At 46.6% G+C, this 71,301-nt stretch overlaps 1 protein-coding gene and 1 long non-coding RNA gene across 12 annotated transcripts; one reads left to right on the forward strand and one right to left on the reverse strand.

The window, feature by feature from the left end:
- Positions 1–5,173: 5,173 nt before the first annotated feature.
- Positions 5,174–27,956, reverse strand: TFAP2A (transcription factor AP-2 alpha). 11 transcript variants are annotated; one of them, XM_067751968.1, is made up of 9 exons: positions 21,018–22,367; positions 18,705–18,758; positions 18,324–18,561; positions 15,191–15,242; positions 12,862–13,093; positions 10,883–11,001; positions 8,815–8,956; positions 7,206–7,259; positions 6,790–6,928 (listed from the first exon to the last, which is right to left on the reverse strand). In XM_067751968.1, exons 1-8 carry the CDS (start codon positions 21,689–21,691, stop codon positions 7,226–7,228), a joined length of 1,545 nt encoding a protein of 514 aa, XP_067608069.1. In that variant the 5' UTR covers positions 21,692–22,367; the 3' UTR covers positions 6,790–6,928; positions 7,206–7,225. The 11 variants fall into 11 exon arrangements, 9 of the variants coding, with proteins under 9 accessions (XP_067608076.1, XP_067608067.1, XP_067608068.1 ...); XM_067751975.1 differs by lacking the exons at positions 7,206–7,259; positions 21,018–22,367 and adding an exon at positions 27,812–27,956 and having other exon boundaries at positions 5,174–6,928; positions 18,701–18,758; XM_067751966.1 differs by lacking the exon at positions 7,206–7,259 and having other exon boundaries at positions 5,174–6,928.
- On the forward strand, positions 22,722–24,681 carry LOC137231549 (uncharacterized). Its single transcript, XR_010946656.1, has 3 exons — positions 22,722–23,472; positions 23,643–23,722; positions 24,048–24,681. It is a non-coding gene; the product is annotated as an uncharacterized lncRNA (long non-coding RNA).
- Positions 27,957–71,301: the final 43,345 nt, after the last annotated feature.

The following is a 71,301-nucleotide window of genomic DNA, read 5'->3' on the forward strand; positions in this document are numbered from 1 at the left end:
AAATTTAGTTTGACCAAACACCTCAGATATAAATATAAGTAAATGTATATACATACGTGTGTACATTTCCCCAAGATAGGCTGGATGTTAGAAGGGTGATGAGCGCAGAACAACTCAAGAGAGAGACTGGAGAGGTGTGGGTCCGGAAGAAATCAAGGGCCCTGGGCCTTGCAACTTGCCAAAGTCGAGAGTTGTGATGGACACCCAACAGCGGGCCATGAGTGGACAGACGGTGGACCACGAGACTCCAACTTCAGTTTGAGGGGTTGTGCTTAAGATTGTTATTGAAACTTAGCAGGTATAATCTTTGTTTCCACAGAAAAATCACGTGCAAAAAAAGCATAGCATGGAATTGGGCCACTCTGAGAAAAATCCCTGCCCTGCTGGTGAAAATATTCCCACTTCTAAATGGATGTTAGCGTGGAGAATCAAGCTAATTCTACCAAAGCTTTTCCCCAAAGACATTAAACTTATTCTTGGGTTAGAAAGAGACAGACAGACAGAGACAGAGAGAAAAGGAAGAAAGGGGGGTGGAAAGAGAGGAAGGGAGGGAGGAAGGAAGGAAGGAAGGAAGGAAGGAGGGAGGAAGGGAGGATGGAGAGAAATGTATGTATCCATAAGTATCTACTGTGGAAAGGTCATCTTCCCCTGAGCTTCCTTCTTCTCTAACTAGATTTCTCTAGCAGTATGCTGCGTTGCTCTTTTGTTAAAAAATAAATCTCTCTGTGAAAGCAAAGTTGGTTCAACACTGCCCTTTTAGGCATCAAAGATGAAAAAAATACAGTTTTACACATGATTAACACTTAGAGGGCTCCCAGGTTCAGCCCCAGATCTCTTTTATTCCCTCCTTTCCTTTTCTCAGTCATGATCCTAAGGAGAAGAACATTTTTTAAACACAAGACCTTCCCTTCCCTAAACACAAGACACGTGAATTACACAGTTTTCCATTCCAACATCCTTTTCTCTCCCCACTCTGTCGGCCACCCTGCTGTCTTCCATGGGAAACGGCAATTACTTCTTCGGGGAAGGACTTAACGTTCATGATTTGATTGAGAATGTTTCTCATCTATGTCCGTAGGGGCAAAGATGAGTTTGGGCTACTGCTTTTGTAGACAGAAATCATAGTTTTCTTCAATCATACAATTGTTCTCTGTTAATAAATACTCCACCTTGGACTAATTCATTCCTGCCCTCGGAAAAACAGTTGAGTAAACTCTGATTGTTAACGGAGTCTTTAGTTCTTAACTCATGGTTAACTTGGCAAATAATGTTTTTAAAGACAAGCTTCTAGGAGAAACCCATCACAGGGTCAAATTTTTCAGTTTCTCTCCCACGGTGTGTCACAAGGAGGACAGTATCATCGTAGCAATAACAATGGAAAGCTGACATGGCATACCTGTGCAGCAAGCTAGTTTAATATGAAAAAGAATTGTTCGTTGAAATTCACAAGGAAAAATACCCCTAAGCATCCTAAGAGGTGTGAGAACTGCTGTTACCTGGTGTGTTCTGTGGTTTCATTCTTCTGACATGGACTGTTGGGTGATTGCTGGGAGTTGACTTGGGTTTGTCTGTGGCCTGTATGGGTTATTTCTTCTTCTCCCCTCGCATTTTAGATGCCTTTTTACCACATAGCGCTAAGCCATAGGGAAACATAGATGTTCAAATGCCCAACTTGGATAATCAAACAAATTAAAGAATGAGTCCTTGCCTCAGGACCACTGCCATCTCTGCACCTGTAACTCAGAGAATGAAAGTGCTGGTTATTTACGTTGTACTTTCCGCCTCTTGGATCTCTTGTTTTTATAGCCCTTTTACCCAAGTAATGAGGATTCTTCCCCTCACTTCACCTCCCCATCCCCCCACCCCCCCACCCCCCGCACGACCCCAGAACTGAGTGGCTTAGGAGGAGATCTGTAACTGGGATGAAGCAGCTGTTGGCTTCATGCCGTCCTCTAACTTGATTATTCTTTGGACACGTTAGGCAAGCATTAGTGATTGATAATGACGCTAATTAACCCCTTTCCTTTCCAAACAGTAAACTACTGCCAGCAGGATGCTACAAACAATAAATATAAAACACTGCATACATCAATATCTGTTTAAAGCACAACTTCATTTGGGCACGTTTAACCGCACTGCTTTCAGTTAACAATTTGCTGTTTATTCAAGCACTTCTCCAAAAGCCAGAGGGGGGAAGCAGAGGAAGAGAGAGGGTTAAGAAAAGGGGCCTGCGGCTTTAAGACCACAAAATGCTGTCATACCTGTCAGCTGCAGCAAAGTTAAGCTCTAATGGAAACCATGCGTAATTTTTTTTTAAATTTCAGGTCAATACTTTTTTAAAAACTTAATTAATCCAGTTCTGTTCTTAACCTATTTAAACTTAACACAAGGCTGATGACCACATACGAGATTTTTTTTCTTTGTGGGGAGAAAGCAGCTCTCCTGCCTGACCTGGAATTATTATGAATTTACTTTTGATTGAGAAAGGAATGGGGAGACATTGTTTTGTAAAAAGTGGTGAAATTTAGATTTTAAGCAGCATTTGAGGAAACCAGGGCAAATTTGATCTGATTGTGCAATCCAACATAACCTGAGTTGTAAAGAAATGTACATTAAATTTGAAATTTTGATAAATGAATATTCCTAGCAAGTGAATACAATGTATTCAATTAACTAAAACCCTGTGCACTTCTGAACTGAAGTGGAATCGACTGTAATTGATTTATTTGAAACCAGAGGTTAAGGACTGAATTAGCTAAGTACAACTGGGTATTTCAAGCCACTGACTTCTCAAATGTCAAATCCCTTCTATTTTAAATATTATTTCAGCTGCGGGGCATTGCAGTCCTGATGGTAGTTCCGTCAAGAACTCAAATTATATTAATATTCGATTTGGGGGAGGAATGGATTGGATTGTGATTTTTAAAGGGTGTTGGAGAATAGAAGGGGTAATGATGACTGCCAAACTGGAAGGAACATTGTGTTCCCGTAAAAATTGGGCGTGGTAATTAGCACAGCCTAGCAAGCACCCTCATAATTCAACTGTGTATCCTAACTTGAGTCAATCCAAAGAGAATCACTATTGTCAGTATATAAGTACCTGACCTGTCAAGTAATCACCATGTGTTTTAGAAAATACACGTTGGTCACAACAGAGAAAGCCAAAATCCATATAGCCATAAAAGTCATTTTTAATAACACCCCCTCCAATCGCCCCACCCCTTAAAAATATGCGTAGTTTCTTTAAATGTTTTGTTTAAAAAAAAAAAGAAAAAGAAAATGACAATATCATGATCCTCCGCATGTCCTACTACAGAATAAAAACAACTAATTCTGTGCATTTGGAAACCATTGTTTATTGTGACCTTGTAATGTTCTGACACACTATTTCCCTTCTATCCTTCTCAGGATGCAAGGATTATACTGGGTTCGGGTTTTCCAACACAACAAGCATCTGTAAATCCAGATATGAATGAATCGTATTTAATACGATTGTTTTCGTTTTAAAATGAGTATTTATGTGTCATTGGAGAAAGAGAAGCAAATGTATGGCTGTTTATGAATGCTATTGTGCCTGAGGTTAGGATCCTCACACAATCTGAGATGCAGCCAAGAAAAACAGCCTTGATAGACAATGCTTCACTTCACCTGCTACGGTGCTGTGTGCATTTCATTTCTGTCAAGAGTATGTACAGTTAGGGTTCATTCGCCTCATTATTTTGTTACATCTACGTTACAGTTAACCAGTCTCTCTAGGAAATAATAAATAACCGCTTTAAAAAACAATTGCCGCATCGCGTTCTGAGAGTACACTTTCCATCTGCAATTTTTTTTTTTAAAGCCACCATTGTTATGAATTCTCTGGCTTCGGAAAATAGAATTTAGAGTCCACCAACTCTCGTTCGTCTGTCGAGATTGATTTTACACCGGCTTCCATAAGGAGATTAGAAAGCAAAAGTCTGCAAAACGGACACTGTCTAATGCTTTGCTTCTTTAGTCCTTCAGAACGTCAAACCGGAAGAACAAATGTTGAATCTCCTCCGGTATGTATGCCTAGATACTTTCCCTATGACCTTTCCTGTGAACCTTCCAGTTAACAACCTCCACTTTCTTCTTTTAAACCATTAAAAATCCTCCTCACTCCCAAAGCAAAGACTTTCCAAATCAGTTTACAAAAGCTCTGAATTCGCCATTTTTATGTACAGGAAGTCCTTCCTTCTGTGAGGGCTAAGCGCTAGGACGGGCCTGCGGGGGGCGGGATCCGCAGCCCTCCCCCTGCCTCCCCGCCCCACCTCAGAGACGCTTTTGTATTTCTAAAAGGTCCTAGGAGGAGCCCTGTGGTGAGGGAAAGGGGTGGGTGCGCATTTAGGGGGAGGCAGAAAAGATTCTGGGAACCAACAGAGTTTCCCAGTCCCCTCTGCTACCTCAAGAGCTACTACGAACAGCACAGTAATGAATTCATCTCTAAATGAAATATTAAAATACGTGGGAGACGATGTGTCCTCTCTATCCCTGCGCCATGTACATTTCTGCCACTCTTCCCAGAAAACTAGAGCTAGTTTTCACTCATTTGCATGGCTTAGCCACTGAGAAGCCAGAGCAAGTTAAGTGAATTTTGCAGTGGGTATTTCCTTTGTGTTAATGAACTAACAGTTTAAATTTCAGTTATCCTCCGAGACAGATTCCAAAGTAGCTATGGAGGGCGAGCGAGCGGTTCTTCTGTCTGCTCTCCATCTTCCTTGTCATCCTTAATGTTTGGCTCTGAAGGTTTTATATTTTGGTTTTCAAAACACAAATGAAAACCTAAAGGATCAACATAAATAAAACTTTATTTTTAATAATAAAATTAATGTTTCTAGTAAGGAAAAGATAGTATGTCATTCCTTTAGCAGTACAAACAATCTTTTATCCAAAAGAATACATTGGGTTTTATTGTGTCATTTGTCTGAATACAGACTCAGTGGAATATCTAAATGATACCCTGCTCTGAACTCCAAGTTGAAAGTAAGTTTTTATTATACTTGAGGGAAACAATGGGTTCAGCTGCTTATTGCAAGGAGCAATTGCCAAGGGAGAGTTAAACTCAATTACTGTAACCATACTGAATAAAAAATACTGCCAAGAACAAAAATACGCCTGGGTAAAGACAGCCACTGAATAAAAAAAATCGACATAAAGCGTATCAAATATTTATTTATCTGGGCAACAAAGGACTATGATACATTGACAGGCATGGAAACTACTGCCAGCACAACTCAGTACAATACAGCTAGAACTGCTTCCAAAATGGCCAGTGAAAATACAGAATACCAGGTGGTCCCAAATGTTTGAAGTTCTTTGAACAAAAAGGGGGGGGGAATCCCTAACCCTCGGTTTAAAGACAATACTCATTTATTGCTCAAATGATGCTTTTAAGGGAGGACAGTGGAATAAAATAAACTTTTCTTTTTTCTCCCCACAATACATAGAACGGTTATCAAACCACTCAAGTTAAAAATCTTCCCAGGGTCCAATATCACTTTTTTCTTTCAGTTCAATGAAAAGCTAAATGTAATACTAATTATTTATAAAATTTTATTTTACTTTTTTTATTTGTTCAGCTGTTTCATTGTCGTCTTTAACATGCTACAACAGGGCTAAATTCATGAATACCAGAGGAAAAAAAAAAAATCCCCCAAACCTTGGATTCCTAAATAAGTACCATGAACCACATGAAGAACTAATAGGGAAGATTCAAAACCCACTAAACAAGAGGTAAACGAGATCACCAGATAAATTAAAAAAAAAAAGGCTTAAAACAGACTCACCATATTTACAATTCCCATTAAATTACACATAAATAAATATATACAGAGACGTGAACACTGATTCCCTTATAGAACTGTGAATCGTGTTGTCAGAGAGAGTTCAAGTTGGTCGCTTTACCTTGAAGAGGGAAAACTTCTAGAACTGAAGACAAGACATGGAACTTCGAGTATCTGTGTTCAAGTTTATTCACAATACTGATAAAAATGTCATTAGCCTTTTTTGCCATTTTTTTCTTTCTTTTTTTTTTTAGTATGGCTACGATCTGAAGTATGTAAGAGAAGGTGGTGATTCCGTCCCATGAAGCTCATATAATTTTTTTTTAATTTTTACGTTCTTTTTTCTAAAAAAAAAAGTTTTAAATTTTTTTCGTTGTCGTTGTTGATTTGTTAGTTTAAAAAAAAAAAAAGGGTTCACAAACTCGGACAGAACTTTTCTTTGCTGGCTTCACGGCCTGTTCTGTTCTCTTAGGCTCCACACGAGGGCAAAGGGGAGTTGGTGCTGATGGAGGAAGTCGGGGCCGGGGCCGGGGCCTGAGACTGCGGGGTCGCCCCGCTCACAGTGGAGCGCTGTCCCCGGCACCCCGAGACTCCGGACCGAAGGCGGTGGCGGCAGCGGCGGCAGCAGCAGCAGCAGTAGCAGCAGTGGGGGGTTGCTGATCCCGGAGCTGTCACCTGCCGGTGGTGATCGGTGGTGGGGGAGGGGCGGTGATGGAGATGGAGATGGCGATGATGGAGATGATGGAGATGATGGCGATGGAGATGGAGTGGGTGGGCGCGCCGGGGCCGGGGCCGGGGAGGCGGCGCGGGCAGGGGGTGGGGCAGGAAGAGCGCCTCACTTTCTGTGTTTCTCCTCTTTGTCACTGCTTTTGGCGCTGCTGTCCGTGTGGCTGTTCGGGTTGTTGCTGAGGTACATTTTGTCCATGGCCTTGAGGGCCTCGGTGAGATAGTTCTGCAGGGCCGTGACCGCGGCGCACACCGCCGGGCTTCCGAAGCCGTGGGAGATGAGGTTGAAGTGGGTCAAGCAGCTCTGGATGCCCGGCTCCAGGATGGGGTTGGGCCTCGAGTTCCCCAGGGGAGATCGGTCCTGAGCCAGCAGGTCGGTGAACTCCTTGCATATCTGTCTGCAGCACAAGTGGAGCGGAGAGAGAGAGAGAGATGAGGCTGGGCAGCCAGCAGCATCCGCAGCAAAGAGAAAACCTTGCTCCCTGCCGTTACCTCTGCCTGGATCACGCCGACACCTGACCTGACCCAGAGCCCCAGAGACAGACTGGGGGGGAGGGGCACATGTTGGGAGACCCAGCCACCTGTCAGAGTCCGCCTAAACATCTCCTGCTCTTTAAACACTTCCACACATGCCTCTCTCTTGTCTTTCTGTGTGTGTGTGTGTCTCTCTCTCACCTCTCAGCTGCACCAAACTTCTAACCCCCTCCTCTCTCGCTCACACCAAGCATCCTAGACGCAAGAAAACATTTCACACGTTAGGAGAGAGACAAAGGTGAGTCAGAGGGGCAAGGAGTCAGAAACGCAAGCATCTCTTCAACAGCCAATAGCATGCACCCAGCAGCTGTCCTGCTCAAAATACTACGGAGCCCCCTCTTCCCTAATCTTCTAGAGACCTCGGCAGCGGTTTGGGGGGATGAACTCTCCACTCATTCACCTTCAGATCAGGGTGGATGTGCACAAGAAAGGCAAAACTTTTCTTGGGATTCTTTTGCCTTTAAAAATAAAAGTCACCAGAAAAAAAAAAATGTTCCTTGGGGATAAGTCAGAGTGGTTTGGGGAAGAAGAAACAGACATTTCAATCGCCCATTCCACCTCTTTTCCCATACACCAAAAAAAAACTGTCTAGGGAAATTGTGAATATGGGTGTGTTTAGGAAGCTAAGAGAAGAGGGAAAAGTTGAAATACGGGCGATGCAGCCTGCACAGGGGAAGCTCAGTCTCTGAATCTGGGAAGCAAGGACTAGGTGGGCCTTCCTGAGGCAGCAGCAGCCTTTGGGTGGGGGGCTGTGAAGGGAGGATGGAGAACAGGAAGCAGTGGCAGGCTACCTCCTCTAAGGCCAGCTGGTGTCCCCAGGCCAGAAACTGCCCTGCCTGAGGCCGCTGCCCCTGCTTCCATGCCCTCCTGTGACATCGACTTTGATAATTAAGGGCTTCCAAACAAGCCTTTTAATTTCCAGAAAACATATCAAAACAGTCATTTTCTTTTCACACACCACCTGCAGAAGCCTATTCAGCCCAGGCACCAATGGGAATATAACTTGGGCCATTTTGAAACCTATTTGACATCTCGCCTGTAGGCTAGAACTTGTGGGGGGTGTGTGTGTGTGTGTGTGTGTGTGTGTGTGTGTGTACACAGCACTTTTGAGGAGGATGGAAAGGAAGGCAAGAAATGGGAGAAGGGATTAGGGTTGAAACTAGGACAGCTTCTGGCTTGAACATTTTGCAGGCCATTGCTTAATCCTTGCCCTTGGAGAACATATTGATAAGAGACAAAAACTGATACAGGCAAGTGTGTCACTCCTTTAAGAACTTGGTTCTGAGAATTTGAAAAGAATAGATACATGTATGTGTACAGCTGAATCACTTTGCTGTACACCTGAAACTATCACAACATTGTTAACCAACTATACTCCAATATAAAACACAAGGTTAAAAAAAAAAAAAGAACCTGATTCTGGTCTTTCTGACCAGAAATAGTCGCAAATCCACACTCAGCTTCCATCAAATCCCTACTATACCCCACCCCCATACACGTTAATTTTTTTTAAAAAAATGAGAACGTGTGGTGAAAGAGAGGGGAAAGTGGGAAATACGCACTCACAATCTTCCTTGTATTGCCCCTTTAAAATCAATTATGGTTTATTAGATTGTGTTGTAACTTCAATATTTACAACAGAGCTGATTAACACAAAAGGAAAAGAGGCCAAAAATGAGAGCAAAAATGATTTTGATTTTTGTTTCTCTTGACAGTGAGACACAGAGACCCCGAAGAGGTAATGTCTTACTTTGTAGCCAGGAGCATGTTTTTTCTTGTCACTTGCTCATTGGGATCGGAATGTTGTCGGTTGAGAAATTCAGCTACTGCTTTGGCAGGAAATTCAGTTTCGCACACATACCCAAAGTCCCTGGCGAGGTGGACGGCCTCTCCTGGCAAGAGGTGAGAGGAGGGGGGCGAGGGCAAGAGAATGAAAAAAGTTGGGATCAAAACTGCCTCCCAACTCCCTTATTTTCTTAACCCAGATGTTGTAGGAAACACACACTACTTGTTTTCCCATTTCAGGCATTTTCTTTCCTTCTCTGTAGGATATGGTGGCTGCACTTCCCAGGGAAAATGGCCACTTAGCCTAGAAGGCCCAGGCGATTGGAAAATATAAAATCCCATCAACTCCCCTCCAGCCTCATCCCCACCCCCGATGACATTCCCCCACCTTCTCTTTCAAAATGTTTCTTGTATTCCAACCTCACACCTATCAACACATTCATAAATGATATTCATAATTACTCCTCGAGCTTTTCTGCAAGGGAACGACTAAGGGTTTACATTTTAACTTTATCGCATATAATTATCTGTTCATCCAAACCGATTAACCAAGAGGATTCGAGGGTCGCTCCACTGAGTCTGCCTGTGTTGTTGATTTTCGAATCTTTGGTTTTAATTTCCTGAACCAGTTGGTTTTTACTGCAGGGCTTCCTGCCATTAGCTCCAGCTCCGGAAGAACGCATGCGCCAATTAGAGCATCAAAGCCCTCTCCGCTGAGCTTGTTTCCATAAAATGGAGCGGATCACAAACAATAACAGTTCTCCAGAAACTGCTTCCCTGCTACAGGACTCAACCCCAAAACCATGCACACTCTCACACTACACCCAAAGCCGCTACTACCATTTTCTCTGCATATAATTGTTTCGGGGTCTGAACGGTGGGTTCCCAATGTACTGGTATTATTTTTAATATAATGCTACTGTAGCTGAGTTTCTGGCACTGAACAATTGCTTATGAGTTAACAGTCACATTAGTATCATTTTGGGCACGATTAACGAATGGTTCATAGGGTTTCTCCTCAATTTTATGTTTTTAAATATTTTAAAAATTATTTACAAAGCTAGAACTTGAGTTCAATTATACTATGTCTCCTCAAATACAAGATATAAATAAGATTAAGTGCCTTCTTTAAATATAAATGGTAGTTTTGAAATCTGCGCCATAACTTAAGTGCCTCTCTTTTTCCTGTAAGCATAAGACATTTCCAACGGAGCACAAAGGAAAATGCAAAAGAACGATACATTCATTCCAACACACCCAAACTTAAGCCAATTTAGTATCAGACAAACTTAACAGGGATCTAGAGGAAGTAGGGATGTGACTGCTGTGACTGGATTCTGATGTATCTAGAACAGCGAGTGAGGACAGGGTGAGCCTTTGTTTTGAGGGGTTTAGAAGCGAGTGTGTGTGTGTGTGTGTGTGTGTGTGTGTGTGTGTGTGTGTGTAAAAAGCTGACATGAGACACTTTCTGCAATGCTTATATTTCTTTTTTCTTTTCCTATCCAAATAACTCAAAGTCTAAAATTGCTCACTTTTCTTCCTCTCCAGTAGAGAAGCACAATTAAATGAGAGATAAGGGAGCATATGTTTGGAAAACAAAAACCTAAAAGGGCATATAACCCTGAGCTTTCAGGATGGTCTTAAATCAGGATGCAGGTCAAAGATTCCCAAATTAATTCAGGAAGTAATGGTCACGCATTTCTCAAACGCAGATGTCAGAATAGCTTAAGTGATTTACTGCTGAGCTCTATAAAGGAGACTGGAACTTGAGGAATATGCAGTTCTTAAGTTTTCACATTGTTTAGGTCAGAATTGGGCTAGGGAGGTGTAATTTTGTGGCAGAGGGGAAGAGGAAAGGAGGACAGGAATAAATGCAAATAGTTTTTTGACACGAATTCCGTTCACTTCTGGTTATGTTTTCTGGAAAAATGAAACTGCCCAACTGACAAAATACAGCCAAACATCTGGCCACTGAATATTAGCCATTTTCTCAGAAGAAACTTCCCTTCTCTTTAGCAAGGGAACTCACTTACCCTCCACTAGTGATGTAAGCAGGGTGACATTGGCAGCTTTACGCCTCCCTGCTGGCAGATTTAATCCTATCTTGTCCAGTTTTTCTCTTAAAGATCTTCCTCCATTTTTAGACTTCGCCCTGTTTCACAAATACATGTGAGAAAGGGATTCAGAAAACATTTGGTTGCTCTGCATCACACTGTAGTCATTTTGACAACTTCCTAAAATGTATTTTTAAAAATTAAGGATCCTGGCCCCGAGATATGTAAGGAAGGGAAACCTAGGAAGGAATGGTACAGAAAGAACATAGGCGATAAATGCTTGTTAAACTCTAAAGCACCCCCTGTGTTCAGTTATTACTGCAACTATTGTGGCAGGTTGGAAGGTTCTGATTTCCCAACTCTCTGAAGAAGAACCACAAACAAATAAACACAGCTCTCATCTCTAGGGTGTGAAGTATTTTTGAGTTCAACTGATGACTGTATATTTTCCCTGTTGTTACAATCACACAAATCCCAATGGGGTCTTTAAATTGTCTTTGCAAGATCTGCTGTGAGGTTATTCAGAGTAACCAAAGTTATCATCACTCTTACGTTTCTTTCTCTGGCTTTAGCCCCAGTGGGAAATTCATTTCACCAACTGTTTACATGCCGTGTCACCAGCCTAACTAGAAAAGTCAAAAGTTGATATCAGCCTTTAAAAATTTCCCTTACTTCAGAGACGATGGAGGTGGTTCTAAATAGATGTCTAAATAGACTCCCATAATCAGAAGGTGGTTAAGATAAATTGTTTAAATAAAACAGCAAATTAATTAATTTCAGATTTTATTCCCTACTCAAGTGCTCTTTAATTGTGTGGATTAAATTATACTCCCCTAGGTAAACAGTCTCCAATATTGGGGAGGGGGGAAGGGGGAGAAAAAGGCAGAGGGCGGATTCAGATCTGTGTCAGCGAAAGATTACAAAGGGACAGCAAATGACCGTGAAGGAGGAAGGAAAGAGTGGAATAGCTGATGTTAAACTCTGTAGCCTTTGTATGGGATATACCCATCACAGCAGAACTCTGGGTCTATAAACAGATATATGAATAAATGTCAAAAGAATGAAGTTTTGGTCCACTTTCTCATTAAAAATTAAAAAGGAGAAAAAGTAGAAAATATTATCTGGGAAAGTTCAACGCAAGACCCACCACACACAAAGCTGGGTGGAACCCTAGGAGCAAAAAGCCCAGAGGAGGGACAAACCTGCCCTGAGGGAAGGTGCTTCACCTCGCCGACCCTTAGAAAATCTCATCTACGAAATGAATCATTCCGACCTCGCGCGGGTGAGACAAGAATCCCTGGCCACATATGCAACATGCAATCGTCTGTAGCGAGCACACATAATGCACGTAAACGTGCCTCGCACGCTGCCTGGCACACACGGGGACGCGGTACATCGGAACCATTAGTGCGAGCACCTCGCGCGGGAGGGTCTGCTTCTGGTGACCCGGGGGCGTGGCACGGAGACTCTAGAGAAAACCATTGTCTTCTACTTAAACCCTATTCAAGGGACGGCGGGCTGCAATCGGAGACCCTATATGGAGGTAAGGCAAAGTGAGGCGCCTGAGAGGAAGTTTTCCTAGGCTTGCAAGGTGTGAGCGAGTAGGGAAAAGGCGGGCGCGCGGCGCCCCGCGGCTGCAGCGGCCGGGACTGAGCCCGCGGCGGGGCGAACTGCGCGTGCGCGCGGGGAGGGGGTGGGAGGAGGCAGAGGTCCCATTGAGCGCGCTGCGCCGGCCGACCCGGGCGCGCCCCCGGAACGACGGAGCGCGCGGGAACGCGGCGGAGTGCGCAGGCGCCCGCCGCCTCACCCCGCCCCCAGCTCCCACCCACCGGGTTCTACGCTCTTCTCCCCGCCCCTTTCTTTTCCCGCGAAGGGAGGGCCCTGGCGCGAGGCCCGTCCGCGTCGCCGGCCCGGCGCAGGCGCAATGCTTGGCGGGCAGGGCCTCGCTCGGGCCTCACCTCCGCAGCACTCCGCCCAGCAGCGAAGCGTTGAGACACTCCGGCGGTGAGAGGCGCCGCTGTACTTCCGCCACCGTGACCTTGTACTTCGAGGTGGAGCTGAGGAGTGAGAGACGACCCGGAACTGAACAAAAGACTTCGTTGGGGTTCACGACGCCGCCGAAGAGGTTGTCCTTGTTGATGGGGATGGCGGAGACGGCGTTGCTGTTGGACTTGGACAGGGACACGGGGCCTGCGGAGACAGACGGGGAGGCCGCGTGTGGGCGCCGAGGATCCCTCCCGAGCCCTGCCCGACCCCGGCCCTCGTCCCGGCCCGGGCAGGCTCCCAGGCTTGCGCCGCAACCGCCGCTTTTCTTCCAGCCCTGACAATTCCGTGGCTCCTTCCCCATCTCCTGCCCTAGTCCCTGCTCCATCCCGGTACTGGGAATGGAGCCTGTGCCCCTCGGCGCGTCTCACCGGCGGCCGGGGGGCGGCCCAGCCCCGCCAGCCAGCCCTGTGCTTCTCCCTGGACCCTTGCCATTGAACCGCTGGGGCGCGCTGCCTAGAGATGGTGGTGAACTCGTGACCCTCCCGGCTCTCAGCATCCGAGGGAAGTGGCCCCCAGACGGGGTGCTGGAGCACGGGCTTGGGGTGCAGCGGAGGGGGTGACGTTTGTAAACCGAGAGCAAGCTATGTAGGCTCGGGAGTTTTCGTGGGGCGAGGGGTTTAGCGTTGGGGAAAAACTGCTTCACAGACCTATAATTAAAATCAGCCGAGAGTTTAGATGGCTAAAGCGGCCTGTAAATGAGCACTTCATTCAAGGCACCAAGCCGGGAAGTGGTGGATTCTGTTGTCACACCCCGTCCTTTTGATAAATAGGCCCTTTCCTATGTTTATCTGTGAAAAAGACTCGAGTTTTGGAAAACCATTCCAAGCCCCGTTTTGAACTGGGAGAAAGAAGGACAAACAGGCCTACCATGGAAAACTAGCAGTGTGTTCTTTTGATGAGCAAACAGTTAATAATCTTATGCTTAAGCGTCTTCTTTGGGAAGGGGGGAAGGGGAGGATATGTTCTTGTTAGTTAAAATCATAAGCTCTTCATCGTTGGATCCACCATACTTAGAAGAAAATTCAAGGCCAGCAGAAAGTGTACTAACATGTTACATTTCTAACACCAATATAATTCAGATGCATTCATAACCATTTAAGTACAGTATGCATTTGTATCTTAAAATTCCACATGGAGACATAATAATACATGTATGCATAATAATACATGTATACAGTACTCCTCCCTCTTGATTGGGGATATTTTAGACGTATAGGGAGGGGGGGGGGCTCTAGGTTTTGGATAGATCACTTGTGACATTAATAGCTCTGGGGAGGCTAATAGAGACAATAGGAGTTAAACGAACTCTTGAGAGATTACTAATAAAAGAGCCAATTATCATGTCGACTTGGAAAGAGCATCTCTTAAGATTTATCCCTTGCACATCTAATTTGACGTGACAAAGACTTCACAGATGCAAAAATGAAACTTTAAACTCGCTAACAATATACTGATTGGGGTTAGAAATGGGAACAGTTTTATATAGCATCGTCCTCTGGTGGTGCCTAGAATCCTGAAATGTAACATTGCCACCATAACAAAAAAAAAAAAAAGCTGCTGTGAATAGCATTTAATCCGGTAAACTTTATTTCTACTCACTAAACACAACACAAATTACAAATCCATCCAAATCACTTGACACTTTTTAAAAACAATTTCTGCTCCAAACATTTATGCTAATAAACCTGACATCTTCAAAAAGCTAATTTTAACCAAAAGCCAAATTTTGTTAACCTAATTCACAAAGTTTAAAAAACCCTTAACAGCTAATGAGAAATTAAAGAACATGAAAGACTTTTTCCCCCTCTGCTAAGGAGTGCTATGTTTTTTTATCATCTGCTCCTATATTAATATTAAATTACTTGCACTGCTTTTAGCATTATACACTTCTTAACACTCATGGCCACTCACGCAATGGATTAACTGAACTGTTAAAACCGTTCCAAAATTGAAATGCCACTTCCAAATCTGTTCAACTATTACACATTTCATGTGTTTGTCCAGATATCATTAAACTAAATTAAATGTTCAAGTCATGAATCAGAACAAAGCTAGCCTGTTGCCATTACTAACATACTGAAAGCCGATCATTTAAGCATTGCTATTCTATGCCTATCTATTCGCTAATTCTGAGCCTTTAGGAAATCCTACTTGGAAAAAAATAAACACAGCCCTGCAAGTTCTTTTAAATAGCACTGTGCCTGTAAGGACATGCTTGGAATGCAGAAGGAAATGGCTTACCTTTCTTAATTACAGTTTGATCTGGGATGTTAATACCCGGGTCTTCTACATGCTGCAACAAAAGGATACACATGGATGTAAATGTATAATCAAAACAAAAGGAAATGAATATTTCGTGCAAGACAGGGGGAGGGGAAGGTGCAGACTCAAAATTCCCCCCTCCCATCTAGTGACATTTATATATAAACATCTCATCTTGGCTCATTGGAATTGGGGGTTTTGCAGCTCAAGACGTTTCACTGTACACCCACGGCCAATTTCTCGTTCCCCAGCAAATAATCCACATTTGAAGGAGCTGGGGGTGGGGAATAAAACTTTCTTTGGAAATTAAACCGAGTTTTGATCTTTCTCACAGTCAGTTCAACCTTTAAAAATACACCTAGCTTTAGTTTGGTGCCTCAGCGGCTTCGGACTTCAGCAATTCCAGCGTGCAGGCAGCAAAAGCCAGAGAAACAATAGAAATGACAGTCGGGAGTAACAGGGGAGTATTGGAAACGTTTTAGGTGATGTGATAAAGAGCAAACGTATATACACACCTTCACTTATGGATAAATGAAAAAAATTTAAAAAGGACTACTGTCTAAATTGGATATCAGATAGGGATATGGAAATGATAAAAAGAGAAACAAACAAACAAAAATCCTTTGAGGTTTTCCTGTGTCCAGTAGCAGATTTGGATTTGTTAGTGTGGGTTTCTTTTTTCCTTTTTTTTTTTTTCTACAGATGGATGGGTATACGTGTGTGCTAGAGTGAAAACGTGATTAGAAAGTAAAATGAAATCGTGTTTTCTAATGCAGAAACTGACAGGCAATATAATGTCTGCCTGTGTTTACAAATTAGCACCAGGGCTGCTGAGATAGAAGATTTCACAATCGTTACCAAACACAGGCATTACCATTAAAAAAACTATTACTTCCTTCTCTAGTCTTTGTCCAACAATAATACTGATTCGAACATTTTCCATTCTGTCTTGGATTTATGCTCCTGTTAATTGTGCCTGATCGCAATGATTCCGGGTGGATGGCACTAAGTTGCTTTATTACAGGTTTTATTATACTCAATGCTCTCATTTGTAACTTGCCTAAAGTGCTTCTGGATTTAAGTATAATTAAATTGAGAAATGTTCAGAAATGACTACTGCTGCAGTTCTTGTGTTTTAACTATATGGGGAAATATGATCCCTTTATGCACGCACCCTAAACCCATAAAGTAAATGTAATGTGGCATAATACTTTTATTTGTGTTATTTCTAGACCTTGTCCATACAGGGCAGACTGTTAAGTTTAAAACCCCACTGAGATATTAATGATTAAATAATTTTCACCATCGATTTGATTTTCTTAAATATTTGGCAGTCGTTCTTATTAAAGGTTAACTGTTGCAGCAATGGGAAAATTGAAAACAACCCTTTTCCTGACCCAAATTCCTTTGAAAGAATTTTTTTTCTTAAAAGGTGGGGGAGGGAAAGGGGAAGAGCAGCAACTGGGTTTCCTTGTTTTTATTTGATCTTTTGATGAATTTCTCCTATAGGCCAATCTCACCACGAAGAGTGACTATACCGGTGTCAAGAATTCACACCAGCCACTTCGGAATTTTTGCAAAGTAGAGCAATTCTAATTCACAGTAGTTCCAAAAGCTCGCAACATTATTTTGCAATTCAGATATTTCCAAGGAGCAGACTAGGATAAGGATTCAGAGAATCTTTGGGAAGGGGAACTAAAATGATCACAACTTCCAGGTTTGTTTCTTAATGGCCCTTTTCTCAGCTATTGCTCCTCTCATTTCACTTTCCAAGAAATGCACTGTTCAGTATCAGTTTCTAAAAACATGTATGAAAACACACACACACACACAATGCTTACTAAACCCCACATTGGATCAACTGCCTACTTTCCTGCTTTCCATGTTACGCTGCTAAACATAACCAACAAATTTCAGTGATTAACTAGGCCAAATGAGAGATGTAATAAATTTTCTATTTTCCTATGTAACTTAAATAATGTTTTAAATTCACCGAGCAAGCAGGTAAGTTCATCTGACCATTTTCTTTGCAATCTAATGCAGTAATCATTAAACTGTCAACGGACATATTGCTGCAATATTTGATGCAGTAATTTGAAATAGCATTTTAGCAAAAATCACATCCAGATACATTTCCTCTCCAAAGAAAAGCAGCATTAACAGAGCCTTTACAGCTTTAATAAAATTATTGGCTTGCTCTAATTCCATTTCAGGAAGGTTGTGAGCAAACCATAAATATGTAGAATTGAAGCAAGAGATGCTGGTTTAAATTTAATTTCATAAAGTATTTTCAAATTATCAGTAGCCTGGTTTGCATTGTAAACAGTAAATGCGCTAATACCATGCTTATTTAGAAATCATTTCAAACTGCATTTATTGATAACTGAATTAGAACTCAAAGAATGCATTGCCCGATCGTCTCAAAACATTCATTTAATGTGGGGGTGTAGCGGGTTCTGAAAGGCGTTGGGAACCCAGTTAATGATTTATGAGGTCAGCACTTAGCACCCCTAGGAAGAGAAAAAGGCTGCATTCAATGTCCTCCTCCTCGGACTTGCTACTTACTATTCTTTAATCAGGGTAGGGTATACACATAACTTTCAGATATCACTAGCACTCATAAAATCAGGTAAAAATTATTTTCCTAGTGTGTCTTTCACACTTTCTTTTAAATGGCCAGGGCATTTCAATGAGCGCTTTTGGTTGACTCTAACATGTTTTTCAGGACAGGGAGAAATCCCCACGACAGACACAGTGGTGGAATTAGATCCTCTCCCCGTCGAAACAGTTTACTGTCGTCGAGAGGGGAAGGTACCGTCAACGGTGACATTCGTCTAATTTCTCAATGGTAATATGCAGGCATTGTTTGAAGGAGCTCCAGGAGCCATTGTTCTAGGGGCAGGACCCTCAAGTACAATTCTTTTCCATTTTTTTAAGGCGGCTGTCTCAGTGGGTCCTTAAGTGTCCACCCGAAAAACCAAAAGGAGATTTCGAGAAAGTAAACGCCGGGCAGGAAAGCCCGGGCCCCCCGGGCTGCACGTTCCGGGCGTTTTCTCGCGGGTGGGTGAGGAGGGTCTGCGTTTTCTCTCCCGCCGCCCGCGGGGCCTCTTACCGGAACGTCCTCGATGGCGTGAGGTAAGGAGTGGATCGGGAGGTCTCCGAGTCCTGAGCCAAGCCCATGGGGGCCGTGCAGGAGGTCCTCGTGCCGCCGGTAGTCCCTGCGGGGATCCAGGCCCGACAGCTGGTGGGGCAGCCCCCGGTGCGCGTGCAGGAGCCCAGACTCCTGGCTCTGCCTCTGGCCGGGCCAGCCCGGGTGCTGCGGCTGCGGCTGGGCGTGCAGTGGGTTCAGGCTGTAGGGGTCGTTGACGTGGGAGTAAGGGTCTTGCGACTGGGGGTAGATAGGCTGGTAGGGCGGGGGGAAGTAGGGGGGCTGGAAGTCGGCATTGGGGGTGTGGGACAGCGGCGGGGCGCTCGTGTAGGGAGATTGACCTACAGTGCCCAGTTGGGGCAACCGTGCCGTCCCGTTGCTGGTGCCGTCGTGACGGTCCTGGAAGAGAGCGAGGGCAAGGGCAGAGAACAAGAAATCAGGCGTCGAGTTACAGCTGCCACACTGAGTGCACGGCTCAGGGCTGCGTGGGAAACGGCCCGTCCCCGTCCGTAGGCCGCCGCGAGAAAGGAGCCCTAGGCGGTTCTTTTCAGAAAATACTCCGGGAGTGAAAAGGGCCCTTCCCCAAACGCAGGGAATTCGACTGTGCCAGTGAGGGGGCATAAGAGACTCTCCTTAGGCGCTTCTTTCAAAGGGGGGAAAAGGCGAAAAAGGGCCTCCCGGAACACAGCCCGTTAAGCTGCGGAGTGGAACCTCCCTTACGCAAAATTAAAATTCCTACTAAATATTAAACAGCAGAAGCAGCCTTTTCTCTGTCCCTGCATTTGAACCTGCCTGCCACTGCGTTATTGTTTACTCTGTTCCATTTATGTGGAGGAAAACAGTCAAACCCATTCAAAGGCTATTACCATTTCATGACTATTTAAATAGAGCATATTTCGTAGAGGGCTGTAAGGAAAGCCCACGTTTAAGTTACCAGCTTAAAGAAGGTCTAAGCTGCGGGATGGGGGTCTGTCTTATCCGCTTCCTCAGTTAGGAGCCTTTTTCTGGACAGGGTCGATTTGTGATAGAGACGGGGAGAGAGGGACGTCAAGCCAAGGTTTAAAATGGAAAGATCCAGCCTTGTCTTGGGTTTAAAAGAGAGAGGTGCACCCCGGGGCGGAGGCCCCCGCCCCTTCCACCCCAGCCCCAAAGGGCAGAAGAAACGCCTGACTTGGGTTCCTCTATTGCAATTCGCTTGCAAAACAAGCGAACAGAGTTGATTGCAGGCAATGCGAGCCCTCGGAGGTACAGCCCCGGACCCCGAGGGGAAGAAGGGGCACACCGGGCAGCATTTTTCCTGTAGCCGGATTAAGCATCAAATGTTGAGAACATCTCGGGAACACGTGAAGAGGCGAGGAAATAAAGACAAACGTGGCAAGAAACACGCCTTGGGAAGTAGCAGCGAGGTAGGGCTGCGCGCCGGGAGAGGTCGAGCGGGGGATGGGGGGTACCGCATTCGGCTGAAGGATGGAAGAGAGGGAGAGATACGAGGAGCGAGGGCAATGCAAACGGAAAGGGGGTGCCCTGAAGGAAAGCCGGGCGAGGAGGACGGGCCGCTCCGCAGCCCCAGGTTCTCCAGAGTAAAATTCCTAAGGAAACAGGGATGGGGGTGGGGATGGGACTCACCATAGCTGAAAAACTGTGAACTAACATCTGCGAAGAGTCTGGGGTAACGAGTCAGGGTGGAAAACAACAAGCAAGCCCGGAGAGCCCGGCTGCCCCGCTGCCCGAGCGCGCCCCACACAAAAGGCGCCGAGAGCCCCGCGCCACCCGGGACTCCGGTCACGGCGCCGCCGCTCCCCCGAGCGCTGGAGCCCCGCTCTGGTCCATCCGAACTTGAACCACCGATTCGAGCGGCGCCTTCAGCTGGTCGAACCCACGGTCTCTATCCTGCCGTGAGCGGGTAGGATTCAAAGTTCCTTAAAAAATGAAAAACCTCAAAAAGGCAAAAAGCAAGAAGTGTGTGTGTGTGTGTCTGTGTGTGTGTCTGTGTGTGCGCGCGCGCGCGCGTGTTCCTTAATCCGTGTCTCCCCCTCTTTTCTTAGCGGCGGCTTCGCTTGAGCTTCTAATAACCGCGCTGGGCAGCGTTCCTGGAGCCTGCTAATAGCAGATATTCATGACTATTAATATTACACGAATACTTAATAAGGGAAGAATGCCTGGAAATCGAGCGTGAAGCGGAGAGGCAACTCGCGCCGGAGCCGGCTCTCAATGCAGTCCATTGACGGGAGCTTCAGTGTAGCAAATCGGAGGAGGGGAGAGGGAGCGCGAGAGACAAAAAGCGGGCGAGAGAGGGAGCGGGCGAGCGCGCGGGGGGCCGCGGCGCGGCGGCTGGCGAATCACAGGGAAGGGGCAACATTTTAAAAGGTTGCAGGGCAAGCAAAAGTGAAAGAGAAAGAGGGAGAGACGGAGACCGAGGGCGAGCGCGCAGAAAGGGAGAATGTGTCTGCGTGCGTGTGTGAGAAAGAAAGTGTGGGCGCGAGAGAGGAGCACGGAGTGGGGAGAGGGGAGGGCGGGAAGGAGGGAGAGCCCTAGAGGAGGAAGGGAGGGGGGAGGGGGAGGAGGCCGAACCGGCGCGCACGGAGGGGGAGGCCGCGGGGGAGGGGGAGGGGAGAGGAAGCGAGCGAGGACAATCAGACCTAAAAGGCTGGGGCAGACCTCGGGATGCCGCGGGGGCCGCGCGTCGCGGCCGGGAGCTGCCGGGGCCCGCGTCCGGGCGTTCGTCTGGCTCTCGGCGCCCGAGCTGCTTCCCGGGCGCCTCCGGCCGCGGGCTTCTCCGCTCCGCAGCCGGGCCTGGGGCTCGGGGTTCGGCCGGCCGCCCCCGCGCCGCTCTTCCATGGCCCGGCACCCCGCCCGGGCCCGGCCCTCGCCCGGGCCGCCGCTCGAGCTTCCCGCGGACTCCCGGGGCTGGACACTCCGCGGCGGCGGGGGCCCTGCCCTCGGCTCTCCGGGGCCGGGGCTCGCGGAGGGGGAGCCGGGACGCCGCCCGGGGCGCGCAGAGGCGCAAGACGGCCCAGCCCGGGCGCCGCTGGCACCGGCTCCCGGCTCCCGGCGCAAACCCGTCTGACTGGCTGGGCCACTCCCGCCCGAGGCCCCCCGCCCCCCCGGATGACACGGCTCGCTCTCCCCCAGCCGCCGCTGCCAGTCTGTCCGCCGGGGTGTCGGAACAAGCGGCACCTCGCCTCCTGCGTGTCCCTGCAGAGCCCGACATAATTAGACAGCCCCAAGCCGGCTCGGAAACCCGAAATCCCTGCTCCGGCGCTCGCCCACCGCAAAGTTGTTGAAACAGCCTTCGCTCTATTTATCCTCCTCTCCCTCCTCTCGCTTCTCATCTGTTTTTGTCTCACTCACACGCACATGCACACGCGGCCCCACAGGGTCCCTCTCTGGGGGTGCAAGTGCATCGCCTCCCACCTGGGTCCCACGGGCAGCTCGCGCCGCGCGGAGCTTCGGACCCCGCCCGCCGGGGGTTTCGGCCTCCGAGAAGGTGATTGCCCGAGCCCAAGGCCACAGCCCGGATACGACAATCCACCCTGGGAGGCTTAGGGGCTCAGTGTCACCCTGACCAGCTCGGAAAGGGCCCCCCAGCCCTGAAAACAAAGCGACTGGCCCGACATGGAGTCTCTGCGCCCGCACCGCGCACGACACGAGTCCCCAGATAAGCACCCGTCCCCTTGGGAAGTCACCTCGTGCCCCGGGGGAGGGGGGAGGGGGAAAAGGAGGACCCGGGAAACGGGAAAGATTTAAAATAGTCTACAGAAAGGAGAGGAGGAAGGGGACGGGTGACACATCGTTCACATAGCCCAGGTTCTGATTTCAAGTGAAGACCCCGCCGCTGCGCCCACACAGACAGCTTGACATTCCCAGCTCCACATGCCAAAAAGAAAGAAAGAAAGAAAAGAGGAAAGAAAAACTAGCAAAAGCCGGGACTGCCATTTATTATTTACTTAGGTAATCTCTCCGGTCGCGGCCCCCTCCCCTCCCCCTCCCGTGACTCATCGGCTCTTTTTAGCGGGGAGTTGCAAGGGGGTTGGGACAGCGGCCGCCAGGCCCTTTCCCAGCGCCTCCCGCCGGCCGGCCGGTAGTCCTGGGGCTTCCCCGGCTGCCCCAAGAAGGCGAGCTCCGGGAATCATGGCTTTTAAAATGGGCTCCAGTGCGGCGCGCTCTACCGGCCGGGCGGGCTCCCCGCACCGGAGGCTGCGGCAGCCCCGCCAGGATTCCCACGGTCACGCAGCCGAGTGCCCGGCGGTTGTGTAGGGAGCCGGCGGCCAGCCGGCTCCGCCCGGTGCCGCCTCCCATCCCCACCCCAGGGCTGCGCCCACCAAGTAGCTCAGAGAGAGAAACTGCCTAGAACTTCCTGAATAACATAGTGTACCTGGAGGAGCCCCGCAGCACTTTGGGAGATGAGTGTTCCCAAACTGAACCCGCTCACTGGGAGGTGCAGCCCAGCTGAGAGCGAAGTGCGCGGGGGGGCCCCTTCTCCAAATAGAAAAGAGCCTTTCGAGAAAAGTCGGGTGGGGGGATGGTAGGAAGGAAGGAAAGAATGAATACATAAAAGAAGGAATATTAAAGATCAGAGACAAAGTTAAAGAGGGGAAAGGGTTTTCTCGTTCCTTTCTTTTCCTGGTGACTTGGGCCCTCAGAATCTCGTTGGAGAGACACGCAGAGTGCACGGACGCGTGCCCAATTGCCAGCAATTGCTTCGAAAACCCAGCTTGTCTCTCTTCGCTCTACTCTTAGGCACAGTCAAAACCGGTCAGGAGGAAAAGGGGGAAGTGGGACAGGGGCTCCGATGGAGGGAAATGAAAGAAGGGAACGTCCTCATCCTCCCTCTGCAGCCTCTCCCCTGCTCTCTTTGGGCGAATCGGAGAGGCGGGCGCTGCGCTGGGGAAAGTTTGTCTCACCCGCACCTCGCAGCGGGCTTCGAGGAGGGGAGGAGACGCGGGAAGTACAGCTCCGCGCCTGCGGCCGCGAGGACAACTGAGCTAGCGCCGCGCTTACCTCGCAGTCCTCGTACTTGATATTATCCGTCAGTTTCCAAAGCATTTTCATGGATCGGCGTGAATGGATTTGCCCCCTCTCCGCCTCGCACCCAAGTGGAGCTACTCTCTGGGTAAGCCCAAAGTGCCGGCTGCGGGCGGCGAGCGCCGGAGGAGGAGGAGGGCGAGGAAGAGGGGAGGAGGGCGCAGAGGAGGCGGCGAGAAGGGAAAGAGCTCCCGTGTGCGCTCGGAGATCTCCCTCTAATGGTAGAAACTTTTCCCTTTTCCTGCTCTTTACCAACAGCCTAATCGCCTCATTAGCATATCAACAATAGTCCAATTGCTCGCCAGCACCACAATCTGCCGCCGGCCGCTCCGACCCAGGTATAAAGGCCTCTCCAAGCCGCAAACCTGCTCCTAGAGCGCGCTCCTGCCGGGGAGCCCACGAAATCTCCCATGAGCCCCGCCGCGCGGCCCTGCCCCGGCGCCCCCGCCCCCATGCCACTCTTCTCTCTCCTCTCCTCTGCTCTCTTCTCCGTCTCCTCCTCGCCGGAGACGACCCGGCAAAAGCCCGGCACCGCGCAGGGTCCGAGCGACCGCGCCGGGGCCCAGCTTTCGGCACCTCTCCCTCATCCCTGCCTCCACCAGCGGCTCTGTCCTTTCGGCTCCGTCCAATCTTATTAGAAATTACTATCCCTTTCGCAATCAGATGTAACCACCAAACGAAGACCGGCGAAGTCACGTCAGGATTTTTGCCCAACAAGAGATCGCCTCCGCTCCCCGGCAGCTGACACCTCCGGCCGCGGCGCCCTGGGACTTTTACTGGCTTCGCGCTTCCCAGCCCACCCCACCCCCCCAGGTTGGAGATTTTGCCAGACGGCTTCAGTCGCCCGGCTGGGGTTTGGGATCCTTTAATTGCCGCGTGTAAAATAAAAAGTGTACCCTGAAGAGGTTACTTGACAGCTGCAGGGGTTAAATGATTTTCCTCTCATTTGTATGAAGCTAGGGCCGACTGATAATTCAGCGTGGTATTTGGGCTACGGGCTTCCTGGGTGCAGTGTGGACGGGAATACGGAACTCCTATAGAGACTCACAGTCGCTTCTGGAGTTGAGCCGAAATACCGACATGTGTGCGCCGTGTCATGCATGCATCAAAATAAATCGCAGGGAACCAACCCTTCGCTGTGCTAATCTGCTCCAGTTTTCCCAAGATTCCCCTTTTTAATTAAAGCAGGGAGAGTTCCTTCATGATTTGGTGCTGTTACTAACGCGGGCGCTTTCGCGGCTCAGTGCCCGGCTGGCGCGGAACCCGGAGGCCCGGGAGCCACCCCCGTCGTCCAGGTCCGCCAGTCTCGGCTCTCCCGGTCCACACGGGGGCCTGCTCGCCCCACCGGGGCTCTGTAATTTTTTCTTCTGTGAAACAGAGGTTTTCTTTTAAAGAAAGAGAGACCAAAAAAAAAAAAGACGTGATGCGATCCTTGGAAATACAGAGTAATTAATTTATCTGGCCGAGCTTCCTCGTTTGTCCTAGGTCAAACCCTCCTTTCTCCCTCTCGAATGCGGCAAATCCCCCAACAACAGTAGGTCTCGCCTCAGAGTTGCTCTAGGAACGACCTCTGATGCCATCTGGGCCTGTTGCTTGCAAATCTCCCAGCCTCCCGGGTCTCACGGTGCGTCCTCGCCGTGAGGGTAGAGGCTGTCGCGAATGCGAGCGTTGCCTAACAGGTGGAAGGAAGGCGAGAGGAGGGGGACTCGCTCCCCCCCCCCGCCCCCAGCCGCCGAAGGGCAACTCTCCCTCCAGACGACCGCAGCCAATTCCCCAAGCCCGGCAGAGTAGGCCAGAAGCCCCCCCCTCCGAAAGTTAGGGAGAAGACCAGAGCCACAAGGGGGGTAGAGAGCCGGAGGGGCTCCCTCCGACGCCCTGGGCGCTCCCCTGCATGCCCGGTCCCCGCCTGCGCAAGGCGGCACAGGCCCCTGGCTGAACCCAGCTCCAGGCTCGGCGCCGCGCTCCGCCCGCAAAAATGGTCAACTTCCAGCGCGAGCGCCACGCACCCTGCGGGCTGGCCTGGGGCCGCCGCCCAACGCGGCGGCTGGAATTCGGGGGGTGGGCCGCCCGGGGGACCGACACCCTCCCAGCCGCGGCCGCAGCCCCAGAGCGCGATCTGTAGGCCAAAGCCTAGGCCCGGGAGCAGGGGATCTTACACCCCCAAAACGTCGCCACGGTGTGCTTGGGGGAAATCTAGGTTTCGCTTTCTTTCTATCTGTGGGCTGGGGAAGGCATTTCAGGGCCTTCATCCTTTCCACCTTCCCCCCTTGCTGACCCGAACCCCGCAGATCTCCGGCTCCACACCCGCCAGGGCTGCTAAACTGTTGTTGTTTTCCCGCCGAGGGCGCCTTTGAGGTGCAGATTGGGGCCTGCGGGCTCCGCGCCGCCGCCCGCGTTAGGAGCGCTGAAGAAAGGCCCGAGCAAGCGCCCCGGTCGCCCCTGGAGCCAGCGGAGCCGCGGTAGTGTGTGAGCGTCATTACCACGACAAGTCGCTTCATTGCATGTCAATGCTCCGGCCTCGCCGGGACCCCAGGACAGCAGCGCCAGGCCTGGGGGCAGGAGTCGGGGGTCCAGGCCTGATAGGGGGGCGTGGAGAGGGCGTTGGGAGAAGAGTGAGTATCTGTGTGAGAGACAGAGACACCGAGAGAGACAGAGAGACAACGAGGGAAGGAGAAAGACTCCATTTTCACCAGCTGTTGCCACCCAGTGGGCCCAGGAGCCCAACAGGCAAAAGCCGGAGGAGCCGGCCTCTCCAGGCCCCAAATCCGCGTGCCCCACCCGAGATCCCGGCTTCCCACCGCTAGCCAAACTGTGAACCCACGGGAGCCAGGCCCAGACTTCACTCCTGTCCCCTTCAGGCTGGAATCTTGCTGCTTCCGAACCTCAGTCGAAACCACTGGAGGCCCAGACCCTGGCCGAGCCTGCACTGCGGGCGTTTTCTCACGCTGAGGAATTCTGCAGCCAAGTTCTCCCGGCTTGAGGGGAAAACCAAAAGCCCTCCGTCAAGGAGTCCCCCAGTCTTCCCCTCCAGAGAAGAGAATGAAGAAGGGCCCTGAGATCCACCGGGGCAAGGGAGGGAAAGGTGTGAATGCCCCAGATTTGAGTTTGGTGTGGGGTTTGCACCCTTAAACCACAAAGTCTAACTCTGGAGATGAAATTGCATTTATTTAGGTTTAATTGGGAGGAGAGGTCTAAAAGAGCTCATGGCTGATTAAAAGAATAAGTGCAATGAAAGAAATAAATACTGCAAGATGACTTCCTTTCCCCAACTCCAGAGAATGTAGGGAAGACGGGACTTCTCTGAACTTTACTTCTGATGGCCGAAATCTGAAACAAGCCGAAGAACTCGCCCCGGAAAGAGCAGGGCCTCAAATTTTCTTTGAGAGGATCGGGGGTTTGGTTCAAATCGGCCTGCGGGCTTTTAGGCACATAGACTCTCGCCCTAACCAGGCCTCCGCTTGGCTAGGGCGAAAAGAAGGCCCCGCGGTTCCCATTATGAAATCGGCGACAGGGGAGAGGCTGCTATGCTCACCAACCTGGCCAGAGCCGCCCTGGTTCCCTTAGGGGAAACGTCCGGAACGTAAAAGGAGAGAGCGCTGGATGCAGGTTCCCGCGGCCGGGGTCGGGCCCGGGGCTCAGGGGAGAGCAGTGTCTGGAGCCTAGCTGGCCTTGCGGTGCCCGTGGCCTAGCAGGGCCAAGTTCGGGAGGCGTTGGTTTCGACCAGTTCTAGGCCTTCTGCCTCATCACTCGCCACTTACCGCCCCCGTCTAGGCACCCCAACCCGTAGCCCAAGCGGTGAAAAGTGGCTTCGGGAAGAAGACGGAGCGAGAAGCTCAACTTTGCGCAAACTCTTTTGAGCATTCCCCAAAAGAACGTGCTCGCCGGCGCGACCCGTCCAGCCGGACCCCTTTCTATTCTCCACGCTCCCTTGTGGTCCCCCAAACGTGGAGACGCGGAGAGAGACAGGTGCACTGGAACCCCATCTCACGCGCCGCCCTGGGGTCTAGGGCGAGATCGGAGGCGTAGCGAGCAGGGAACCTTCCTGGCGGCGCACCGCACGCCCGCCTGCGCCCTGCCCCCGCCTGAATTAGTCATCTACCCCAGTTTCTACTGGCGGCGGGCAGGGGGTGGCGTCCGTAGCGCAAAGCACTGGTGACCCCCGGGGCCACCTGTGGAGCGTGCGCCGGACTCTCCCCAGCACCGGGCAGGCCGGTGGCGCGCGTGGCCCCCAGCGCCGCGGCCGCCGCCTGCGCCCGTTTTCCTGCCCTCTTTCTCTCCTGGGAACGCTCCTGGGCGCTGCCAGGCGCGCCTCACCTACGACGCTGCAGCCCTGGGCCGCAGCTCTTCCTCTCCGCCTCCCCCCGCCCGGCCCCCTCCCCCGCTCCACCCCCGCCCACCTCAGCCCCGGCCAAGGCAAACCCCCGTACCTGCCAGTCCCCCATTTTGGCAAGTATGGACATCGCGGCTCGGCGCTCCTGGCGACGGGTCCCCGCCGGGCATGGGCTGTAGGGCTCGGCCGGGCCCGCTCCCTGGAATCGCTTAGGCAAATCCTCCTTTTTTACCTGCTCACCAACATCTCACCTGGTCATAAAGAGCTGGGTTGCTACCTGCCGACGCATGCGCGCTAGCCCAGGAATTCACTCCGCCAGCCCTAGTCCCAGCGCCTCGCAGAGCTGACCTGGGAAGTGATGGATTTATAGCCGCGGCAATCTCGCCATCAGCTCCAGCTTTTCCCAGCAGCCCCAACCCGCTTTCCCGGTCAATCCCTAGCCGAAGAACCCAGGCAGACTGCCTGCTGGAGTGTGCTGGGAGCGACGCGAGTGTGACTTGGTGTGTTTTCGCACTCGAGCCATGGGGGCATCTACACGCTCTTCCCTTGGCTCTCTTCCCCTTCGGAACTTTGGGGCTGGGAGAATCTCCAGCCCTTGGGGGGGGGGAGGGCAAGGCCCGGAGACTGGGTCAGAACCGATAGGTGCCGCGCACCTGGATGCATGCGGTGAAGCCATATCTCCGGTCCAGGCCTCCCCGCCGGCCTGCGAGGTTCAACCTCGCGGATTCGAGTCTGCAACCCCCAGGGCTGCTTCAGCGTCGGATCTCAGATCAAAGTGTTTCCCAGTAGGTGAAGACATTCACGATTCTGTTTCATTTCTGACTTCTAGGTTTCGTCTCCTCCCTCCGCAGAGAGTCAAACACGCGTGCACACATACACGCGCACACACACTTGCACACGCATACACTCACACTTCTATTTAAGGTCCGCCCTCTCTTCTCACTTTCACGACTCCCCGCCCCGCCCCCATTCCTCTGTGGCTTCCCGGCTCTGTATCTTTTCCACTAAAACTTTTTAAAGGGAGAAAGGGGCATCGGTGGCTCCGGGATGGTCAGCTGAGGTTTGGGCTGGGGGTGGAGGTTGCTTTCCCATTACAGATGAAATCACCTAAATGATTTCACCGCTGCTCTAATTAGAAGGGAGCTTCACGAGAAGCCACCGGACTTGGGGCTCCCGAGGAGCTCACCTCCGTAGGAGCCACACCTGGCCGGGAGGGAAGGGAGGGTCAGGAGCTCAGCCTCGGACCCCGCTGGCGCTGCAACTGCGCCAGCCCCAGTCCGGCAGCCACCAGCCCAGGGCTTGGGCCAGGGACTCCTGGGACAGGCCCAGTTACTCTGCCAGGCTGCCGTCACGGGCACTGTGAGAGGAACAAAGAACCGGTTTCAAATCATCTTCTCTGACTCCTCAGGCAAATGTGTGCAAAAGGCCAGCTCCACGCTGAGGAGTGGAGAAGACTTGTCCCCGCACCAAAGCCTCCTCTTTCTAATCCCCGCAAGAGCCTCTATCCCTGGTGGCCGGCCCAGATGGCCTTGCACCCTCCCGGCCTTCTCAGGGGCGGTGTGGTGGTGTCTCTCGGAGTTCCTGTGTCGCCTGGGCATATTAATCGTGCCTGGGCTGTGGGACTCTCGTCCCGGTGCCGATTCTCTGGTTGATTGGAAACTTTCTTGGACCTGCCTTAGAACCTTGCTCAACAAGTGTGGGTTTTGTTTGCAGGTGTTTTGTTTTGTTTTGTATTTTTCCTTGCGAATTTTAAATACCTTAAATTATGGCGTTTTTAACCCATTCCTGCCTATATTTAACTTCTCCGGCTTTTTCTAGCTCTCGAAATAGTTTGGGGGAAGCCGAGTTCTCCAGAGCGCCGGACACACGCGTAGGACCCGCCTGTAGCTCTGCGAGACTCCGGCGGGAGGTGCTGTGCTGCCTTAGAAACGAGCGCGGTTTCAGGCCCCGGCAGCCTGGCTTCTCCCTCTTACGGGTGCGAGAGCCGGAGGGACCTGGGACCCGGCTGGCTGGGCCAGGCCCTGCCCGGGAAGGACCGGAGGGCTGGTACTGGGGCCGGGGTGGGGCAAGAAGAGTGCCAACTCCAACTTCGGTACTTTTTTGGGGGGGAGGGGAGGCAAAGCCTCTAGTGTGCTTAGGTGCGAAGCCAAGCCGCTGTGCAGGGTTGCATGGACGTGGACAGGACGACTTGGAAGTGAAGCAGCCCAGGCCTTGGGCCTGAGGGCCACTGGTGTCCGCTCAGATGCCGGGCGCGGGGACCAGAGTGGCGGCAGGGGAGAGAAGCGGGGAGGGACGCGAGGAATCCGGGAGCGGCCGGGAGCGAGAATCTAGCTCTGGAGTACGACCACTTGGGGTCCAAACTCAGCTTAGTCGTTGACATTTACCAGATGAGTGATCTAGGGCAAGTGACTGAACTCGTCTGAAGTCAGTTGGCTCCCTTGTAAAATGGGGAATTTGTTGTGAGACTTGGCCAGGAGAATGGACGCAAAGCGCTCAGCACGGCACGCGCGTGGTGCGCCGAGGCCGCGGAGCCTGCCCAGGGACGTGCTGCCCCGCTCCAGTCCCCCCGCTCAGAGCACCCGAGACCGGTTCACGTCTAGTTCGTGTCAACGCCATCGCTGCTTCCCTTTTCGCATCGCAGCCGGGCGCTGTGGCTCAGGGCGCCTCCTGCGACTGCCTCCTCGCAACCCCCGTCTTCCCGAGTGTGCGCCCTCCCCCTTGTTCCACAGACACCTGCTTCGCCCCGCGGGGCCTTTCTCCACCTCGACCTCCTCCGTAACTCCGAACCTCGATCCTGCCGCCTCCAGGAAGGAGCCCTGGGGGGCGAAGAGAGGGAGGGGACACCTCACAGCTTCATCCAGCGCCCAGGCTCCAGTCAGCCTCCCCAATGTGCCAGCTGCGCCCAGTGCCAGGGCAGGCCCACGGCCACTAACTGCTCTGGGTGACTGTCACAGCACCCAAGCAGTCTCCAGAACTTCGGCCTCAGGCCTCTTGCAAATCAGGGAAAACTTTGCCTTTCGTCTCTCTCTCGCTCTCTTTTTTTTAACCGGGCCCCTTCCCCCTCCCGGCACTGCTACCAAAGAGCAGGTTCCGCAGCGAACAGGTCCTGGGACTCTCTCAGCCCAATCTCAAAACTTTTTGTACGTTGCTCAGTGCGGGCGCCCTTTGCTTCGGGAAGGAGTGGCATGACTTGGTGTCAGGTTGCAGAGAGCTCCCGGCTTCAGATAATGCTGAGCTCAGGTTTTCTGAGGCCCCTGGTGTCCCGGGATAGCTGGCTGGAATCTACTTCTGTACCCGTAAACCCCCGCTCCCAGCTCCATCACCCCCAAAGCTGCACTGGGAACAATCTTTCCCTCAGGGCAAAAGCTCTGCTGGAGGTGCATTCACTCCACCCCAGAACCTCCAGGAATCTTCCCATCTTTTCATTCAAGTGCCAAACCCCCAGGGCCCCACTTGAGGCTCCTTAAGGGATTTGGAAATCTAGACCTGAGCAATGGGTTAACTCGGAAGTTCAGGCCTTCGGTGGCCGGCTTCGCCTTCCCCTTAGAGGAGTCGGGATTACTGGGAAATAATGAGTGATCACCTGCTGTGCGTAGCGCCTCTCCTCCTGCAGAGGCTCACCTTCCACGCCCGTTGGGCCTGAGAGAGCCTAAGTCAACGTGGGGTCTTTCCTGGGTCCCTCCGAGGGTAAACTGGCACCCAGGCTGAACAGGGAAGGAGAGGGCTGGACCACTCAGGGGAAAAGTTTGAGGGGAATTGAGCTGCGTCCTGCCGCGCCAAGACCTGAGGCCTTCACCTTGAGCGATTCCTCCCTCCAGCTCACAAAAGCCCCCTCAAACCTCCAGTTGGACTAGGGCAAAGGAATAAGGTTACCAGTAACCACAGAAGAAAGAAGCCAAACCTCTTACCATAGGTGCCAGGGAGAGGGCAGAAGGGCGGCCCCGCGAGCTGACGTGCGCCCACCGCGGCCCCTCCAGGCACGCACTTGCAGCTGGGAGTTCTTGGAGCAGTGGGTACAGCAGGCCTGGGATGTACTGCAAGCCCGGCGGCCCAGAGGCCGAAAACCGAGACGGCCTGGAGGCCAGAGTATCGCGCGGCGCGCCCCCGCCCAGCGCGGCCGGGGTCCCTCCCGGACCCAGGCGACAGGTGCAGCCGCGGCCCCCGCCGCCCGCTGCGCCAGGGCTGCCGCCGCGCACTGGTGCGGAACCACTATCGGAACGAGTTTGCGCTTCTGTTTACAAAGCAATCCTACCATCAAAAGAGGAACAAAATCACCACTTATCACACCCTGTCATAAAGTAATCTGCCCCGCAGGGAAACCCCAGCGAAGAAGCGCGCGAAGTGTGTGTGTGTGTGTGTGTGTGTGTGTGTGTGTGTGTGTGTGTTCGCGTGGGGGAGGGGGGCGGAAAGCGGGGGGACGGTGAGCGCGCAAAGGAAAGGGGAGCTCTCCCAACTCTTTTCCAGGGAAAATCGCTTGGACACGCCGTGACCCTCCAGGCCAGGGACGCAGAGGGTAGTCCGCACGCTGGCGCGGCGGTGTGACAGGGGAGCCCATGCTGGGACTGCGCCCGGCAGAGCGCCGAATCGCCCTCTGGACTCTGTGGAATCCGCCCATCTGCAGCTCCTCCACTCCAATGTCTACTTTCCTGGTGTCTTCCAAGACGCTCCAAACACACGTCCCCCAGCACCGCCATAGACGGGCAGAGAGGGAAAAGAGTGCGTTCTGGGAAACTCCAGGGTCCCTTTTGATCTCTTTCTCCCACAGGGGGACTGCACGGCCCAAAGGATAGTCTCCCGGAGTTCCTGACTAGCGGGGGAGGATTCTGCTCCCCTTACCCCCCACGTGACCCCCGTGCACTTGCTTCTGGATGGGGGGAGGGTTAAGTACCCTCCAAGTGGCCAGGAAAGGCAGAAGTCTTGGGAAGTTATAATCCCTGTGAGGACCCAGTCTCTTGGGTTATTATCTCCATCCCTGTCCTGGTTGGTCTAGAATGAGGTGAGAAACCCTCCAGGCAGCCAAACCCATTCACAGCGGGGTGCCTCTGGGGGGATCCTCTGGGGCGCGGGTGCCTCTGCCTCTCGCGTGGCCCTTCTGAAAGGTGAAGAGAACGCGCTTTCCCACCCTCATCCCCACCCTTCAGTCTTGGTATCAGTAACTCAACACAGTATGGCCGGAGTTTGGGTTCGCGCACGAGCGATCCTGGACACCCAATACCACGCCCACTCACTCTCACTCTTCCAGCCAGAGGCCAGTGAGATTTCCCCACAGCCAATGTTAACGGGGCAGGTCAGCGTTTGGCCAGTTTGGATGCAGTGCCTATGACCCAGCCTGGATTTGGGACTCTTGTTCTCCATAGGTCCAGACTGAAAAGTCTGTCATCACTAACCCTGAGAGATCTCTCTGGCTCCTCACGGGAGATCCTGAGCCCCGGTGGCTGAAGGGGCTTCCATACAGTGCAGGCAGAATTATCAATGTTACATTATCATTGTGTCCTTAAGGCCTTGGGGAGAATTGTTTCATCCTTTATAATTCCTGTATGGTTGATAAAAGCGGACATTCAACATCGTCAGTGGCAAACACATCGTTTGTGTCAGTGGCAAAACATGTGTAAGGCAAAGGCTTTTCCTTTCCAAAGACTGGGAAGCTAGCTTCAAAGCCAGCAAAGTCACCAAGAGCAGGCTGGGAGAAGGTCCCTGTCCCCTCTCCCCCCACAAAAGTTGTCTGGGGCGATGGACGATTTAAGGCAGTACTGTTCGAACTTTGCTGTATGTTAGAATCACCTGTAGAGTTTTAAAATCCTGATACCCAAGTGGCACCCAAATCAGTTGAATCAGAACTTCTGAGGGTAGGACCCAAGCATAAATATTTTTTTAAGTATTCCAGGTGATTGCACTGTGCAGTCAAATTTGAGAGCCAATGGCTTAGGCAGTGGCTCTCAAAGTGCCGTCCAGGGACCAGCAAGGTCAGCATCACCTAGGAACTTACTAGAAAGGCAAATTCTCAGGCGTCACTTTAGCTCTACTGAAAACTGTGAGGGTTGGGGCCCAGCCAGGAGCACAGTAGCTTCCAACGATGCTCGTGCACGCTCAAACTTGAGAACTACTGGCCTAGGGAAATGTGTGCCTCTCTACCTGAGGCAGAGTTCGGGGGCTGACTTTCCAATCTGCAGCCATCCTTCTTCTTCGGCCTTGTGAAGGACTTGAGACCCCACCTTTAGCTGTCCGATCTTCGGGAAAACAGGGCGTGTCTCAGTCCTAGGTATGGTGAGGGGTAAATCTCTCAAGCAACTTGCATCAGAATTCACCAACTTGAGAACAAGTTCAACGTCGCCGCTAAACAAGAGCCTACGAGACAGCGTTCCCCCGCCTCTCTCGGCTGGCATCTGCTGTTTCCGCCGGTTACAGGTTTAGAACCACACCTGGGTTTTTCTTGGGGTCAGATGGGACTCTGAGCTCTGGGCTTCCTCTTCTTCCCGAGTCTTCCCTCGTCCAGCCCTTCTCTCCCCGCTTCCAACTCCTCGAACCCTACTTGGCGTGTCAGTCTCACTCGCTCAGGCCACGTGCGAGTCCTGTGAATCTCAAGTCCGAAAACCGCGAATCCTGCAGTCGCCGCCGACTTCTTCCTGCGTCTGCGGAGGGACATCTCCGCCCTTCCCTCCCTCCTACCCCCAGACTCGTCGGGTTAAGTTTGCCGAGCAGGTACGCACTCCGTCGCAGCGCCCTTGGGCCTCCCCCAGCTTCCCCGAGGGCAAGTTCGCGGTAGTTGGACCCAAAGTGCGCCGAGCTGGCTGGGAGCGGCTCCCGGACGGTACTGGCTGCAGGCTCGCATCCCGGCGAGCGTGCCCGGCCCTCGGGGCTTCACCCGCAGCTGTCCCTCGGGTCATGACATCTAGAGGAGGATGTGTGCCCGGGTGGGGCCTGGTCACCCTTCCGGCTACATACAAGTGGCCTTTCTTGGAAACACATCTGGGCAAACAGGTGGGCGGCGCGAGGGGACGCGCGGTGGCCGCTGGCGAGCCGCGCGCTCAGGATCGCAACGCCGCCGCCGCCGCCTCTCAGCGCGGCCGCCCGGGTGAGCTCCCAGGTCCGGGGATGAGGGGCGCCCGGCCGGCAGGACGGTCCCCGCGACGCGCGGCCCTCGGTCGGGAGGGCGCTCTGGCGCCAAACCCGGGCGGGTCGGGGGCGGGGAGCCGATGGGGCTCATCCCCACTCAGAATTTAGCGGCCGGTGGAGAGAGTCTCCTCAGCTGATGCAAGTCTCCTACAAGTCTGGGAACAGAGCCTCGAACTTTCTGCCGTGCAGAGCCGGGCAGCGGCGAGGGCTCAGTCCCGGTTCCCTTCGTGCTGGTCCTTCAAGTTCGCCCCGTCGCCCGCTGCCCGGAGCGGTCCCGCGTCTTGGATCGACTCAGACGAGGCTCTGTTTACTTTCAGTTTGTCTTAGTTGCCTGTTGGCGGAACAGGCTGAAATGCGTGCTCTGAGATTTTCTCCAGGATCTGTCAGTTTAATTTAGAAAGACTGTACGAGGTAAGGCCTTCCTTTAAAAAGTGGAGACAGTCGCTTTGCCCTTTCCCGAAGGAAGCTCCCGAAGATGCGCTCCACGGGACCCGCAGACACCAAACCCCACTGCTTTTACACGCGACCACAGACTTTAAAAGAGCAAACGTCGGTTGCCATTAAAACCTGCCAGACTTCCGTGTCTTAAAGTCTTGTGATTTCCTAATAATGCAGCCTCACTGCTTTTGCACATGATGCCGAAAGGCTGGCTGCATGAAAGTGCTCTGCTGTGAGCGTTTTAAGCTGTGCAAGACTTTTTATCAAGTATCTCAAAATAACAGGCCAGCCTCCTCCGGATTTCCAATTACATACTCAACAGTCAAAGGTGCGGGTATCTTTCTTCTTGAGTCTAGCGAGGTGTTTGGTTTTGGTTTTTTTGGTTTTTTTGAAATCATTATTTTTTCAAAATAAAACAGTACTTAACATGGCTCTGGAATCTTCGAGAGGTATTGTTCAAATGGCATTGTGTTTTTCTGTACTCCTTTCAACATTGCAAGTTGCATTCGAAATTTAAGTTGACAATTTAAAACAAGGCCAGGTCAAATATATAAGTTTTTTCTAAAAAATGGACGTGGTACATTTCATCTGTTTTCAAACTCAAAATGTATTCTTTCTGAATCTTACAACATAAATTGTATGAATAGCCTTTCTAATTAGACCATTTCAGTCCCGACATTGTGGATATGAGAATTATAGAATTTTTCTCTGAAGGGTGGTGCTGAGAAGAATGAAAAGGAAGTTTTCCCTTGAGAAGTGATTGAAAACAAACACCAGAACCTGACAATTTATACACACAGTTCTGTTTCTGACCGGACTCTTCCTTTTGAGAATTACTAGTTAAACTACCAAAGTTACAGGGTATTAAGTTAACTGTGGTCTTTGGTTTAAATATTTTATTTCTAATTTTGAAAAACTGGTTTTCATTTGCCTCAGGAACTTCTAAAGGTGAAGTTGTCGAGACACTTAGTTGAACCAAGACTCAGATGATAATAGCATTTGACTGCTTTTAATTTCCAGTTATCTTCATTTTTTTTTAATTTAAAAACTACAACTTGAATGATCCTCTCAAGTGTACTGAATAAAGGAGAAATATCTAAAGACTGTCCAAATACATATTCTTCTCTTTTCATTGTTGGAGCATTCTAGCAACCATTGTATAAAATCCATGTTAAGTAAAATAGGTAAAAAATACATATCCATTTTACATTATTGCATTCAAATATTTATACCAAAAAAAAAAACAACCCAGGATATTGACAAGATTTTAAATACTTTTTTTTTTTTTTTTGCTTTTTCTTTTACTACTAGAAAGAGAAGCTCACAAAGCAAAACTTCTTCAAACAATAAGATTTCCTGGCCTTGGCAGGTCTGGTGTGTCCCATTGCCAGCACTAGACAGAGAAAATCTGACTTGTGATAGTCAAGGGCAACCAGACTCAAACCTCCCAAAGAGAAAACTCAGTATCTTTCCACAGCTGTATACTGAGAAACAATCAGAATCACAGAATTTTAGAGGCTTAGCGCTCTCACCATAATGCTCTTCACCACAAATATACGTCTTCTGAGCCCAGTACAGGTGTGTATACGGAGGCCAGCACCATTCAGCTTGTTAACGGCCAAAGGGGTCAGAAGAGCTAGGTGTCCAGGCTGGAGCTCTTCTCTTCATCACATCTGTTCCCAACTAACTTAGTCCATGACACTGTGTCCTGTTTGTGTTCAGGATTAAAGACCTGATTTAAGATACCTTTTGGACTAAATCTTTGTAAACTCAAGTGTCCAGTCTGCCTTAAAGGGGTTGGGATTAAATATGACCTTTGTGTCCATTGTTAAGTGCAGATGGGAAACAACCAGTGTTGATAGAAATGACCTCCAAAGCCTTGATTCTGGAAGACGTTGGAGAAATGGCTCTTGAGTCTAATGTTGACTTTTCATTGGTGACTCTTTCCCATGAATGAGTGCCACCTCCACTGAAATCACAAGAAAACCGGAAAATGTAAACTTCTGGTCTGAATATGCCTGCAGTTACCTGTTTGTTTAATGTCTCTTGAACATTATCTAGACACATGCCTGGTATGTGATGGCACAAAATTCCAATATGATAATTTCACTTTGAATAACGAGTGATAGAAGGAGAGCAGGAATAATTCCTCAGAAATCACTATTTGGGCGTTACTGAGAGTAATAAGAAACAACTGATGATAAGAAAGAAAATGATAAATGAGTGGGGAAATAAAAAATAGAAGTAACCACAAAAAGAAAACGTTTTATTCATCAGTCATCATAGCAATGAAAATGGGTTATTACAGTAGCTAAAGGAAATCTTCCCCAGTAAGTTCTTCTATACTTACTCCAGTCCGTGTGACACAAAATCTCATTAACTTCTATGAGGAAGGTGTGGCTCAATATTAATAAACATTCCGAAGACACGCTTTCTAGTGATAAACGGTGCTTTTCATAATCTCTTTGCAGGGGCACATTTGGAAGCAAAACTGAATCATGGTGACTACCACTTTCTCTGAAATCCCCAATACCACGTTGTAACATATGGATCACAAGCAATGTCAATACCATCAAATAAACAAACCAACCCCCCCCCAAATATCCCATTTCCAAACATTTTCTCAATATATATTCACAGCCTGCACGTTAGAAGTGTAATTTCTTTTCTAAACATTTGCTGCCCCCATGTGTCCCTTTAGAAAACTGAGTCTTAAACCTAAATCATGTTTATTTAGCCCCTCCTATGCAGTTTAGATAGACAGAACTACAACAGAGAAACTCTCTAATTATTGTAAGAACGAGCACTAAGTGCAGGGCAGGAGAAAAGCTCTTACTTTTGCCACAGACTCCTGATGTAATCTCCAGTAATTGTGTAACTTCTCTGTGCCCCAGTCTCTTCTAATATTAAAATGGGTGGCAGGTTGGCAGGATTAGGGGGAGTGTAGGAGCCAGATTTTCTCTAAGTTCCTCTGTAATCTAATATTTGGTCATTCTCATTGAGGATAATAAAACAGAAGTAGGAAAAACTAGCTATCCCATTTCTTGCTAAGCAGTCACTTTGGAGGTATGCCCAATACTCATGAATGAATTTCCTGTTTCATCATTGAAATGCATTACCTTGGTCCTCTGTCATCTTGACAAACCTGCTTCTCAATGTCTGAGTCACTCTGAGCCCAAGAAACAGGAAGGAATTCATTTTCTCTCATGGCCAATGATTATGCCGTAGACTGATGTGACTTCAAAAATGAAAATCATCTTCAGTGTTTATAATATTGTATCAGTGAGAGGTGCTTCTAAAACTCTGACTAGTTCTTAAATCTTGTCCATAATACCACGATCAACCTGGCAAAGCCATTCTCTCCTTACTTCCTTGTTAACAGAGCCCCAGTTTTGTTCAGTTATCAGACAACTCAAACATGTCTCAAGAAGGGAGGCTGGTCCCTCCCTTACCCAAGGGGATGAATCTTGATTCATCTAAGAGTTACACTATTCACTGCTTCTCACTCCGCACTACTTTCTTTTATTCAGAAGTTTTTGTTTTATTATTACTATTTTTTAAATTATTATTGAGGTATAATTGACATACAATATTATATTCGTTTCAGGTGTACAACATAATGATTTGATATTTGTCTATATTGTGAAGTGATCATCATAATAAGTTTAGTTAACACCCATCACCATGCACAGTTACACATTTTTTTTCTTGTGATGAGAACTTTGAAGATCTTCACTCTTAGCAACTTTCAAATATGCAGTTCAGTGTTATTAGCTCTAGTCGCCATATTGTGCATTATATCCCCAGGGCTTATTCATTTTATAACTGGAATTTTGTACCTTCTGCCCCCCTCCACCCGTTTTGCTCACCCCCATCTCCCACTCTGGAAACCATCTATCTGTTCTCTGTATCTGTGAGCTCTTTGTTTGTTTGTTTGTTTCTTAGTTTTTTAGATTCCACTTATAAGTGAGATCATAGAGTAGTTGTCTTTCTTTGTCTGATTACACTTAGCATAATGCCCTCAAGGTCCATCCATGTTGTTGCAAATGGAAGGATTTCCTTTTTTATGGATGAATAATATTGTATTTATAATAATACATGAATAAATAAATGAATAATATCTATTTATATATATCTCACATTTGCTTTACCCTTTCATCAAGTGATGGACACTTAAGTCATTTCCATATCTTGGCTATTATAAATAATGCTGTAATGAACATGAGGGTGCATATATCTTTTCAAGTTAGTGTTTTAGATTTCTTTGAATAAATACCCAGACAAGGAATTACTGGATCACATGGTAGTTATATTTTTAATTTTTTGAGGGACCTTCAGACTGTTTTCCATAGCAGCTGAACCAATTTATATTCCCACCAACAAGGCGCAAAGGTTCCCTTTTCTCCACGTCCTCGCCAACATGTGTTATTTTTTCTCTTTTCGATAGTAGCCATTCTAACAGGCGTGATCACCCCTCTGTTCATCAGAATCTTCTGGAGAGCTCTTTGAAAATACTGATGCCCAGGCCCACCTCCGGAGATTCTCACTGATTGGTCTAGAGTTTGACAGTTTTTGAAAACTCTCCAAGTGATGCTAGTGTGCAGCCTGGGTTGAGAATCACTTATTTAAGCCAGCTATGATCAGTCTACTTCTTTCTTTGGTGACTGGTTTAGGAATGAGCACATGATGCAATTTTCGGTCTTATAAGGAACAATCCGATTGGGAGTGGGGTGTTTGGGATAGTTTTCTTCACTCTTAGAAAGGAACAGAAAATAAGGTTATGCCCTTAACTTCTCTTCTAGGTTTTGGGTGTCACCCTGGGGGATATGAGGGATGTGATGTCTGGAGCTGCTGCAGCCACCTTGTAACCATGAAGGAAGCTACCACAAGTAAGGTATAGCAGAATGGAAAGAAGGAAAGAATTCTAAGTCTTTAATGGTTTTTTTTAAGCTGCTAAATTAACTGACTCTGTAGCATCCTACCTCAGAACTTATCTGAGCATGTGAGTAAAAGACATTTTGTTTAGTTGAACCCTAATCATCTTAACCGATACACTGATAGTTATGAAAAAAGTAGGCACACATATCTTAAACTGGGTTCTTCAAACCACGTCCTTGGAACCTGCAAGATCCCATGGAGTTTTGCTAATATTCTACAGGGACATTTCGTAAGTAGGATTTTGTACGGATGTGTATATGTTTACATGGTAAAATGTGTGAGAATATAATTTCAGAACATTATTTCTTTCACTTTAATCTTCAAACTAAAGCAGTTTGTTTGTTTGTAAATATCAAACAAGGACTGGGGCAGAGATAACCAACAAGTGGGAATTTTCTTATTTGACCTGAGTAAAATTAAACCTAAAAAGGAAAGAGTTTTTTCTTACAACTCATACAAACGTAATTCCCAAACTGTCCTAATATGTACAATTGTTATATATTTTTTTACTACCAGTATCTTCTGTGTGATTTTTAGTGATATAAACTTTATTACCACTTGCCTTGAACATATAAATCATTAAGGTTTTACTATCAAGTCAAAGTTTCTTGACTGTTTCTTAAGAACTGTTTAGCTTTAGTGGTCGAAATGCTCGAAAACTGTACTGAAATCTGTTTTTCTTTTAAAGAGGTGCTTTTGAGGCCTTTTGCACTTTAGCTTTTGTTATCATTTTCATCATTAGTGTACGCATTACCACTTGATGTGCTGTGAAACCCTTTCAACTCTTTCCCTTTGTATCTTATTCTTTGCACACATGAAACATTAATGCAATAGTTATGCATCTAATGCACAGGATTCTGAGTCATTCTCAGATTTATGAACTCTACTTTGAATATCATATATTAGTGCTAGAATATTAACATGCTAGCACACTATGCCTGATAAAACAACTTGTATCCCTAGTTGCTTGGAGGAACTTGAGTCTGCCATTCTTGTTAGTACCACATGTGCCTTGCTATGCGAATTATATGCATGTGTACCCTCACTTACGTGGAGATATATATATATATATATATATAGGAGTTATTACTTTTGGCCTGATCACTATCTATTACAATATGAAACTTAAAAATTCAAACCCCAAAGGCAGGCAATGCAACACTTAAGGTTAACTTAGGTGGATTTCCAAACACTTTTTCCGTTACCAGATGGCCTAATATCTAGCTGAGTAGAAAACAGATTTATGCTGTAGAAAATATTCATGTGTCCTTACCTAAGTACTAATGGTTCTGTTATTCAACTTATTCTGTGTACCAAGAAACCAATGAAATTTATAAACATTTTTACCAATTATAATCAAAAATGTGGGGTGAGAGCCACAGACATGTGTCCTTAGAGCCAGATGCAGAGTGACAGGCATGAAGTAATTACCTTCAGAGTCACAGTGCAATTTGGTGGAGGATTAAGGTGCCAGGACTATATGCGATCCACTTTTCGTTATGAGGGTTTTGTCGTTTCTACAATGATTCTCAAATGTCAGTCCCCATTCTCATGCTGTGACCATTCTTTCCCAAAGCCATATGATCCGTTTAAATACAATACATACATCCCTCTAAAAATCGCTACTGTCACAGGTAAGGCAATGCTCAATTTACAGTGTTTTGGAATGTTGGTGGGGTTTCTGAGTAGCATGGGATAAAGGAAAGAGATCGAGACTGGAATTGGAAGAATGGGATTCTAGTGTCAGTTTCGCCACAAGCTACCTGTAACGTCCTTGGGCAAGTTGTTTCATGTCTCCAGGTCACATTTCCCGACTTGTAAAGCAAGAGTGTGGCTCCGATTATCTGAGGCCCCTTCCAGCTCTAAAAGCCCCTGGAGTCAGATTCATGTATCTGTCAGATGAGTTCCAAAACAACACAGCCTGGAAACGATGCTTCTAAAAATGAAACATACAGCTAAGAAATCTTAAGTCACAGCACTAGAAGACATTGTCCAATGTATTTCGCCACCTTCAGATGGACTCTAGGTAAGTAAACAATTTGGTATGTAAGAGACTCAATCCTATTTCAGAGTCATCATTATTAAGCAAAACCTTTTCATCTCTTTGTATTTCACTCTATATCCGAACATAAAATCTGGGTAACTTCCGCCTGACATGGAGATGATATGCCACTTAATCACATTATTGTCTTCATTGAAGACAGCTATATGAACACAGGCCAATAATGGTGCAGGGATATCATAAAAGTTGTGACTTTTCCTTAAGGGAACTGATTCATACAAGCCTATGAGTGGATTCTTTTTTTTGAATTTTTGAATTTTATTTTTTTATACTATGAGTGTATTCTATACGATAATCTTTACAGGCAAGTCTGCTGTTGTATTTTTTTGAAAAGAGGACTAGTCTTACAATGCTATTCGTTGTCTACAAAATCCTCTAAGCATGTAAGAATATTGCATTTGGATATTTACATGCACAAAAGTCAGATAAACAATACATTTACTTTAGCCAGGGATACCTGGACCAGGAAGACCACAGGAAGCTGACCCGTCCTTCCTTTTGTCTCTCCACACTGCAATGGTAAAAACCAATAAATTTACAATTTATCCTATTTTCCAATGTCCCCAGAGGTTTGATTGTTTTTCTTTAGCTTATGGCAATGCTTAAGAATCCTCAACGTCCGATCATTGTTTTTATTTCATCTAATCCTTCATGTAGTGGTTTACATCTAACTTCTCTTGTTTTTCTCTGTGTGAGACGTAGGCAGCTGCTGGGAATTCTTTGCACAATAACCGTGCTTATTCTTAGTAACTATGTCTAGGTGAGGCAACATGGTATGTTTCTTTCAATTATTCGACCTATACTCATTGAGTATCTTCCAATGTGCCACGCACTGTTCCAGATTTGGGGGCTAGAACAGTGAAAATAAAGGACAAAAATCTCTACCTTCGTGGAGTTTATATTGTAGAGGAAGGAAACATACTATATACAAGGTAAGTAAAATATATAGTATGTCAGGTAGTGGTGTGGGCTAAAAAGAAACCTAAATGAAGAAAGGAGTTAAGAAGTATTGGGAGACCTGAGATTTACAACTTAGATAGGGATGTCTCAAAGGATAAGGTGACTCCAAAGCCCCTCAGCTCAAGAAAATATTCCAGGCAGAGAAGTCAACAAGTGCAAAGGCCCTGAGGCAGAAACAGGACTGGCTGATGTGGTTGGAGTACTTGAGCAAAGGAAAGATGGAAAACAGATCAGCCCAGAGAGAAATTGAGAAATGGTAGGGGCAGGGGGGTAGAGGTGCACAGAGTGAAGGACCTCATGAGCCATTATCAAGACTTTTGCTTTTCCTCTGAGGTAGAGGAGAGCCACTGGAGGCGTTTGAGCCCAAAAATGACATGATCTGACTCACGTTTTAACAGGGATGCCTTGGCTGCCGTGTCACAGTGGGCGCTCAAGCGTGGAGGCAAGAAAACCAGTTTGGAGGCTGCAGCAATTAGCAGGAGGCTGGTTGACATCACCTGGGACTGCTTACAGGTAAACAGGGAAGAGGCCCAAGACTTAAACCCTCGGGTCCTCCAATATTCAGCGTCAAGGAGATCCAGGGACACCAACAAAGCACAGCTGAGAAAGGAACAACCAAAGAAGTAGGAGGAAACCCATTGAGTATGGACTCTGGAAGCCACATTTCCAGAAAAGGGAGCAAACAGCTGAGTCAAACACGGCTGATAGGTTGAGCTCAGTGAAGACAGAAAGTAGACACGTGGCTGCAGCCACGTGGAGGTCACCGTGGTGGAACCAGCAGGGACATTGACATCAGGGAGCCCTACAGTTTTCGCCAGATTCACCACATGAAAAGCCTGGATTCTGTTAAGCAGTCTACGTCTCCCTTTGACCTTCAGGGCTCTCCTTGGTAAAACAGGTATAATAATTCCTACATCCAGGTGGTGAGAATTAAAGAGATAATGTTAGGGAAGCCTGTATGAGTCAGCTTGGGCTGCCATACAAAATACCACAGGCTGGGCAGCTTAAATAACACAGATTTACTTTCTCACAGTTCTGGAGTCTAGAAGTCCAAGATCAAGGTGCCGTCAGGGTTGATTTCTGGTGACAGCTCTCTTCCTGGCTTATAGACTCCTGCTTTCTTGCTGTGTCCTCACATGACCTTTCCTCCGTGTGCCACTGAGAGAGAGACCTCTGGTGTCTCTTCCTCTCCTTACAGGAACACCAGTCCTGGTAGGTTAGCCACCTTCCCTACGCCCCACCCCCTGCCATGATTTAACCTTAATTATCTCCCTAAAGACCCTGTCTCCAAAGGAAGTCACCCTGAGGATAAGGACTTCAACATGTGAACGGGGTGGAGGACACAATTCAGTCCATGACAAATCCCTTAGCCCTTGTTAGCGCTCAGAAATGTTAATTAAGTCCGCAATTACTATATGATTGTTGCTTATGTAATTACCTCTTGAAGGTTTTTTAGTTTTACAATTTAGAGCATAATATGAATACACATTCAATTCTTCTTTTAATTGAAGTATAGTTGATTTACAATATTATATTTGCTTCAGATATACAACACAGTGATTCAGTGTTTTTATAGGTTATACCCATTTAAAGTTGTTACAAAATAATGGCTGTGTTTCCCTGTGCTGTGCAATATATCCTTGTTGCTTACTTATTTTATGCGTAGTCCTTTACATCTCTTAATCCCCTACCCCATTTCCGCCTTCCCTCACCCCACTGGTAACCACTCGTAGAACTAGTTTGTTCTCTATATCTGTGAGTCTGTTTCTGTTTTGTTACATGCATTTGTTTGTTTTATTTTTCAGATTCCACATATAAGTGATACCATGGAGTAGTTGTCTTTGTGTGACTTATTTCACTAAACGTAACACACTCTAGGTCCATCCACGTTGTTGCAAATGGAAGAATTTCATTCTTTTTTATGGCTGAGTATACACATTCAGTTTGTGTTTAGAAAATTAAAAATATATCTAACTCGCTCAACAAATTTTAATTAACATCTTGAAAAGGAACGTTCATTTTCAGGAAAAAGTTGGCCAATACTGCCATCTACTGGAATTTTGTTCAAAGCTCTTTTGTGCTGCCCTTTGTCAATTCTTACACGCTGCCATGCTTGTTTTTCTCTTTTTAATGAGTATAAAAGCAGATGATTTTGTTCTCAATTTAGCCTCACTAAAAGTATTCTAAGAAATACACATCTGGGCTTCCCTGGTGGCGCAGTGGTTAAGAATCCATCTGCCAATGCAGGGAACACGGGTTCGAGCCCTGGTCCAGGAAGATCCCATATGCCATGGAGCAACTCAACCCGAGCGTCACAACTATTGAGCCTGTGCTCTAGAGCCCGCGAGCCACAACTACTGAAGCACACGTGCCGAGAGCCTGTGCTCCACAGCAAGAGAAGCCACCGCAGTGAGAAGCCCGGGCACCTCAACGAAGAGTAGCCCCCGCTCACCACAGCTAGAGAAAGCCCGCGTGCAGCAGTGAAGACCCAACACAGCCAAAAATAAATAAATAAAATAAATTTTTAAAAAAGGAAATACACATCTGTTAGGAATTGTCTTTTGCTGCAAGAGTCAGTAACCTCATAAGAGCGGCTTAAGCTCTTTCTCTTGCCAATTAAAAAAAAAATCCAGGGCTTCCCTGGTGGCGCAGTGGTTAAGAGTCCGCCTGCCGATGCAGGGGACACGGGTTCGTGCCCCTGTCCGGGAAGATCCCACATGCCGCGGAGCGGCCGGGCCCGTGAGCCATGGCCGCTGGGCCTGCGCGTCCGGAGCCTGTGATCCGCAACGGGAGAGGCCGCGACAGTGAGAGGCCTGCGTACTGCAAAAAAAAAAAAAAAAAGTTATTAGCTAACATTGCTATAGTAATCGTATTACAATACAGTATATAAAATCTCAAACCAACACACTGGACGCCTGAAACTGACACAATATTATATGTCAATAATATTTCAAAAAGCAAACATTCGAATTTGAGATGATACACCTTAAACCTGCTTAGTTAGCTAGACGTTCCTAGAGGAAATAAAGTAGAGAGGAGAGGTGAAGTCCCTTCAGTGGAAGAAAAGACCTGGAGAAATGCGAGTTGTGTTTTCATTATGACCACTGGGAAGCAGGGAGTTGGAGTTCTGGTTTCAGGCTGACCCACAGGCCCTTCCCATGACTGTGAGCCTCCAGCCATGCTTCTCAGCAGAGATAAGATTTGAGGAGGGTTTGCAAGCATGAAGGAAAAAGAAAAACTCTGCGAGATAAAATGAAATATTTATTCTTCAGCATTGGTAACTCTTCCTTTATTATGTGCCTGCCCTCTGACACAGACACCAATATATTCACAAATGAAAAATACACATTCAAATATTGGAGTCAGACAACCGGACAAAATGCCCAAATCAGCTGAGCACATCAGAACGCTTCAATTTTCTTTCCTCCAAAAGGAAGATCTAAGGAGCTTCAGAGGTTTGTCCTGTGTATCAGCTCAGTAAGAGGAAGGTCTTCAACCAAGGGTGACCCCATGGATGAGTGGGTCACATGAGTGAGTGACAGCCAGGCTATGCACTGTGCCTGGACTGGCCCCCAACCTGTTTGCCGATGCCTGAAATTCCTTACCAGGAGATAAACCCTCTCATTCCGCAATTTAGAGATAAACCTTAAAATCTGAGGGTGAGACCCTGAAAACGGGGCTGAGATGGCGCGTGTAGAATACCAGAGAGGCTGACGGGAGGTAGTCAGCATCCTGCTGTCGCCACTGAGAGAGAAAGGGAGCTGGGAGTGTAGACAGCGCAACGTAGAGCATTCTCACAGCGCCAGGCCCTGGGGTACAAAGATACTCTCTTTTAAGGAGAAAACTTCTGTGGCCCAGGGCCAAGAGGCGTACAAGAGGAAAGGTGGCCATGCGAAGGAGAAATAGAACTGCAATCCATTCCCAGAGGAATATCCGTTCCCGCTGGGGTACCAGTTTAAGAATGTATGCCCCCATCATTTGGCGGGAGAACGTATCTATGCCACGTTTGTATCACCACCAAAATCTTTACATTAACGCTGGGGAGCATCTAGAAGAAAAATTGTGTGTTATCCCCCAGAGGATGAAGTAAACAAGCATTACATTCCCCCAAATGCATTACTTCACAAAAACTTGAAGGCCTATTATTTTGGTAGGTTTCTATATAAGTAACATGAAGACTGTCATACAGTTAAAGCTCTTTAATCGTTCAGCATCTTGAGCACTTAAGGTTGTTTTCTTTCCTGGTTTTGCAATAGCTTAGACTTGCTTCTTTGGGTTTTTTGTTTTTTGTTTTTTTGGTTTTGCAGTACGCAGGCCTCTCGCTGCTGTGGCCTCTCCCATTGCGCAGCACAGGCTCTGGACGCGCAGGCTCAGCGGCCATGGCTCACGGGCCCAGCCGCTCCGCAGCATGTGGGATCTTCCCGGACTGGGGCACGAACCTACGTCCCCTGCATCGGCAGGTGGACTCTCAACCACTGCGCCACCAGGGAAGCCCTAGTCTTGCTTCTTTAATAACAGGAGAGAATTCTACTGTATAAGAGATCTTGGGGAACTAGGGTGACACCCTTTACTAAGGTGGGAGCTGTACCCATGGATGGAAAATCAAGGCGAGACATTCCTCCTTCCCAGAAGTCTCAGTTTTTTCTTTATTTTAACCGATTTCTGGTCCAAATTTGACATTCCACAAGTCAAATTACACTGTTAGGAACTCCTTCTCTCTTTCTTTCTCTCTTTCCCTCCCCCCTTCTTTTCTTTATTTCTCTCCTTCTTGACAAATAAAGGAAATTGTTAAGTTTAAAAACTATTTATTAGCATTGACCTTATGTCAGGCACTGTGATACATCAGGAAACAACACAGACTCAGCCCTTTCTTCTCTAACCTCACACTCAATCAAGGCCTTGTGTTTCCCCCCCAACTTTTTACTAGTAATAAACTCAAATCATCAGAAAAGGTGGGAAAATGGAACACAAACATCCAAATACCCCTCGTCTGGATTTAACAGTGTTATTATTTTGCCACTTTTGCTTATCTCTCGATAGATAGATAGACAGATAATAAAGATAGATACATAGATGATAGATGATATGAGACAGAGAAGGTAGGTACACATTTTTCCCTAAGCTGTTTGGAAGTAAACTGAAGACACCATGATACATCATCCCAATACACTTCAGAACGCATCTCCTGAAACAAATACATAACGGTTAGATTTCGAGAAGAGAACAAGTGATTTTTTTTCTTTCATTTTTTTTTTTTTTTAGCTAGACTGGGTCATTGAGAGACACTGACTGTATTCTGGGCATAGAATTACAAGGGGAAGAGAGGTTGGAGTTCAGGAAGCCGTGGAGCCTGCAGTTTTGAGCTGGACTTGGATTTTATAACTGGCCCAAGAAAATGGCGCTCATATTCCTAAAGCCCAGGAGTAACATTTAGCTCATTTCTGGGGAAAGCATGTTCAGGCTTGAGAGTGCCTTGTCAAGCCGTATTTGGGGAGTAAAATAAATACGTCTAACTAGCTGTAGCTCTATAGCTTATACTCCCTGCCTGTCCCCACCCACCGCCCTTTAAACTCTGACATTGAATCAAGAATAATGTTGCACAGTTGGCTGAGCACGTGCTGTATTTTTCACCCATTTGAGTATCTAATGTACTGTATTGGGACACTGTCACCATATAAAAAAACCTTCTTTGCTCCTTTCCCTTTCCTCGCCTTTATATCTTGGTTCACGAGAGGGATTAGCAATATACTTATGAGCACTCTGTTTGATGTAGGTTCTTGTCAGAGCATTGATTTGATACAAATTATAATTCCTCAGTTCAATACACTGCTTTTCAATGCAGTGTGACTGTAATTATAATATCTACTTGATGAAATATTGCCAATATTTCTGTTTAGTACAGAAATATTTCGGGCTGTACAGTATTATGATTTCAAAATTGGTTCTAGATTTAGTCCAACATTTTTTAGAATGCATGTTTCACTATAAAAAGTGGTTCAGGAGAAATCATATTTTGAGATAAAAAATATCTTCTACCATTGTAAAGCAATTATACTCCAATAAAGATGTTAAATAAATAAATAAATAAAAATGACAAAACTCCACCAAAATATTTAGCTCTGGGCTTCCCTGGTGGCGCAGTGGTTGAGAGTCCGCCTGCCGATGCAGGGGACACGGGTTCGTGCCCCGGTCCGGGAAGATCCCACATGCCGCGGAGTGGCTGGGCCTGTGAGCCATGGCCGCTGAGCCTGCGCGTCCGGAGCCTGTGCTCCGCAGCGGGAGAGGCCACAGCAGTGAGAGGCCCACATACCACAAAAAAAAAAAAAAAAAAAAAAATTTAGCTCTTCCCCTTAAAAAAAAAAAATCTTCTGGTTACTCTAACACAGATTTTAGTCACATTTATATTCCTTAATATTCAGTGTATATATCCACCACATTAGAAACTCAAGGAACGAATAAAGTTGTTATATTTACTGCCACAACAAGCAATATGAAATATTAAAAAATAATATGTACCCATAAAAAGGAGCAAAGATGGTATGGCAATATAAAATTAAGAAGGACATTCTAACTGGGCTGTATGGGAAGAGCCTGACTGATTTCTTTCAAGCAATGCATTTTCATCAAAACTCATACATATTCAGCAAAACAAATAGCATGTCAATGAATTCAATGAACTGCCGTGAAACTAAAACATCTATTTCCTCACATCTGTTTATGGGAATTATGTAGAATACTTAATACAATGTGTTTTCACTGCAATCCTATTTTTGTTTCCCATCCAGTGAATTTTCATTTAAACCAATATGTTTACCTGAGACCCGCATGTGTGTGTTTATTGGAACCGAGATGCAGTTACAGATTCAGGCAACATGTCGCAGGCCAAACCAATGCATTTTGATGCAACTCAGCCAATTTTCCACGACATGAATTCTGATTCCCTAGGGATAGAAGGTCTCCTATAATTGTAAATGCACATGATTGTGAGGGAAGGCAGGAGAAACTGATGTCCTGGACTGTCAGGAAATACAAGAACTGTGGCTTTCTTAAAACCTTGTTACCGAAAGTACGCTCTGGGGACCAGCAGGACTGACCTCCTGGGACACTTGTGATAAAGGCAGAATCTCAGGCCCCACTGCAACCTATTGATTCAGAATCTGGATCCTAACGAGATCCGCAGGTATTTTGTTTGAATGGTAAGATTTGAGAAGCGCTGTTTTAAAACAAACTCTTAAATGTCCGCAGTTATCTCTGGGGTGATACTCAAAGTTTTCTGAGGCAAACACTTCTTCCAGTGGATGGACAGCTTTAGAAACAGAGGTTGAAACCAGCTTACTTTATATGCACCCCCTTTTTCTTTTCTTTTTCTTGTTATTGCACACGTGATACATGATACATTTTCTTTGTCAAAAATCAGGCAATCCATAAACCTACAGAGCACTTTCTTCTTTGACCAGAGTTAACGTCCATCACTACTTTCACTTCTACTTTTAGTTTTTCTTCTATGAATTGACGTACCTCTATGCGTTTAAATACGTTTTATAAACACACATGGGATATGTATGTTATACATTACACATATCTTTCCCTTTATCTACATGTTTCTAATATCTGTCCCTGTCCATGTATTTTGGACAACCTCAATACTATGGAGGGTATAGATACATGATCATAGTATAGATACAGGATCCATAGTATAGATACATGATCATTTGTACAGCCAGTTCTTTATTTATGGCCATTTAGGTTGTTTCCATTTTTGTTTCTATTACAAACAGTGCCACATGAACATCTATTTTTGTGGTGATGTTGGAGAATTTCTTTAGATTAGATTCCTAGAAATTAAATTTTAGGGCCAAGAAAAACAAATATAGCCTAAAATCCAAAATTCATGGGAAATGTCAGGAGGACACCCTCACACCGTGGGCGAATCCTGGGCGTGGGTGTCCTCAGTGGCAAGGCCAGCCACATTTCAAGGCATATTTTCTCTCAAAACCAAGGTTAAGCACGAGTCAAGAGGTGCAGTGCCTCCCACATTCCTTGCATCACATCTCTGGGAACGTATACACTTTGCTGTTATGTTCCTCCTCCTACCGTTTTACAACGAGGCATTTGCTCTGAGGGGCAGAGTGGGCGTGGAAGGGGCTCTCCTGAATTGGGAGCAGCCCTGGATCCGTTTCCCTGCTGCGGGTGGTTCTGGTGCCCTTTCAGGCCCTTACAAGGAGTGGCAGCGCTGGCTGGGTCCTTGGCGGATGGAGAGTCAACAGTGGACACGGTCTCCTTCCAGGAAGATGACTGAGTGAAGCCAGGCATGAGAGCAGTTTCAGAAAGTTGCTTCACCTGTAATTTTCACCGTTTGGACAGGCTTGTCCATGTCATTCATGGCACGTTATTATGAAATAGACTCACGTGCCTCAGAAATGCCCTCATAACCTGCTCGGCTAACGCTGTCAGGGATCTTTGGGCCCGTCTGCAACTGGGGATTCTAAACAGAGTCCAAAGTTCTAGGCCAAGGTAAGCATTGGGAGGAGAAAAGATGCCAATTCTAGCATAAGAGGTTGAGATAAAATGTCTCTGCTGGGGGTGTTGAAAGGACAGAGATAGCAGGTCACAGGCAGGGGTTAGGCGTGAAGAGTGGAGATCAAGACCTAGCTCATCTTTCCTTCAGGAGTCTGGTCTAGGCGGCATCAGATGACATCAGATGAAAACGACATCAGATGATTTTGGTCTGGGTGACATCAGATGACAATGAATCCTGAAAGCCAAGGAAAAGTCACGCTCCAGCGGGTTGTTTTCCGCTCGCTCTTCATTTTCTGCCTTTTCCTTGGTGGTGACTTGTAGCCTGTCTTTGCTGCTTCGTACCTTTTCTCTAACCTTTGCAGAGTCAGGAATTTAAAAGTAAAAATGTCAGGAATTCCCTGGCGGTCCAGTGGTTAAGGCTCTGCACGCTCACTGCCGAGGGCTCGGGTTCGTTCCCTGGTTGGGAAACTAAAATCCCACAAGCCACGCGGTGTGGCCAAAAAAAAAAAAATGACTATGACTTTCATATACAACTGCCCTTGTGTTAGAAGGACTTCTAAGAACATCGATTTTTGGCACTGTCAAGTCTGAATTGCTGTACATTTTAATTTATTTTTTTAAAGTTCTTCTCCCCATTTTCCTTAAGTTATAGGCAGCGAACTAGGTACTATCAAGATGACTATGACTGACGGTTCTTAACTCTTTGTGGAATGAACTAACTGTAGAACGCTGGTTGGGTCTTGGGTGCCACTGGGGGACATGATCCCCAAGGAGCCCGTGTTTTTCCCACTCTCCTGAAGAGAATTTAGAAGCCGTATGTTATTTATCTTGGGAAAGGACCAGATGTCTGGGCTAGAGTAAGCTCCAGGAAACCTGATTTCACCTCCTTCCACCTCCTTCCTTTGGCCCCCGTGGTGCAGTGGTTGAGAGTCCGCCTGCCGATGCAGGGGACGCGGGTTCGTGCCCCGGCCCGGGAAGATCCCACATGCCGCGGAGCGGCTGCGCCCGTGAGCCGTGGCCGCTGAGCCTGCGCGTCCGGAGCCTGTGCTCCGCAACGGGAGAGGCCACAGCAGTGAGAGGCCCGTGTACCGCAAAAAAAAAAAAAAAAAAAAAAAAAGATGAACTTAATTAAACTTTCTGAGCCTCAGTCCTTATTAATGAACAGAAATAATTTTACCCTTACTTTAAGCATTGTGAGGAGAAATCCATGAAATAAAGTGTTCAAAGGCAGTAGCTATTATTAATATTATCATGTGTTGTAACAAGCAGGCTATGAGGTGTTTCACAAATGTATCCTAAGCCTAAACTAGAACCAGTTAATTCTCTTTGCCTCGTGTTTGTTCTCTGTAGCGTTTACTACTAGCTAGCATGTTCCATATTCATCGTTTGTTAGTTTGTCATGTGTCTCCCTCACTGGAATGCAGGCTCCTTGATGGTAGCAGTATGGCACATAGTAGGCCCTTAATATATATTTGTTCAATTAAATAACGGATACTAAAAGCTCTCAGGTATTGAGTGCCTACTATGGGCCAAGTTTTTCACCAGGTGTTTTACATATACATTTATATTGTGTCTTTTAATATTGATATTAACCCTAAATGATGGTTATTATTATCGCCATCTTGCAAAAGCAAGAACTGAGAGTGAAATCAAGAAATCTGCCCCAAATCCCACTGCTAGCAAGTAACAGATCAACATTCAATCCCAAGTCTCAATTACAGTTAATCCTAAATCTCAAATGACTCACTTGCGGTATTAGTTGCCTAGGGCTGCTGTAACAAATGACCACAAACCTGGTGGCTTCACACAACAATTTATTCTCTTGAAGTTCTGGAGACCAGAAGTCTGAAATCAGTATCACTGGGCCGAAATCAAGGTGTCAGCATGGTCCCTTGAGGCTCTGGGGGAGAATCTATCCCTCCGTCCTCCACTGTCTGGTGGCTGCCCTCATTCTTTGGCCTATTGCTCCATCACTCCAATCTCTGTCTGAGGTCAGTTTGCCTCTTCCTCTTCTGTCTTGTAAAATTTCCATCTTGTAAAGACATTGTAATTGTATTTTAGGGTCTATCTGTTTCATTCAGGATAATCTCTCCATCTCAAAATCCTTAGTTACATCTGCAAAGTCCTTTTTTGCTATATGAGTACACATTCACAGGTTCCAGTGGTTGGGACATAGATATCTTTTGAGGGGCTATTAGGAAGCCAACCATTTGCATATGGTTAAGAAAAGAATTCGTGGACTTCCCTGGTGGTCCAATGGTTGAGACTCCGTGCTTCCAGTACAGGGGGCGCAGGTTTGATCCCTGATCAGGGAACTAGGGATCCCACATGTTGTGCCGTGCAGCCAAAAAAATGTAACAAAAAAAATTTTTTTTAATTAAGAAAAGAATTTGTGCTGAGGTCCCCAGGCCCAAGACAATGACCGCTACCCAGGACAGTAATGCCAATTACAGCACTCAGGCAACGTCTGGGTTTTGGGGTAACACCTGTAGCAAAGAGCCAAAGGGGTGAGGAGAGTATTTACAAGATGCAATCATTTTTTCCCCCCTGAGTCTGGGGAATGTCAGCTGGGCCCAGGACAGGAAAAACTGGATGGGTCAGATGCCTGGAAGGTAAAAAGATAAATGTTCATTTGCCAGAGAGTCAGTGATTTATGTCTGTAGATTCCCTGAAAAGAGAAGGAAGAGAGGGAATAGAAGGGAAGGATATTTCATTAATATTAAAAGAGCCTGAGTATTTACTTTAAACAAGTGGTCAAACTTAGTATCACCAAAGGCAGGAAAACTTAATATTATGTCTATTGGATGTGATGCAATAAAGAGATACTTGACATTATCTATGCAGTACTCTTAACAAAGAAAATAAAGTTAAATCATATAGAAACCATCAGACAAATCCAGAATGTGGGATATTTTACAAAACAACTGTCCTGGACTTTTCAAAATATTTCCATACAAGAAAAAAATCTGAGGGGATTGTTGTAGGTTGAAAGACACTAAAGAGACCTAACAGCCCAATGTAACCCTTGATCCTTAATTAGATACTGGATTAAAAAAAAATAACTAGTAAAGGCATTTTTTGAATTATTAGGGAAATATGAATATAGACCATTTTATCATATGATAGTAAATTAACATTAATTCTTTTAGATGTGATAATGTTCTTTTACAGCAGAAAATCTTCTTAATCTTGGAAGATGCATGTTGAAGTATTCAGGGATGAACTACCCTGGCATTTGCAAGTGATATTTGATCAATTTAAGTCAAGGGTATGTGGGTGTTGATTGTACACTTTCTCCAACTTTTCTGTAGGCTTTGAAAAATTTTCCAAATCACAAGGAAAAAACAATTAGAAAAAAAAATTTGATGGTTACCTGGCGAATTGGTGATGCTCATTGCCAACAGTCACAGAAGATTAAAAAAACAAAACAAACCAAAAAAACCTTGCAGTTGTTGCACTCTGTCTGTCTTTGGATTCCTCTGTTTTCAGTAACAACCAGGAAACTGAAACAGTGAAGGAGACCCCTGAGGAGCTCAGATGCTCCGCCATGGTTACTGTACCATTCTTCAAAACTGTAGCCGTGATGTTGACTCATATAGATAGGTTATTTGTAGTTTTCTATTATTGGTGATTCTGTTCTCCTCTATGGAAATGGATAATAAAGCACTAATTGTTGATTTAGCTTTTTTGAGCATTTGATTTTGAGCATTTATTCATTCTGAGCACTTATTCATTCAATAAATTTGCACTGAGCTCCTTCAAATGGCCTGCTATAGAAACGGGGAATTCAGCGGACAAGATACAGTACCTGCCATCATGGAGATAACATTCTAAATAGGAACATTAAAAACACTTTAACAATCTAGACAGAGTGATTCTACTTACTTGCCGCTCTTCTGTTTACTCTCATCACACCTCCCAGGGGACAAGCTGTCCGTGTTCGTAGCACCGCAGAAGGCTGACCTCAAGGTGACCCCACGGTCCCCACTGTTCCTTCCCTCCTGGTGCCCACACCCTAGTTTAGTCCCCTCTCACTAACGGAGTGCTCAATAAATGCCCCCTTAGTTTTGGAACTTAAAAGTCATAAGAATGGATGAGATGGCCGATGGAGTAAATGTAGATAGAAGAGAGAACTCCAGAATGTGAACCCTTGGGTACTCCAGCGTCTGGAGATCAGGGATACGAGGAGGAACCAGCAAAGGACACTGAGAAGGAGCCTCCAGAAAGGTAGACAAAAAGCCAGGTAAATAGGATGTTCTGGAAACCAAGTAAGGTATGATTTTTAAGGGGGGGTAGAGGAGAGAGAGAGAGAGATCAACTGTTTCAAATGCTACCGAGAGTTGCTAGAAATAACAATTGAAATGAACAACATGGAGGTCATTGGTGACCTTGATAAGAAACTTGTCAGTAGTGCTGTGGGCGAGAATTTCTTTGCAATGCGTTCATACAGAGAATGGGCAGAGACAAGTGGGAAGCATACCTCTACACATCACTTTCAAAGGCTTCTTCTGTAAAAGAAGGGAGGCAGCTGAGGTAGTATGTAGGGGGTGAGGGGTAAGTGGAGTTAACAGGGGATTGCTTTTAAGATGATAGAAATAATAGCGTGCTTCTTAGTATAATACAGTAAAGATAAACACAATGCAGTGATGAGGCTCTAGGCGCTCAGACCTCAGTAGTTGCGGCACGCAGGCTCAGTAGTTGTGGTGCATGGGCTTAGTTACTCCACGGCATGTGGGATCTTCCCAGACCAGGGCTCGAACCCGTGTCCCCTGCACTGGCAGGCGGATTCTTAACCACTGCGCCACCAGGAGGTGGTAGAGTGGAGAATTGCTGGTGTCATATCCTGGGGCAGGAGAGGGCTGGATGGGATCCTTGGCCTTAGGAATACGGTCAATTCAACCGCATCAACAGGAGAGAAGGCAGAGCATATGGGAACTGATGCAGGTGTGTTGGAGTGATGGTGGGCGCTTGTAGCAGTTCTGTTCTAATTGCTTTACTTTTGTCAGAGAATCGGGAAGAGGTTACCAGCTGAGAGTGACAGCTGATGTGAAGAGGAATTGATAGAGGCTTGAGGTGAGAGAAGAAGCTATGAGATCGTCATTGGGAGAGAGTGGGAATGTGCAGGGGGTAATGCAGGAAGTAAAAAGACGATGGGATCAGTAGGATAAAGTCCCGTTGGGGTCCAAGGATTGTTGGAGTTGGAGATGAGAAAGGCAGAAGGGTGGGGAGACAGTGGTGGCAGGACAGTGACTTGTGAACACTGAGGTGATGTCAGGGTTGTCATTATTGGCCACGACAAAGTCAAGGTTATGGTCATGGGAGTGAACAGCTGATGTGGGGTGGACTGTAAGCTCATTGGAGGAGAGGCCATGGAACTGAGAGGCCAGGGTGTTGGAAGGATCACCTAAGTGGACGTCGAAACCACCGAGAATTAGGACAGCAGTGGTGTTGCATAGAATGGCCGCGTGCCTCTACAAGGAATGAGGGTGTGACCCCAAGGTCAGTAGGTGACTGTCAACAGAGAGGAATCATGGATGGAATAGCCTGATGGTGGCATGAGATTTATAGCTGGATGTATGTATGAGAAGAGAAGGAAAACGGCTTGGAAGTTTCCTCTACCCCTAAGCTCAGTGGCACAAAAGTTATAGGAGAGAAAACAGCCATGTGAGAAGCTCAGGGAAAGTGGGATCCTCTTGGAGAGAGCCAGGTCTCAGTTAGAGAAAGAAGGTGAAGGGGTTGGTCCCAGATGAGCCTGAATGAAGGCAGCTCCCAGAATCCAGCCAAATGACAGCCCGTGGGGCGTTGTTCTTACACAACATTTCAGCTGAGTTAGCGAACACCATCATTTAACTAACATTGAGGGTAATTTTTTTTTTTGCAAGCTCCTTTTTTGTGTTGGTAATAAATATAGAAAAGGCTAATTGCTTTTATCAGAGAATTAATGTGAAAGCAGGTGGTAACTGGAAAGCTCTGTAAAGTGAGATTTTATTATTATTTGACAAAGACCCAGCCCTCTATCCCAGGCAAAACTGCCCCACTTGATGGCTTTCGATGGTGATTCAAGAATTTCTTACCCCTGCACGAGGTCTCCATTATCAGCAAGTCTTTCTCCATTTAATTCTCTTCATAGCACTTATCACCACCTAGCACATGTGTTATTTGTTTACTACCTTTTTTATTTCATGGTGAGAACAGGACTTGGTTTTTGTTCATACCTTTATCTCAGTAGAGCCTAGATAAGCATATAGCTCAATATATATTGAATGAATGAATGAGAAAAATGCAATGGCCTCTGCCCTATAACAGGTCACCAGATGTGGTTTCAAGTAGGGGAAAGAGCACAGGTTTTGGAGCAAAAATCCTGAAGCATAAAGCCTAGTTCCACAGTCTCTAAGCCTCAGTTTCCTCAACTATGAAATAGAAATGATAAGAAAACCTCTCACAATTGTTTTGGAAATTAATGAATCATCACATGTATGCTAAACATATTGAGCTTCCCTGGTGTTGTAGTGGTTGAGAATCTGCCTGACAATGCAGGGGACACGGGTTTGAGCCTTGGTCTGGAAGGATCCCACATGCCGCGGAGCAACTGGGCCCGTGAGCCACAACTACTGAGCCTGCGCATCTGGAGCCTGTGCTCCGCAACAAGAGAGGCCGCGACAGTGAGAGGCCCGCGCACTGCGATGAAGAGTGGCCCCCGCTCGCCGCAACTGGAGAAAGCCCTCGCACAGAAACGAAGACCCAACACAGCCAAAAAAAACATATTATAGGTTGTGTTCCCAGTTCACAACAACCCTGTAACTGAGTTCAGTTGCTTGGACCAGGGGTAGACACTTGACCCAAATAAGGCCAGTCAGAAGTTGTCTCCTGGAAACTAGATGTCGGAATTATGAGATTCCAGTTCTATCTGGAGCCGTGCTATCTCTTGAATGGAGGGGGTGTAAACTCAAGAATTCCGGAGCGACTATATTTTTACCAGCTGAGGAAAGAGAGAGTCCATTCAAAGAAAGAAGAGAATGAATAGTCAGAGCTTCCACATGCGGACTCCTGACTACCGCTTAGTTCCTCGCTCCAGCGCTCTTCACAGCTGAGTGTTGGCTTTGAGCTTCCATAAGGCGTATTTACAGCCTTATCACAAAATTCCTTTATTGCTCAAGCTGGTTCAAGAGGGTTTATTACTTGCAAACGAAGACTTGTAACAAGAAACTGTAGTCACTCTGGCACTTAGGACTTGATTAAGAAATAGCAGCTGGTGTTTTTAACTCTTGAAATGGGTTAATTTTTTAGTTAATTGACCAGAATTGAAAACCAGATGTCAGGTGGGTGAAGAAAAAGGTCGGAAGAGGTACCATCTAGAGAGCAGATCTGGGCAGAGCTTCGAACTGGGAGGCCAGGGCTGCCTGAGGGCCCTGCTGGCTCTGGAGGGGTGTGTGCGGACCTGAGTTTGAAAGGTGGACAGAGATTTACCTGCTCCACGGCTCCACCTGGCGGGAACCAGCCTTGCAGGATCGAGGGACAAAACCAAGGAAAAAAGAGGTGGTACAAGAGGGAGGAGATATGGGAACATATGTATATGTATAACTGATTCACTTTGTTATAAAGCAGAAACTAACACACCATTGTAAAGCAATTATACTCCAATAAAGATGTAAAAAAAAAGCTGCAGCCAATACTTAAGTTACTAGTATTTAAAGGGAAAAATATTGGGGGACTAACTCTGATATTCTTTTTCAAAATAAGCGGGGGTTTTTTTTTTGTTTCTTTGGTTGGTCAACAGTCTTTAAAACAAGACAAGTCCTGCCAACTCAAAAGTAGCTTTTAACGTAGTGGTAGGGACTTCCCTGGTGGCACAGTGGTTAAGAATCTGCCTGCCAATGCAGGGGACACGGGTTCAAGTCCTGGTCCAGGAAGATCCCACATGCTGCGGAGCAACCAAACCTGTGCGCCACAACTACTGAGCCTGCGCTCTAGAGTCCACGAGACACAGCTACTGAGCCCACGTGCCACAACTACTGAGCCTGCGCTCTACAGCCCGTGCGCCACAGCTACTGAAGCCCACACACCTAGAGCCCGTGCTCCGCAACAAGAGAAGCCACCGCAATGAGAAGCCTGTGCACCGCAACGAAGAGCAGCCCCCGCTCGCTGCAACTAGAGAAAGCCCACGCGCAACAACGAAGACCCAACACAGCCAAAAATAATAAATAACATAGTGGTAAATTATACTACATTGTAACTATTACTCACCTTCTGAAAGCATTGATTTAATTTTTTCTACCCATTCTTACAGCAAGTTTTTCTGCATAAACTTTCTTTGGGACACTTTCTGAGCCTCTTCTTCTCCGGTCACGGATGCAAAATATTTGTGTAGGTTCATCAGCATTGCTCATGTGTCCCGTAATCTTTTTACCCACATTCTGCAACCCAACTCAACACACAAAGACGAACACAAACACCCCTTTGCCCATCCTTTACCTGTTGCTTCCCGGCCCCAAGCCCACGCTCCCTTTGCTCTGCCATGTGGAACTGGGAACTTCACAAGCTCTGGTTCTCCTTTGCCAGCTGGTTTTGGCTTCTATTCTGCCTGTCAGAGGCAATGGGGGGAGATGCGCAGGCAGGGGAGGAGGGGAGAAAGGTTTCTGTTGTGTTTGGGTGTCATCCCAGCAACGGCACTTTGCCCCGGTAGTGGCCGCTGTTTCCAGCCTCGCTTCTCCTGCGGCACTCCCCCCAGAGCCAGCCTCGCTGCTCCCTCTACAACGTACCCCCCACACCCAGGCAGTGCCCCTTCTCAGAGCTGAGTCCTTGCTTTGTAGGGCCCTGTGTTAGTTTCTTGGGGGCCTGCTGTAACAAATTACCACAAATTGGGTGCCTTAAAATAACAGAAATTTATTCTCTAATATTTTGGAAGCTAGAAGTTTAAAATCAAGGTGTCGGCAGGGCCATACTCCCTCTGAAAGGTCTAGGGGAGACTCCTTCCTTGCGTCCTCCTGGCTCTGGTGTTGCCTGCAGCCCTTGCCTTGTAGCTGCATCGTGCCAACTTCTGCTTCTGTCTTCACATGGCCTTCTTTTTTTCTGTGGTACGCGGGCCTCTCACTGTTGTGGCCTCTCCCATTGCAGAGCACACGCTCCGGACGCGCAGGCTCGGCGGCCATGGCTCACGGGCCCAGCGGCTCCGCGGCATGTGGGATCTTCCCGGACCGGGGCAAGAACCCGTGTCCCTTCCATCGGCAGGCAGACTCTCAACCACTGCGCCACCAGGGAAGCCCCACCTGGCCTTCTTATATGGACGCCAGTCATTGGATTTAGGGCCCACTCAAATTCAGTTTCAAACCTGATTACGTTTGCAAAGATCCTATTTCCAAATAAGGTGACAGTCACAGATTCCAGGTGAATGTGAATTTTGGGAGAGACACTACTTAATCTACACAGGCTCTTCCACCAAGCTTCTAGGTTCTGATGACACCAAACTCTTCTATTTGTTCCCCCAGCCCTTGTGGGGGGGAAGTTATATCAGTTTGGTTTAATTTTTTGTTTTGGGGATTTGGGGTTTGGGGTTTTTTGTCTGTTGTTGTTGTTGTTGTTTTGCTGTTTCAGCCCTTCCATACCTGTGGTACTAATTCCCTTTTTTGAATTCTCTCTGTTGAAATACACTATGTTGCTTCTTTTCCCCTGACTGTTACTTGTTACCAGGAGTAGTTCCAAGAAACAGAATATCAAAGATGAGTTTCCAGGATTAGCTTGGTAATATCCTTTCCCTTGAACACAGTGCTAAGCACCTTGGAAATTGGATCATAAGGCACACGACGTCAGGCTTTTAAAGAGACCCAGTGGCTAATCACTCCACATATGGTAGGCTCTCTGCTTACAGTATTCCCAGATGTGGGCACGCCTCTCCTTCAAGGGGATCTTCATGTCGACCTCCACTTGTTCCATAACTGTGATGCTCAGATTCACTTCTTCATCTACACTAGGGGAGCAGCTCCTCCAGCCTTCCAGTGAGCCTCTCTTCCTGGGGGAGACTTAAAAGAAGAAAGTTTAGAAGCATGAATAACACCCCCTGCTGCTGCTCAGGACCAAAACTGATACTCATCACTTCCCTCCTCCACTGTCTCTTCAAGATGCCCTCCTACCTCTGCAGGCTTACCTAGTGATGTGACCTTGATATCATCTCTGTGGAGTCTGAACTCCAGTCACCATGCCCTTCTCAAAAAGGTGGCTGCACTTGTCCGTTTATCATCGCGATTGGGCTAGAGAGTACCAGGAGTTGTTACAGCTCAACAAGAACTAACCAATTTAAATATGGACAAAGAACCTGAACAGACATTTCTGCAAAGGATTTATACAAATGGCCAATGAGCACATGCAAAAATATTAAACATCACTAATCATTATGAAAACGCAAATCAAAACCACCATGAGGTACACTTCACATATATTCAGATGACAACTATTAAATAAAAAAGGAAAATAACAAATTTTGATGAGAAAGTGCAGAAATTGGACCTGTTGTGCATTGCTGGTAGGTATGTAAAATGATGCAGCCACTATGGAAAACAGCACGGTAGCTCTGCAAAAAATTAAAAATAGAATTACCATATGATCCAGCAATTCTAATTCCACTTCTGGGTATACACCCCAAAGAACTAAAAACAAGGTATCAAAGGGATATTTGTACCTCCACGTTCCCAGCAGCATTATTCACAGTAGCCAAAAGGTGGAAGCAACCCAAGTATGCATCAACAGATTAATGGATAAACAAAATGCACTACGTATATACAATGGAATATTATTCAGCCTTAAAAAGAAAATAAATTCCGACACATGCTACAACATGGATGAATTTTGAGAAAGTTAAGTGAAATAAGCCCGAAAGACAAATACTGTAGGATTCCACTTACACGAGGCACTTAGAGTATTAAGTTCACAGAGACAAAAAGTAGAATGGTGGTTGCCTGGGGCTGGGGGAAGGAAGGAATCAAAGCTGGTTTTTAATGGGTACAGAGTCTCAGCTTTACAAGATGAAAAAGGTCTAGAGGCCTGTTGTACAACATTATAAATGTGCTGAGCACCACTGAATGGTACACTTCCACATGGTGAACATGGTCGATTTTATGTTATGTGCAGTTTACCACAACTTTTTTTAAAATATGGGAGAAATGTAACTGCAAAGACAATCCATGGAATGGTTATAATTAAGCCCCTTTTGAACCAGAAAAAGATAAAAGGCTGGAAGCAATTACCAGGAAATTGAAATCTGAGTGTGAAAGCCAGAGAGCCTTACAGAGAAACTCTCATCAGCATTGGAGGCCAGAGAAAGCTAAGGACCCGGCCCAGGAATTAATCATCTGAGCCCAGAGAAGGCTAAACTCCCAACCAAGCGGATCAGCTGTGCCAAGGTCAGGGCCTTGGCTGGGAAGGACCGGGACCCCGACACACGGGATGGCATATCTGTATCGATGCCCCCATCTTGAACTTCTAGGGTCCTCTGAACCTTCCAAGGCCACAGAAGTGGACTGTTCCTGCCTATTGTGAGCTCCCACCGACCTCCCTGCTGGAAGGAAATGCAGAGGCCTCTTGCCTTGGAGACGCCTGTGTCCTCCACCGCCACCTTGTGCCCCACCTCCCCCACTGGCCACCAGCTATGTAACTAGATTTAAGTAGCATCATATCGCAGCCAAGGCCGTACTGGGACTTAGAAGCAAAGAAGAGGCTTAAAATTCCCCAAAGCTGAACAACCCAGCCGGCAATTACCAGCAGGTGCCAGGGGAGTAGGCATAGAAGTGGATTCTGAGGGTGCTTGATCAAGGGGGCCTGAAATAAATGTGGATAAGGGAGAGCTTACTGACTTGAGAACCCTGCTCTGAGATGCAGGATTTAACCCCCTGGGAAGGACCCCAGAAGATGGTATAACTTACGACTAGGATGGTGTAGTGGGTTAAATGGTGAACCCACCAAAACATATGTCCACACCTAATCCTCAGAACCTGTGAAAATGACCTTATTTGAAAAAGAAGGGTTTTTGCAGAAGTAATTAAATTATACACCTCACAGATCATCCTGGATGACCCAGGTGGTCCATAAATCCAGTGACAAGTGTCCTTATAATTCATACATAGAGAATAACGGAAGGCCACATGAAGACCGAGGAAGACATTGAAGTGATGCGGCCACAAGCAGAGGGTCGCCTGGAGCCACGAGAAGCTAGAAGAGGCAAGGAACGGATTCTCCCCCAGAGCGCGTGGAGGGACGGTGGCCCCGCGGACACCTTGATTTCAGAACTCTGTCTCCAGCACTGTGAGAAAACGGTTTCTATTGTTTTAAAGCTGCCTGGTTTGCGACAGTTTGTTCCAGCAGGCTAAGAGCCTTCAACGGGGAGGGAAAACCAAGTGGAATTTTCTGAAACTGCCCCCGCATCCACCTAGCCAAGACAGTAAGTAATATATATATTACTGTATATATTTTACCCTGGGGGAGGCAGGGAATATGAAGACAGTGAGGAGAGGGGATTAAAGGATGCATAAAAGGAGATGGGGAAGGATGACTGAAGTCAGTGTTACCCTAAAGGATCCGAAAGGTGGCAGGTTCGGGCTCCCATTATATCTTCATTCAATTAACCGGTCTGGCTCCTGAAGAATCCAGGTGTGTCCTGGAGGGGAGCAGTAGACGACAGCAACTCAAGCAAGTAGCAGCCCAAATTGGGCCAGACGTACAGTACTTGCTAGAGCAGATTCACATAGCGTCAGGCACATGGGATGCAGACATTGGTTTGGCAAATGAGTCCTTTTCCAGTGACCCAGAACATCAATCGTCTTTCCTAAGGTTCACAAGAGTATCTGACTTACTGTCGTGCGATCCAGAGTAACAGTGTCCTGGATCAGGGGATCTACTCTATAAGGAATCAAGTGAGGACATAACCACAGGATCTGCTGGTCTATTTGCCGTATCACCTGAAATCTGTTGACCTGATGGAAGGTTGGAACGGACTCCTGGGGTACTCTAGGACTCTAGCTTGGGGTGGCATCCTGTAGGGGCTTCAACACGTGAAATAGTCTTTGGCCTTTATACGGTTCCAAAGTGTTTCACTTATATTAAAGCAGAAACAAGAGGCTAGGGCCTCCCTCTAATATTTCCAATTTATTACCTTTTGATGGTGATCTGAAAAGACCAGCAGAAGAATAAAAGTAGAGAACAATTTCCTTAAATTTAAAACAAATCAGTGTAATTCACAGGTTCACCTGCAGATGGTGCCATATCACTGCTTTCTTGCTTTCTCACTTTCCACTGTGCTTCTCTTCATTTTGTAACATTGCCCTGAGCACTATGGGTCAACGTCTATCTGGTCATTATAAACTCGATGAAGAAATGCCACAGTCACTGAGTTTCAGAAACTTTGGAATTGATTTTATACTAATACTGTCTGGTGTTCAACCTTCCTTTTTGTTTTTTGGTTTTTTTCCACGTACACTTTTTTTTTTTTTTTTAATTTTTGGCTACATTGGGTCTTCACGGCTGCGCACGGGCTTTCTCTAATGGCGGTGAGTGGGGTCTACTCTTCGTTGCAGTGCGTGGGCTTCTCACTGCGGTGGCTTCTCTTGTGGAGCACGGGCTCTAGGCACGCGGGCTTCAGTAGTTGCGGCACGCGGGCTCAGTAGTTGTGGCTCTTGGGCTCTAGAGCGCAGGATCAGTAGTTGTGGCCCACGGGCTTAGCTGCTCCGCGGCATGTGGGATCTTCCCAGACCAGGGCATGAACCTGTGTCCCCTGCATTGGCAGGGGGCTTCCTAACCAATGCGCCACCAGGGAAGTCCCCAACCTTCCTTAAAAAAACAAAAAAAGATGCTATCACTATTCTATCACCAATAAAATTAAAGCAGATCATAGAATGGTAGACTGTAATGGAATTCAGGGAGCCTAACAATCATTTGCAGATAAGAAAGTTATTTCCCCCCAAATAATATAAACAGTAATTGTCAGAGCCAAGACGGTGCTTCTAACCTTCAGTCCCAAGCTAGTTAGTCCTATTACCCCATTATTGTCTTCTCATGAGATAGGATAAATATTATTTCAAGAACTTGAGAACATCCTTATTGGAAATACTTTTTAAACTCAGGCTGGCAGTAATTATTACTATTGGATGGGCAGTGGCTTGTATAAATGACACACGGAAATGTCACTGCTTGATTACAGCAAAGCTAAAAAGTCCCAAGTCTACAAATTCGGATTAAATATAGAATAATGAATTTAGGAAATTTAGAGAGTATTCAAGACTAAGAAGTAGGAAGGAGGATTCTGAGATGTGTAAGGGTAGTGGTGGTGGCATGATTAATGTATTTTTACTCCCTGCAGAATTGTATACTTTTCTGGGAAAACTACAGATACGATTAATCTCATCCATTGGCAGAGTAGACAGTGAAACATATAAAGTGGTACCAGGGGCACTGAGAAGTCTTCTGGAATCATTTAATCTTAAGTTGAATTTAAGTTTTTACACCCATCATGGTACCATTAAGGCTTACCAAGATGTAAGGTCCTGGGTACTAAGTGGGGACCAGTGAGTTGTGACTCTAAAGCAGAGATTCTCATACTTTTTGTTTATAATTTATAAGAACACTTTATGCTCTTAAAAATGACTAAGCACCAAAAAGAGCTTTTGTTTACGTGGGCTATATCCACTGATATCTACCATGTGACATTAAAACTAAGAAGTCTTTGAAATACAAAAATATACTAGTATATATGACATTCGTCACTGAATCAATCACTGACTTTTGAAAAAGTCTACCACATACATGTGAGAGAATGAGAATATGAAAAATAAGAGTCTAAATGGCAAATAAAGTCATAGCATTATTATGAGAAAAGTTAGACCCCATGGATCTCCTTAAAGGATTTTGCAGACCCCCTTGGTGTCAGAAATCTATTTAATGTTGTTTCAGCTACATGGTTTGCGAACACACTATGACGGGCTAAAAGTGTTGGGTAGGGCTGAAAACTTTTCAATTTTAAGTGTTTAAAATGATTGTATTACGAATGGAAGAAAGCACATTTATAACGGATGGATCTGACAAGCACCGCCTTAACTTTGCCAAAAATGAAACAAACTGACTTTAGGGTTCTCACATTGAGATCCAATGAGAGATATGAAATATCACCTATGTAGCAGTCAGGTAAAAAATGTTTAAATTGTTTCTAACCATAAAGAAACAGTCAGACATGTCCTGCTGTTAGTATATTCTACAAGACAACTGGCCTGAACTCTTTTAAAGAGTCAATGTCACCTAAGACGAAGAAAAGGGGGCAGCGGATAAGATTGTTCTGGATTATAGGAGACTGAGGAAACTTGCAACCAAATATACGTACGATCCTTGATTGGATCCTGGGACCCTGGATTGCAGTCCCCCCAACCTCCCCAAAGAGCCTATAAATGACATTTTGAGACAAGTGGAAAATTTTGAACATGTTCTGTATATTAGATAATATTATTTATCGATGTTCAGTTTCTTGTAGTAATAGTAGGACAGTGTCTGCCCTCAGGAGATATATGCTGAAATATTTAGAGGTGATGTGTCATATCTGCAACTTACTTTCAAGTCATTTAGAGAAAAAAAAACTGTAGATAGATATGGACATAGGGATACAGATACACATGTGTTATCTATAGCGAAGAGAGAGAGCAAACCAGTATGACAAACTGTGAACAAATGGTGAACTTTGCACCACTCTTTCAACTTTCCTCTCTAGTTTAAACTTTTTTCAAATCAAAGATTGAGGAAAAAGTATGCAAGTCAAATGTTAACCACAGATTGGGGAAAATACTCGCAATTCAGATTCCAGGGGAAACTGATGATTTTCCTAAAATATAAAGAGTTTCTAAAATTTATAAGAGAAAGATGAACTCAGTAGAAATATGGGAGAGGATGTGACCAGTTAGTTCAGATGAAAGGAATGTAAATGTCCCTTAAACATATGGAAAAGATTCTCAGTCTCTCTCATAATAAGAGAAATGCAAATTAAAGTACACTGAGATCTCATTTCTCATCTGCCAGATTGGCAAAAATCCAAGAGTCCGACAATTTCTGGAGACACTGTAATGTCTGTTGGGTGAATCTCTGGAGAAACAGGCAGTTTGAAACCTTGCTGGGGAAATATATGTTGACAGAACTCCCAAGGAGGGCCATAAGGCAGTATCTATCAAAATTACAAATATATGCACCCTCAAAATATGCCTGTACACATGTGAAATGATATGTGTAAAAGACTATTTCAGCATTATGTAAAATAGCTAAAGATTAGAAATAACCCAAATGTCCATCAATTGGACATAATTGATGTCCAATTACATCAATGGTAATTGTCCATTACCAATGTGTCCATAACACATTGGTAATACTTGTCTACTTCATCCAATGGTATATTCTTATGATGGAAAAGTGGATAAGGAGACTCTTTTTATACTGATATAAAATATTTCTAAGAGATACTGTTAGTGAAATGGGCAAGGTACAGACTTCTGCTGCGTGTAATATTCTACTTTTACGTAAAAGAGGGAATATAAAAACATACCCTAGGGGCTTCCCTGGTGGCGCAGTGGTTGAGAGTCCGCCTGCCGATGCAGGGGACGCGGGTTCGTGCCCCGGTCCGCGAAGATCCCACATGCCGCGGAGCGGCTGGGCCCGTGAGCCATGGCCGCTGAGCCTGCGCGTCCGGAGCCTGTGCTCCGCAACGGGAGAGGCCACAAAAGTGAGAGGCCCGCGTACCGGAAAAAAAAAACAACAAAAAAACCCCCTAATATTTACTTATATCTAATTTAGGAAGGATAGCTGTGTTTATGGCGGGGGAAGTTGAATGATGAGAAGTAGTGCTGGAAGGAATTATTTTTCATTGTTTAACGTTTTTGTTTAGTTTTTTTTTTGAACATGTGACTATATTACCTACAAAAAGAATTAAAGTAGTTTTTAAAGTAATACATTCTTATCAAAAATCATTTAAAATATCAAAATATATAAAGTTATAAAGTAGAAACTACTATGAATAGTCTGGGCGGGAAGAATTCCAGATGAGCGATGTAGACACGGCATCTCCTCTTCCCCCCACCCCAGCCACAAACACATCCACACTCACCACAGCTGGAAAAAGAGAGTAAAAAGGTTTTCACACACACACAAACATACACGCGAAACACATGAAAACAGACATAGATATGTACATATAGATAATTTCTGGAAGTTGCTTTTCGTACTGGAAACGTACCTTGGAACCCCTTCTTTGTCAGTACGTAGAAATCTACCTCATTCTTTTTAGTTTGGCTGCTTGACATTCCACAGAATGGATATAACTTATCTAATCTTTGACCTATTAATGAACGTTTACTTTGGGGGAGTTTGATTTTTTACTTTTACAGATGATTGTCTGTGGCCGTGTTATAGTTAACTCTATGGTGTCTGGAGCCAGACTGCCTGGGTTTAAATCCCGACACCGTCATCCACTAGCTGTGTGACCTTGGCCAAATCACTCTCTGAGCCTCAGTCTCTTCATCTGTGTAGTGGGTAAAATAAAAAGGACCTTTGCTCATTGAGTTGTTGTGAAGATGTTGTGGGCAGTCAGCCCACCTCTATTCAAAATACTTTTGTATCTTCACCGATGTGCTGGTAAATGTTGTCCAATTATCTCTCCACAGGGGAAAATCCCTGATTTGTAGTGTACTCTGATTTCTGTGGCATAAATACTCCAACCAGGACTGATTTCAAGCTACCAATTGGAAGTCCCTGAATGCAGGATGGGAGAAGATGAACACAGTCAGTTAAGAGCTCCTGCGAGCATTGCAGGGTGTACTTGTAAAACTAGGAACTCTGAACTATTACCGTGACCCTCTCTCTTTTCAAATGTCTATCCAGGGACTTCCCTGGTAGCACAGTGGTTAAGAATCCGCCTGCCAAGGCAGGGGACACGGGTTCGATCCCTGGTCTGGGAAGATCCCACATGTTGCAGAGCAACTAAGCCCATGCGCCACAACTACTGAGCCTGGGTGCCACAACTACTGAAGCCTGCGTGCCTAGAGCCCGTGCTCCACAACAAGAGAAGACACTGCAATGAGAAGCCCGCACACGGCACAGAGTAGCCCCCGCTCACTGCAACTAGAGAAAGCCCACTTGCAGCAACAAAGACCCAGCGCAGCCAAAAATAAATTAAAAACAAAATCTATCCAAATCTCCTTTCAGATCTGTATCTGACCATGTTTATCATTACTGCTCCCTCCCTTTACAAAATGTATTCTGTACATTTGTTTACTTATGAGTACGAGACCTCCTCTCTCTGTGGGTTCCAAAACAATTTCTGGAAGAGGGGGTGAGGGCCTAATCTTGGATTAATTCACATAAAAATAAGAGAATATAAAAAAAATGATGTGTTCAGAACTGAGATGTAGTGCTATGTACTTGCCTAATTTCTTCCTGTGGACAGACTTTTTAGTAAACAGCAAAAGCCAAATTTTTAAAAATTTCAAAGTCTGTGGTCTTATTTCCACAACAGGATTCAGAAAGTTAATAAATGTGCTACTCTTGGGAAAATGTTTTGATCAGAGTTAGGGCTTAATAAAATAAAGGTAGAATAAAAATTGTATCTTTGTGCTTTTGAAAATATTCTTATAGGAAAAATTCTTAGAAGTGGATTTACAGGACAAAAAATATAAGCATGTGATATTTTGATAGATATTGCCATACTGCTCCAAAAAGGTCATAATAATTTATATGCCCATCAACAGTATAGAAGTACACTTCCCTCCAATCTCAGCCAACCCAGGTATCACCAGACTTTCTAATCTTAATCTTATTTGCAAAATATTGACCTTACTATTATTTCATTTTGCATTTTCCGAGCTCTAGTGAACTTGAAGTTCTTTCCACATTTATACATGTATTAACATTTACATTTCTTCAATGAATCTTCTACCTATATGTATTTTTCTACTGAGTTGTCTTTTTCTTATAATTTTGTATGTGTTTTAACATTATGGAGATTAATCTTTTGTCTGCTTTACATGTGACAAATATTTTACCTTATCTGCCACTAGTCCCTTTAAAATGTTTATTGTGCATTTCATTGTACAGAATTTTATTTTATACGAATCAAGTCAATCTTAATCTCTTATGACTGTTGTGGGTCTTATGTTCCACTTAGGAAAATCTTATTCAAGCCACGATTATAAAAGGATTCTTATACACATTTTCCACTATTTCAACAGTTTTTTTTATATATAAATTTATTTTATTTATTTATTTTTGGCTGTGTTGGGTCTTTGTTGCTGTGCACGGGCTTCTTACTGTGGTGGCTTCTCTTGTTGCAGAGCTCGGGCTCTAGGCACACGGATTTCAGTAGTTGCAGCACATGGGCTCAGTAGTTGTGGCTCACGAGCTCTAGAGCGCAGGCTCAGTAGTTGTGGCACACGGGCTTAGTTGCTCCAAGGCGTGTGGGATCTTCCCAGACCAGGGCTTGAACCCATGTCCCCTGCGTGGGCAGGCGGATTCTCAACCACTGTGCCACCAGGGAAGCCCCACAGGTTTTT

This window comes from Pseudorca crassidens, chromosome 10 (assembly GCF_039906515.1).
Source record: "Pseudorca crassidens isolate mPseCra1 chromosome 10, mPseCra1.hap1, whole genome shotgun sequence".
Taxonomy (NCBI): domain Eukaryota; kingdom Metazoa; phylum Chordata; class Mammalia; order Artiodactyla; family Delphinidae; genus Pseudorca; species Pseudorca crassidens.

Excerpts from the sequence above, each read along its gene's own strand:
- TFAP2A (XM_067751966.1), bottom strand. The coding sequence starts at position 21,691 with ATGAGAAGCGAGAGGAGGGAGAGGAGGATAAATAGAGCGAAGGCTGTT. Across the intron at positions 18,759-21,017 it reads GGCCCCCGCGGCATCCCGAG|GACCGTCACGACGGCACCAG; the intron begins GTCTGCCCCAGC and ends GCTCTCTTCCAG. Across the intron at positions 18,562-18,704 it reads GGTTGCCCCAACTGGGCACT|CCTGAACCCACTGCACGCCC; the intron begins GTAGGTCAATCT and ends CGACCCCTACAG.